At 38.5% G+C, this 62,909-nt stretch overlaps 2 protein-coding genes and 1 non-coding gene across 3 annotated transcripts; 1 reads left to right on the top strand and 2 right to left on the bottom strand.

Moving 5' to 3' along the window:
* The first annotated feature begins 2,343 nt into the window (after positions 1-2,343).
* LOC115925879 lies at positions 2,344-7,739 on the top strand. The gene is made up of 7 exons (XM_030989919.1): positions 2,344-2,373; positions 3,787-3,960; positions 4,276-4,596; positions 5,155-5,357; positions 6,216-6,401; positions 7,000-7,093; positions 7,531-7,739. Exons 1-7 carry the CDS (start codon positions 2,344-2,346, stop codon positions 7,726-7,728), a joined length of 1,206 nt encoding a protein of 401 aa, XP_030845779.1. The 3' UTR covers positions 7,729-7,739.
* A 1,752-nt stretch (positions 7,740-9,491) lies between these two features.
* Positions 9,492-43,526, bottom strand: LOC756943 (alpha-1A adrenergic receptor). Its single transcript, XM_001197036.4, has 2 exons — positions 42,123-43,526; positions 9,492-12,602 (listed from the first exon to the last, which is right to left on the bottom strand). Exons 1-2 carry the CDS (start codon positions 42,971-42,973, stop codon positions 12,164-12,166), a joined length of 1,290 nt encoding a protein of 429 aa, XP_001197036.2. The 5' UTR covers positions 42,974-43,526; the 3' UTR covers positions 9,492-12,163.
* A 10,520-nt stretch (positions 43,527-54,046) lies between these two features.
* Positions 54,047-54,119, bottom strand: TRNAK-UUU. Its single transcript has one exon. It is a non-coding gene; the product is annotated as a tRNA-Lys (tRNA).
* Positions 54,120-62,909: the final 8,790 nt, after the last annotated feature.

The following is a 62,909-nucleotide window of genomic DNA, read 5'->3' as shown; positions in this document are numbered from 1 at the left end:
ATTGCACGACCACCCATCATTGTCGGATACCACATCTGCACAACAAGCTATCGATGTTCTTTACCAAGTTTACCAAGAAGTTGGGGAAAAGCTTTTTTCATTATTATTTAATTTTCTGATAATGGTTCAACAAGACAATGTACCAATGTACCTTGGGTTGAAATGTTAAAGGGGGTATAGCATGACTCGGGGCCAATCGGGTATAATACGACTACGGACGACGCTATCGCAGTATTCACGTGCGTGCAACATACGACAAACCGAAGCGTGAGGAGAACTTTGGTCTATTTCACGAACGCTAGCGCGTGCTGACCGTCATTAATCAAGTCCATTCGTTTACGTGCAGTTGTCCAAAAGAAATCGTAGATGGCGTTAACCAGTATTTGCCATGCTACACTCCCTTCAATCTCTACTTACTTTTGATACAGATCGGAAAGCTGTGTATATTTCCAGGAGAAGAGATCAAGCTGAGTGAAAGCTCAACAATCAACTTCTCATTGGGTTTCTCATCGATGTCAGGGTTACATACATTGCTCCTGCAGCCTAGTTCCCTTGATGAGACATTCTACTCAACCTTTGCTCAAACTGCACCCTCTTCCAAGGTTAGGTTACCTTATTTCTGTTTCATGTTTTTTTTTAAATCCAGAACATAATAGAATAATCAAGTCCTCATAATTGTCGCTGAGGGCAATATCATAAAGGATTTGTTAATGTTTGGCCTGCAAATAACAAGGAAATGATCAGAAAGACAATTTCAATCACGATGTTGTTTCAATGGGACTTAGTGACCATTCTCTGATCTTCGTTGATGTTAAAACTCAGAAAGTACATACTACCCCAACTATCAAACGGTTTCGTTCATTTCGTAACTTCGACCGGGAAAAGTTTTTGGATGAAGGTGGATTACTGAATTGGAATGATATTTATGATACCACTAATATTGATAGCAAATGGAGTATATTTGTAAATTTGTTTGTGAAACTTTGTGATAAGCATGCACCTATAGTTTCCGTTAGGCAACGACAGAACCCTTCCCCATGGATAACTGATGATTACATTTCTCTCTCAAGAGAACGAGATTATCTTAAAGAGCGATTTGATGGTAAACATGGTAACAAAGATAAAAATGATATGTCCATCTGGAAACGTTTTCAAGTTGCTAGGAATAAATTAAATAATTGGAATAAAAAACTTAAGAAAGACTATTATCTACATCAATTCGATATCAATAAATCTAACTCTAAAAATACTTGGAAAACTTTGAGAGAATTTTCCCCCTCTGTTAATAACAATCGGTTAGCAATTCACGATACAGTCACTGATAAAATAGAAACTGAACCGTTTAAAGTTGCTAATTTGTTTAATGAACATTTTACACCTCAAAGTGATGATTCATCCAGTGATACGTCTGAAGAAAGTCACTGCACTTTTGAAACGTTCAAGTTTAAATATGTGACGGAAGATTACGTGTTTAAAGAACTGAATAGTCTAAGTACAAAGAAATCACCGGGCCTTGACTCCTTACACCCATTCCTCTTGAAAGAAGGGGGTGCTTTTATCTGTGAAGTAATCACTCATATCTTTAATACCTCCCTTCGTACAGGTTGTATTCCGAAAGAATGGAAAAAAGCAAGAGTTACCCCTTTATATAAAAACGGGAGTAAACAAGAGATTTTTAACTATAGACCTATATCGGTTCTTCCGCATATAATGAAAATTCTAGAAAAGGCTGTACATTCTCAACTATACAAGTATTTTATTGACAATGAACTATTGAGTTCACTCCAATCTGGCTTTCGCCCACTGCACTCAACAAATAGCGTTTTAATTGATGTAAATGAATACTTGTTACGTAACATAGAAGAAGGCTTGGTGACCGGAGTTGTTTTCATTGATCTGAAAAGTGCATTCGATTCTGTTTCTCATGAACTACTTTTATCTAAATTATCAACGTATGGTGTAAAAGAAACAGAGGCTATTTGGTTTTCTAATTATTTACATGACCGTGAACAATGTGTTAAGGTGAACGATAGTCTTTCCAATTTTAGACCTATATCGAAAGGTGTCCCGCAAGGGAGTATGATATCGCCTCTATTGTTCTCTATATTCATTAATGATGCATGTAATATTAAATTTGGTAATTCTTTTAAACTATGTGTGTACGCTGACGATACCGCTATATTTTGTCGAGGGAAATCATGTTCTCTTGTCCAGAAAGAGTTACAGCTAGCACTGAATAAAATCCTTGCATGGATTGATGATAATCGGTTAACCCTTAATGTAAAGAAAACAAAATGCATGTTAATTGGAACTCAATCTAAAGTGAAAAATAAGAAACTAGAAATGTATGTAAACACCAACAAACTCGAACAGGTTAATGAATTTAAATATCTTGGTTTGATAATTGACTCTTGCTTACGGTGGAACTGCCACATTAATACATTATGTAATAAGTTATCAAGAACTATTGGTTATATCAGACGTATTCAATATCTTTTACCGAAACGTATTTTGTTAATGATTTATAATAGTTTGTTTTTACCGCACATCGATTATTGCAATATTATCTGGGGACAAAGTGCAATGTGTCATATTTCAAGAATTCAAAAACTACAAAACCGTTTTGCAAGACTCATACTTAAAGCTGATTTTTTTACCCCTCACATCACTATGTTGACTGAACTTTCCTGGCAATCAGTACGTCAAAGAATTAATTACCAAATTTGTTTAAATATGTACAAAATTCAAAATAATCTCACGCCTTTATATCTCAAGCCAATAGTTATCCCGAGAAAGATTTCTATTTATACCAGGCATTCTGCACAATCTCCACTCTTCATTAAAACTCCCCGAACAGATTATTTCAAAAGATCCCTTCACTACCAAGGGTCACTCATGTGGAATAACCTCTCTCCTAATGTACGTGTTAGTGTGTCCCTATTGTCCTTTAAGAGGCAATGCAAGCTTCTCAGTATCCAAAACGCCCTCTGACAAACACTTTTTTTTTTCCTTCTTCTTCTTCTTTCATTTGCAATATTTATTCTTAAACTTTTTTTTTTTTTTTTTTTTTTTTTTTTTTTTAATATTTCATATATTGTATTCGTATTTCTTGTTGTAATTTTAGTTACTTTGTATATCGGTTTTATTTGTATGTATACCATATTAATGTGCAATGTTTTACATGTTTTTAATTGTATAGACAGGGCCCCTTGGAAGAGCAATACTCGTTATTGAAAGGGCCACCCTGTATAAAGAAGACTTGAATAAATAAATAAAATAAATAAATTAGAGTGTCAGCCTTCCCCCTTTTTTCAAATTCTTCTGAACCGGTATATTTGATGTATATCAACGTCAATGTTTACATTACCTTACGAACAAAGGAGGAGAACAACTTGGTAGAAGAAGAATGAAGAAAGGGGAAGCTTTCTTAAATTTTGTACAAATACCCAGAGAAAAAATATAGCATTTATATGGACGCCCTAATGTTCTTGAGCATAGGATGAAATCAGTCGCCCTCTTGGCTCAACATCGCATAAGGTAAAGTTATTGCTTCTTGTTGTACATGTCGCCAGTTGCAGATTTTGGGTGTACCAGCTTGGAATCTCCCCCCCCCCCCCAATCCCTTTTTAAACCCAGTAGGCACTCCTAAATTACACAACCAAAAACCTCGCTTTTTATGGAATTATTTTTCGTTATATCAGCGGGTCTGAGAACTGCATTCATGGTGATAGAGGCTTAACCATCAATATCTTTCTCGTTTTTTTTCTCGTTTATTACTGTTTTTAGATTGAGAAGCTATGGGTGCAGGAGATGGGAGAGCTAAGTCCTCTCGCGTCACAGCGCCTAGCTGAGGTTCTCTCCTCTCTACCCTGCCTTCAAACTCTCCGCCTGGATAGTAACCATAGCAACCTAGGGGAGGAGTACAGCTTTGCATTAACCATCTCATCCCTCCTTGGAAAGGTAATTGAATAAAGTCGTCATTTTTATGTACAAATTGGATCCGACTGAATTGAATACTCAAGCTAAAAGGACGGAAAAAGATATTGACATTCTGATAATGACTACCAGTTATCGGTTATACAATCGTCCTTCCACCACCAATATTAAATTGCTTTACCAATTAATTACTTAACGTTTACAAATCGAACGATTACATGCCACATACTGGTGTATTGGATCTTACCGTTGAAACTGTTGCAAGTAACGTTTACTTTGTGATCATTTTCTGCTTTCATTTTTAAGATTATTGTGTTTTGTTGTTTTGATTTAATATAGGTGAGGATCAGTACTTTCATATTGTTTGAGATCAAGGTCACACTACAAGCAATACGGACTATCCTCTCCCTTGAAACCATGCGCGAACTCAGGATGATGGGAGTCATAGTCGGCAGCAATGACGACGACGATGACGACGACGATAACGATGACCACGATGATGATAATGGCGATGATGATAATAACGACGACGGTGAAAGTATCGATGTTGATGATGACGATAAAGATGACGATGGAGACGGTGGTGGTGACGAGGGCATGAGTGACGCTGGTGTCACTCAAGGCGAAGAATGTTGCTCTACTATGACGGCCTTGGATTTGGTGAGTTGTCTCTGGATGCATTTTGTTAGATTTTGAGTTAACACCACAGACATAGAATATTCTATTTATATATTTAATATTCATTTTTCGATTCTTATTTTATCTGGGTTGCATCTTCAGTTAAAAAAACTGATATTCTAAGGGCCCTCAACATAATTATTATAATTCTACTCCCCCCCCCCCCCCCCCCCCCTCCTCTGCCCCGGTGTAGGCACTGGACTTTTTGTAAAGAGTATATTATGGTAGAAAACCAGAAGTGGTAGTCAGATTATTGCACATCAAAAATCAGATATAAAGGGAAAATATATATTATAACCTACCCTACTTCTAACTTCTAACTAGTTTTAACTATACCCCAACTTCTTGTTGTACTGAGCGAGGCGGGAAGCTGGCGCCGGCATTTCCCTCGAAGATGTCGTTGTCGACAAGTTTTTGGGCGGGGTGACGATCGCTCAAGGTGGTGTTCTGCCCAACTTAGTGCTCAACCTTCCTCTGAATCATCATGACCATGCCCAAGTAACTGCTAATATGTATATGTATCAATTTTGTTTACTATAGGAAGGATCTCTAACAAGCAAGTTGGAGGTTCTAGCCTTAGATGACGAGTCTATACCCTCTGTGCTTGAGAGTGGTGTCCATACCATGTGTCCTCATGTACAAAGACTTCATTTAGAGTTCACCCATGAGGAAATCACTCAAGAGCATGTCGAGATCATCAAGAAGTTCCCCAAGACAAAACACCTTTCGCTCAAGGCGTACAAGTAGGCCTACGTCCATTTAATATGTTTATTTTTATTGTGATTGTATGCGCTTGTTTGGTTGTTTGTTAGGTTGTAATGTCAAGTACTCCCTTCACCCTAAACAGCGCTATATATAATAACAGTTTAAAGAGAAGGTTGAGTTCTGGGAAGAGGTGAAAAATAATTTGTGAGCGTTACTCATTCTTGTTATTCAAGTGTGGAAGAACATCAGATAAGACATGTTCCCTGAAAAGCATGGCTCTTCAAATGCCTTCATATTCTAAATATGCATGTAACATCGTAAAAATCGGGGGGCCGGCTTTTTACGCCACGTGTTCGTGTATTCCCATATATATCTTTCTGTGTACAGTGTTTGTAACTTACCAAGACTTGGCCAAATTTCTTATCATTTTGATGATTCCAGAACCTTGCAATACACACAAATTCTTATATGCTAGATGATCAACCTTTTCTGATCGATTTCACACCGTTTCTTTCACAATGCAATCGCATGACCAGAACTCAACTTCATCTTTAATAGCTGAACTCCCACAAAGGACAGTACTACTATTAACAAATTTAAATTAAAACAATTAACATGAATCTTTATACAAGTGACATAACTGTTGTACATTATTTCAAAAATCATAACATTTCGTGCTATTCTCAAACCCCCCCCCCCCCCCTCCCCTTTTGACACCGCTAGGTCTGCCTTTCTACACAAGGGCTAGCGCACTGAGATTTGAACCCATGTTACTATTCCAATTGGATCATCGATATCGCTCTGACCACTGAGCCATTGCACATGTTTGTGAAGGTTTATTGATACTTTATTAGCATCCCTGATCTGATTCATATGATGATGTTTTTTTTTATTAGAGATCCACTCCTGCCCGCTGAGCCGCCTATGCAAGTATCTTTGGATCATCCTCTCTGGCTGTGTAGAGCGCTGGAAGATTCCACCAACCTGCGCAGACTATCAATTAGCGATATCACTATAGGAGATGAGAATGCGGGATCGATACTCCGCAGTGCGAGGCGTCATGGTCAACTCGAACATCTGACGTAAGTTCATGGTCACGCTTTAGTATTTTGAATGGGGGGCTCAGAGTTATGTCAAACTCAGCGAAAATCTCAACCCCAATGTCCGCAAATCAAGAAAATTCAACAGCGAGAATGACACAGACAAGGATTTCATAATTGAAAAAAATATTTTTGTGCGAGCCTGAAGACTTGTCATGTCTCATGACTAATATAAATGAAGGGCCCCGTAATTTTTTTCTGTCATTTTGAATGAAGCGGTTGCCCAACCCCCTGTTCAAAGGTACAACTATGTTTGAATATGTTTCAATATGCACAAACTATATAGTTTTATTCTCTATTTATTGGAGAATTGAATGCGAGCAGTATCATCGAAGCCCAAATAACAGTCGGTGGAAGAAAAAGATCGAATCGAGTTCTCCCCTAAAAGTTTGTGTTTGATTGTTTGTGGGTTTGTTTTGTGGGGTTTTTTTTAATCAAAATCAGCTAGACCCATTCATTTTTAAAGTAAAACAGTACTCTTTCTTTCAAATATCAAACCATAATATGACCTGTCGAAGGAAACAACTCTGATTCATATAATTTTGTTGTTGTTTTCGTTTTTAACATTTGTCATATATAGAATGGTTCGCTGTGCAACATCTACAACTCTCGATGCAGTCGCGAGTGAGATTTCATCACAAACCGGCGTAGAGATCACTCTGACACATGGCAAGGTATACATGTACAACGGTTTTAGAGGGAGCTCTAAAAAAATCCAACATTGATAACAAATTGATTTAAGAGAGGCATATGTAGAAAGAGATTGCAAGAGTCCCAAGCCCCCTAAAGACACCCCCCCCCCCCCCCGAAAAAAAAATGAAACTTAGGGTGTCCCGACAATTATTGATCTAAATATAATGATGCAGCACATCTCTAATCACGAAGAGTAACCTCTTTTATTTCTTCGAAAAATCATGCAAAAGCAATTTCAGTAGCCTTTTCCATAACCTATCGAATGAGCAAACATTACAATGATATATTATGGAATCTGTACATTTTTTACGAGATAAACAATAGGATATTGAAACTGTCTTTAAATTGATTTTTGAAAGTCTTTGGGATCATATTTGCATTAAATATTTTAGATTTTTTTTTTCCTTATTTCGTATAGCCTCCGAGCTGGGACGATGATGTCACGGTGGAACTTGAAGAAGATATCTTGTGGGCTACCAATGTCTTTGAGAGTGCATTCACAGTGATCAGCAAAAATGACGTCTTAACAGAGAATGGTTGGGCTAGAGAGGGTACGACCCCGCCCCTCTGTCCATTGAATCATGGAGGGAGGGGAGGAGGGGGGGAGAGAATGTGAAAAGAAGAGAGAGAGAGAGAGTGAGAGGGAAGGAGGGGGAGAGAGAGAGAGAGAGAGAGAGAGGGGGGAAGGAGGGGGAGAGAGAGAGAGAGAGAGTGAGAGGGAAGGAGGGGAGAGAGAGAGAGAGGGGGGGAGGAGGGGGAGAGAGAGAGAGAGAGAGAGTGAGAGGGAAGGAGGGGGAGAGAGAGAGAGAGAGAGAGATGGGTGAGAGAGAGCAGAGAGGGAGATAGAGAGGAAAGATGGAGGGAGAGGGGAGAGGAAGGAGAGGAAAAGTGAAGGAGAGAGATAAAAGGTGAGAGAGAGAGAGAGAGAGAGAAAGAGAGAAAGAGAGGGAGAGAGAGAGAGAGAGAGAGAGCAGAGAGGGAGATAGAGCAGAGAGGGAGATAGAGAGGAAAGAAAGAGGGAGAGGGGAGAGGAAGGAGAGGAAAAGTGAAGGAGAGAGAGAGGGTGGAGAGTGAAAGAAAGAGAGAGTATGTGGCGGGGCGTAATAAGAAGATCATTGCATCCTGTCCACACCTTTGACTTTTAAAATAATAATATTGTGTGTTTACAGAAGAGTAGTTTAAACTTATTCTGCTTTCTCTACTCATGTGAGTAATGTATCTGTTTTCACTCTAATTACAATAATCCAATACAAAACATTTGATGAACAAGTAGGGACGGACCAGAGGCTGTAAGTAGTGAAGTTATTGCAATCTGTTTGGCAGTACTGTGATATTTTAAGAATTTAAATTTTCGGATAAAGCCCCTCGTAAGCAGGCTATCTCTCGATGCTGAGGTTGATGCCAAAACGGAGGAACCCTGAACAGCGCCATCTCCGTAGTATTTTGAGTGATAGAAATTGATGTGGCTGGAGGTGTCATTATAAATGCCCTCTTTCTTGTGACAATATAGTTGCAAGGCACATATTAACTTTTAGGGAAAGGCGCTTATGGTTGCGGTCTCCTGCAATTTTTCCACAGATAGTTCGGATAATACTTTAAATTTATAATATTTTATAGAAATATTCAATTCGTTATTATATATGTATGTTTATATGTAAATAACATTTTGACATGAAATTAGTATTGTTTGTTATACCTTACGTTTACATTTTCTTTGTTACTCAGTTATTGTAATTGGAAAGATGCAGATATCAAATGAAATCAATCAATAGTCTTATAAAAAAAAAATCTCTCTCTCTCTCTCTCTTTCTATTTACACGTGTACCTTTCTCTTTTCATGCCCCCCCCCCCCCACTTCCCCTCTTTCTCCCTTCTCTATCACGTGACCATTCATTCTAGTTATCTTCTTTCTTTCTCCGGCAATAACCCCCCCCCCCCCCTCTCTCTCTCTCTCTCTCTCTCTCTCTCTCTCTCTCTCTCTCTCTCTCATGTAGCTCTCAGCATAATAGCTACAATCAAAATAATAGGGACTTTTAGATTTGCCGAACGACAACGTGGATTGCTACGATCGACGTCCTTTTTATGCACTGCCTTGAATGGACGTCACACGTATCAATCCACGCAAATCTAAAAGTCCCTATTGTTAAAAAGTCCAACTTACTGTTCGAATTCGACTTGTTTCGCTATCAAATAATTGAAAATAGGTCTATGACATTCATGCACAGTCGATTACTAAACTTTGAATCGTTTACTTCGACTCTCTTATAACATTGACAATCACCTTGATAGATGCTGAAAAAATTAACATATTTTGTAAAAAAAAAAATTGTTTTGTTTTGTTGTATTTTTATAATAAAGACAAAAAATGGCAAAGATATATATCATATGTAAAACGTTCTTTTATTGTACACCGCTTGCATTACAGAAACAGAAAATGTCAAGAATATTGAGAACAATGCACATTATACACATAATACATTAAATATTATTTACATGAAACATTTAATACACAGCCATGTACATTCATAATCATAATTACCGTTAATGCTTTCAAAGGTATATTCGTGTTGCATCATCGTGATATGACAATGGGGTTCTTGGAGAATGGACCAAGAGGTAGACCAAGAACTAACTGGGAGGAGAACACTGAGACTTGGAGTGGAATGGCGCTTGAATGGCAGATAACAAAGATATGTGGAAACATGGTGCAATCAACCCACTATAAGCTGGGGGAAGATACCTTAGTAGATAGATACAATGATGTAGTGCTTCGTGAGAGCGTAAAACTTGTTTTTATAATCCAGTTCGAATGTCACAATTTCAAATGAATTACTCGATTATGATTAACTACGCAAAATCGTCTGACACATTACAGTCTTGAAAATGGAGTGGAAAGATTGACTTGATCAGGTGAGGATGTATTTCCCGTCTATCTCAAGTTTATCTTTAGCGACTCTTAATCTGAGAATAATAAGCTATTGCCCATCCCATACTGACATGCATACATACAACAGATGGTCGACTATAGAAACAGAGAGTTATAACTTTCTTTGATTTGTTTGTCCCGATTCGGAAGCGCTAGACTATAGAGAGAAAATATCATATTTTAATAGGGGTCTCACTTTACAAAACCATAATCAATCATTTTTGTTTCTCCATTTCAGACATCATCGAAAGTCTCCCACATCTAAAGAAAAACATATCACATCCTCCAACATGGTCTCACGAAAATATTTGACAGATTTATTGTAATTTGATCTACATGTACAGTACAACATATATCTTCCAACATGTAGGTGAGACAACGCACTATGGACATTTATTTTGTTAAATCTATTGTCAATCCGGGTGTCTCCTCTGTAACGATTACTTTATAAGTTGCAAATGCAAGAGACCTCAAGTCTAATTTTATTTAATTACTCTCATGACCCAATAAAAAGCTTAGCTTCATCAGATTTTGTCAATTGTCGTAGTGAGGGCTCTACGATAAAAACGTCTTCTTAATTTTCTTTTCATTCATTTGAATCCACTCAATTGTTTCTCTAATGTTTTAGCTTTCATCTACGCATACAGGAAATATTTCTCTCCTTTTTCTTTAACCTTTTTTGTAGAAAATCCTATTGCCTTTTTTTAAAATCGGAAAACGTATTATATACATGCAGGTGATAGAGAGATCGGTGACAGCGCCTTGTGTTCTCTGGCAAAGGCGCTACATAAATCCAGTTATTATTATTAGCATTCTCATCATAATTATCAGTATTATTATCATCATTAGACGAATGTGGTTATGATTAGACAAAATATGGTTATACGACGAACTGTTGACAAATTAGACTACATTAATTGATCGTACCACATGTAAATGAAAACTTGAACAATGTAGAAAAATAGCTTTGGTTTGGTCCGGTAACCTGTTGACAAATGACGCCACGCTAAGAATATGAAAACGATTAGAAAATTTTAGAAAAAATTGTAAAAAATGCAAAGGCAAGAACAGAGGAAGATTCCATTGCTTCTTCTTATTATCAAGGCAATAAAAGACACTTTAACTTACTTTCTTTTCAGCCTTAAACTCAACTTAAAAACATTACCCACAATAAATAGAATGTTAACAACATTTAGGCAAGTACATTCATAAAATGCTGATAAAGAGATGTTACTGTTATTCATACAAAGAGTTAGAGTTCTACATAGAAATTAACAAGTGGAAGCTCGCTGCTCTTTTTTTCGGGGGAGATATTATTGCTGAGTAACAACATATTACATGCGTTCATTCACGTGACGATGCAAACATTCATGAGTGAGTTGCAATGAAAACTTTTAATTTGCTGAGCAATTCCACTTCCCAATGGGAAGAATTATTTAAAAAAATGATTGTTAAGACGTTGAATTTAATGAAGTTTTGCCATATTCAAGGCCGCAAGCATTTATACAATCTTTTATTATACCAAAGATGATTAAATGAAACGACCAAAATTCCCACTGAATTGAATTTTGTCATTATTATCATAAAACTAAATAAATCGGAGAACGATCCTTAAAAAATCAGACCAGAGTCGATGCAATAGCAGCTCAATAATTTTGTGATATCATTGATTTCACTAACCAATGTTTTGTGAACTGACGAAAATTCTGTACATCAAACTGTATTTTCCTGAACCATTGCATCCATGTTATACTGTTGTTAGATGCATCCATCGATTTCGATTTTTTAGTTCCTTTGAACATGCTGAGACATGGTAACAAATCATTGAATTACTACGGTTCATGTGAGCTCATTTGCTCCATTCTCATTCTGTTACCATGCTCAAACTCTCGATTACTTCACATCGGCATTCGGTGTTTCAGTGTACAGTGCCAGTAGTTTTCAAATTTTTGTCTTAGCAGTCATAACGAGCGGACCGCTCTCTAAAACGCTGAACAAAAAGATAAATTTGCTGCAAGTCTTATATTTTTGTCTCGTTTCAAGAAATGTTCATGTTACAATTATCGTATAATCGTCACTTTCATACATATTGTTCTATTTGTAACGATTTTGTTTCCTTTCTTTGTCACATCTCATACGTCGTAGACCGGCATCCCGTACGATTATTCTTCGTCTTTTTTGACACCCTTTTGATGACGTCAGCTGCTTCAGGGATATCACTGCATTTGCATGTGAGAATACACCTGAAGACCTTCTTGAAATATGGATGTTTGGTGGCATAGATGATGGGATTTATGCACGAGTTACAGAAGACGATGGCGGCGGCGTAAGGGACGAACGGGTCGCTATCGTCGTAGAGAAGACACACGCTGTACGGCGTGAGGCAGATGAGAAACGCGCAGACGACATAGAAAAGGTTTTTGGTGATTTCCACCTGTCGACGTAGCTGGCGTCCTCTGAGTGAGCTATGTGAGGAGGTGATGGAAGCATTATGGTTGCTGATTCGCTGGGGGTTGTTGTTGCTTGTTCCGTTCTGCTTCGAGGGAGGGGCCTTGCAAGAAATCCTGGAGCAGATAAAAACAAAGAAAAATGTATACAAAGTTAATGAATTAACCATCAATTATAATCATGTAAGACATTGCGTTTTCGCTATTAAAAATTCGGCATTCGAAATCTGAATTCATTATCATATTTTCTCTAAAAATCTAGGATGCTGTAAACGAGAATGCTCTAGAAATGTCCCTTCAATTAATTATACATTTTCGAAGCCTACACTGGGTCTTAATCAGTATATGTTTATTATGAAAATGTTGTCTTTCGGTGGGCCGATATTTAGATATAATTTCTGAGGGACTCTCTAGAGCAATTAATATTTGTAGAGGAGGCGCGATAGCTCAGTTGGCAGAGCAGTGGTCTCGTAATCCGGCGACCCGGGTTCGAACTTCAAAACCAAGTTGATGCGCCAGTGCTCTTTGGTATAAGGCAATAATCCTCATTGCCAGGTCCCTCGGAAAGCCGTCGGTTGCTTACTAACATGAATTTATACTTTCTTAGCAGTCAGGTAAAATAACCACCACTATACCTGTTAGTCTTTTTCTTCCCATTAACCTCTTTATAAATTAGCCACTTTTTTCATATTATGTGTTCTTTTCATCACTGATAGCCATCTCTGCTCTTTCGTCTTTCAATCTATACGATCTTACAAATAATTGTGGACTCTTTCGTTTCGAAATGAAAACACACTTGTCACGACAACTGTTTGTTAAGCAAGATAATCTATTTATAAAACCATACAGGAATCAATAAATTATCACTTTCAGGATTTTTCTAAAACATCCACCATCCTTGATCGAGTTTCTCAATGTGATACGTCCGTCCAGAGACATCGGCTATCATCGGCTAATTTCGGCAGTTTCCCGTCCGCGTGACCTCTGACATATAAATAACTCCTTTACCGGAAGCAATTGTTGGTATTTGACAACGGGATTAGACGAGATGGCCATACTGAAGTCATACAGTGAAATAGATTTGTCATTGTGGATTATGGGAGACCTTGAACTTGGTGATAAGTTGTGTCAACGAGGGCCAAAAGCCGACTTCCGGAATCTCACAATCTGGATTTGGTTAATGCGCTGAATAATGGCTGATTAATGGTGTTTCGACAACCTTGGATTGTAAAGCAGTAATTAGACAATATTAGATGGTTAGTTAACTGCCTATCTGCCTGTTGGGAATGTTTGATATCAGTTGACAGTGTAATTAACCCATTACATCCGATTGTGTGTATGCTCAACAAAATCCATTTTCCGTTACAGATAATCCAACACCATTATTGGTGCCAAATTGCCATTCAACGTAGTGCTTCAGAATAAGAGGACACTGCCAACCTAGAGCTAATGCATGCATGTCTATCTATATACTTATGCATGCCTAGACTATATAAAACTTGATTAAAGATAAACTCCAGTTCTGGTTTTAAAAAAAATAATAATAATAATTCTCACAGAACCAAACGAAACTTACACTGAATGTTCAAGATTGCAAATAAATGACATTTGCCAAACAATTTTGGAAGAAAATGTATACTGACTGAGTAATGAGCATAGAAAAACAAGGAAATCAAGGTAGTACTAGCCCCGACACCGTGAGTGTTTTCCCATATACAGCTTTCTGTGTACAGTGCTTGTTACTTTACCAAGACTCGGCCATATTTATTATGATTTTGATGACTCCAGAACCTTGCAGTGCACACCAATACTTACATGCTACATGATCAACTGTTTCTGATCCATTCCACACTGTTTCTTTCACAATGCAATCGCATTACCAGAACTCAACTTCATCTTTAAGCGTTATTACCCATTTACTGAAGATTAATCCCCACACGGTCACATAAAATGGAATTGATGGCAGAGAGCCCCTTCAGCCATTTTCATATGCACCATGTACCAGGGGATAAAAACAAATCTAAAGCATCTTTACCCTGAAATTCAAATTTCTTTAGAGGGAATTGAAATACAAAATTAACAAGAATTTTATCACTCTATTTTCATTACATATCACTAAAATGTTGGAACTACCCAAAAACTGAACATAAAAACGAAAGCTCCACGTCACAGAAGAACATGCGGATATCGGAGGAAAATGATCCTAACCACTTTTCCGTGGTTTAACATGATATGGAACTCCCATTAACCTAAATGAAACAACTCTATCTGCACCTGTCTCCTCGGATATTAATCAAACCTTAATCTCCACATACAATAAAAGCATGATTACATTGCCAAATGTTGAGCATCATAAGGCGCTAACGATGAATTTGAAAGCGTTACCACTTTTCGCACAGCAGTACGCTCGTGACAGAGATTGCAAGAGCTATCTATACAAAAAGGGGACGGGGTACTTGAATCTTTACTAGTTTACAACTTTACACAAAGTTTGACCATAGACCTACCACCATTGACCAACTCGGCTGCAGTGGACGGTAGCAATATGTGATTGCCAGATAAAGCAACTCACACCAAGTAATGCTACCCGGTACCGTTTTGGCGTTTCAACACCATAGTAAATCTGAGGACAAAGTATATGAGATGAAAAGGTACCTGACAAGTCCATGGTAGGCCTACAGATCAATGCAATCCATGACAAAAACAGTCCGCAGTTCTGTTTCACAATACTCGAATTTAACTCCTTTTGGAGGTCGGCCATTGCTTTCTGATGTGTAATTAATCATCATGTTAAAGAAACATTGCATCTAAATTGTGACAGCACGGCTAGGGATACAATATGTGAGTGTTATAATAGATAGCTAGATCAGTCCCGAACACTTCCTAATATGGTATGATAATAGGAAGTCACCCTCATCATGCGCATCAATCAATACAATCATGATCATTAGGGTTGAGAGGATGGGTGGTGAAATGATAGAGCTTACTCTTTTCCTTTTCATCACAAATTACATGATTTATGAAAGCCTGTCGTAATCACAGTATCCGATCTAATAATAATGTGCTAGGATTCTGAGAATAATTCGCGTTGCATAGTCCTCACCATGCTCATATTATCTCTTATATCAGAATGCAGGTCTGTGAACCTGATTAAAACATCAAGCGATTGCAGAATTTTAGTATTACAAAATTGATTATTACTCTTCCACGATGTTAAAGCGCTGTCTAATTTGTCTTTCACTTGTGTAAATTGGTGGGGAACGAAGTAGAGATGAAAATGATTATCTCTCCCCCCCCCCCCCGCCCCCATGCAAATAAATTATGAGAAAGCACATAGAAATATTGAATACGAGGTAGGCCCCTTTTTCGGATTAAGGGAAACATGTTTCAATCATAGAGCTATATAATAAGCCATATTATATAACTGTATATGGTTTCAATATTCTTGATTGATTATATAAAAAAATTGTGTGGAATATTCCCTGCTATATTATAGGCATACAGTATAGCCTGCCATCGTAGCTAGTCTCCATTATTATTATCATCTCCCATACGTTCTCATATATCCCCTAATACCCCCCCCCCCCCCCCTCAACAGCCCGCAGTGACTTCTTTCTGCACTTGCCTCTTCTCGGCTTCCACAAGTAAAACATCGATAAAATGACTCACATACACAGGTGGTGTAACCATAACAATATGCCCCCATGTGAGATATAAATCCGACGATCATTTCATATTTTTCTTTAGAAAGAAAATCACCACGGGATGCTGCAGTACAATGCATAAAACCGATGACCCGTTTTCTGGTATGAAGCCCTATGGAGCAATGTTTTGACATGTGCAGCTGGCTCGAGTGAGAACCGAAGCGTGATGACCGACGAACAATTAATTACAAAGTGCACGAACAATGGAAAACAAAGGATGTGATTGGTACTAAAAACAATATATTTAGGTTGCAAAAGAGAAAGCATGATCTCATGAACATTTATACGAGTGATTACGTAATTTCGATAAAATTTGTACGGAAAATAAGCCTTTATCAGTAGTTGTGAATTTCGCTTCAGCAGGCCCAGGATAATGCTCTATCGACGGATTGGAGAAACGAATGAGTTTGATAGCATAAGTCACTTGGTACAATTTCAATGCAATGGATTTAATTTAAACAATACCTGCAGTGACTTCTTTCTGCACTTGCCTCTTCTCGGCTTCCACAAGTAAAACATCGATTAGGCCTGGTGTAGTGTATACCTTTGAATGGTGAAAAGTGCAGTAGCTCTCTGTGCGTAATTATTATAAATAATGTTTATAATAGTTCTTGTATAACGCTCATGTCTGTCAAACCTTGGTCAAACTTGACACTTCTGGCGCTCCCAATTATTAGTTACCCCGTCTTTAGCATGGCTGCCATTTAATATGGCGCTCTAGCATTTCAACTCAAGGAATACATTTCCTTCCTGGTACCTATGTACCTCACCTGGGTCAAGTGTGTCAAATGTAGATAAATGTCTTGCCAAAGGACATTAATGCCGCAGTGGGACTCGAACCGTGAACCATGTGATCCGCAGTCCGGTGACTTATCCACTAGACCACGACCACGACACCTGTACATTATGATTCATATGCCTTACATAATTTTTGCTTCATCATCATCGAAGGAGACGGTTCATAATCCCCATAATCCCCAACGATGACAGTTATCCGGATACAACATTATACACCATCAAATGACTATCATCATTATTACGTAATATACTCCCCCCCCCCCCCCCCCGAAGAGGCCCCAAGCTCTAACTTGTCTTGTTAGAGCTTATTATAGCATACTCCAAATGATATATATCCTACTCCAATCCAAATAGTACGAATGACCGGTCACTAGGGAAAGGGTATGGCGGAGTGCGTGGGAGGGGAGGGTTTTTTGTTTGGGGTGGGTTTGGTTACTGTAGGTTAACTTTCATTTCTCATATTTGTTTAAAAGGAGATGCAAAGGAAGAAAAAAAGTCCTGATGATTGATAAAAAAATGAAGTCTTTGGTTACTTATATCAGGGAGTAACTCCCTGGTTACATTCTCTTTGATGAGAAGAAATCCCGAGGTAAAATCAAGGAGGTATATTGACTGTTGATGATGCTCCGTATACAATCACGAACCAGTAAAGCAATAAGGAACTCCGAGTCTGGGCACGCGACTACACTGACGGATGGGGCCATGGGGGACACTGGGGGTGGCATACAGTATGTGCATTGAGCATGTTACCCCATAATGCACGACCAAGGAGGATATTACAAATCCTCCTTGGCACGAAAAAGTGTTTCTAACTTAACACATTTTCGACCCCAAGAGAAGCTGAAAGATTGTTGATTGGTGTTTAATGTTGCTCTGTTTTGCTTGCTTGCTAGCTTGACTTTGAATTTGTTTAACTGTGCCCCCAGCCCCTCTTTAAAATCAACCTGGATCCTCCCCTGTGCCGTCAGATAATTGCTTGCTTGCTTGGTTAACATAATTTCCAGAAATGTGCAGTGTGCCCCCATCGTCCCCCTTCACAAAATCCTGGATTCCATCCCATGATGGAATAATGATGATACTATATGAATATTAGAACAAAATCTGAAATGTTACTTCCATCATTCTGCCAGCAGAATGAGGACAAATGTGGGGGTGTACTATAATAAGAAACTTTATACCCAAACTAAATAGTACCAGCGAAATGATGAAGATTTTTTTTTTGTTGAGAACTTATCATCAAGTGTGTCGTGCAGGTGTGTATCCATGGTCATTAGAAGATCTTCTTTCAAAAGTGTAATCCAGATTCCCGTTTTTTATGACATATTATGTTTTGCTCCCTACCAGCAGAGTAACATGAACATCCACTGTTTTCAGATAGCTTAGATCGGTCACAGCTTGAAGATTCATAACTTTCTTTTTTTCTTCATATTTTCCTTAAACTTCCTTTGTTTATCTCATTGCTCCGCCTTTGTCGTAAAACTAATTATTTGAGGGTGAATTTCCTTGTAATGTAGGCCTATGTTGTATAGCTATTCTTTACTCTTCAAAGCCACCATTGGGTATACCAGATTAAAATATAGAATTACATTAATGTAAACTATGAAAGTTTGACGAGGGATCGAAATTCCATTTATGCGAAGATAATATGGGATTCTGTTTATACAAAAAATATAGAGGCCTATTTCACATGAAGATGACCCTTCTTTCCGTATAATGTTACATGCTAATGATGTAGAAGAGAAAGAGAGAAGAAGAAAGGAAGAAGAATGAGAAGAAAGAGAGAGTGAGAGAGAGAAAGAGAGAAAGAGAGAAGGGGAGTAAATGAGTGAAAGAGTGGAGAAAAGAAAAAGGAGGGAGACAGAAATATTTTCATATTCATGATTCTTTCCTATTCTCCCTCACTCTATCTACAGTATCTACCTATCTATCTATCTATCTATAAATATATATATATTTATATCTACCAATCTACCTATCTTTCTATTTATCTATCTAGTGCCCATCTATCTTGCTTTGTTCGTTCTTCTGTATTTGTTGATAAATCTCCTTATTCTCCAATGACCTCCCACCTTGTTTTATTTGTACCACATAGTGTCAATAGTCAATACGGCCCTACTGCCAACATACCGAATCAATCTATCCCACAAAAGCATGTCAAACGTTTTTTTTTTTTTTTTTTTTTTTTTATAGAAACGTTACGTGTAAAATTAATAACTGGCATCATAGCAAAATCATCTCGGGATGGGCTAGAGGTAGATGACGAATAGAGGGGATACCCGAGCAAACCGCTGTAGCGTATCCATGTTTGATGAGCATCCATGCTTGTCACTGTCAAGCTATCTCATCTTTGTTCAGCCGTGATGCGGACTCAGTCGGAACCTAAACAATGAATAGTCGGTGATGAATTTTGATGATTTTTTACTTGGCCCCACATCTCATCTATAGTTAATGAATTTTGGCGGGAAAGCCGTATATTGTGTCACTGACGTGTCGTCTGCTTCACAAAAAAGTGCAAGAGTTCATACGCACTTGACAGAAGTGCCGTGTCTCAATCACCTCCTCGACTACGGGCTCGTCTCAAGGGATTACGGGGCATCGTTGATCTCTAGACTCTACCCATGTCATATGTGTTCAGTTGGTAATAATCAAAATACCACGATGACGAACAAATTGTTCTCTTTATAAAAATCAGTTTCCAGCCCATTGGACTAATAGAATGTAATATGGGATGGTTTATATTGATAGCCATTCACAATGGCGTGTAATCCTCATGTTTGATGAGCGCAGTGCACTGCAATGCAGTGCAGTGGGGAGTTTAATCGCAATATGTCGAGCTGTCATGGTCTAGTGGAACACGGGCAGGGACTCTGAATTGAAAGGGTCTGGGTTCGATTCCCACGAATGCGTCCCCCGGTAAGATGTTAATTTTCATGCTCTTTAACATAGCTGGCCTAAGATGACAACAGTCCATGTGGTAATTTTATATTTTCATATACTGTACATGAAATAGGGCTTACCTTCATTACATAATAATGATCGTGCAATAGCTTTGAGACTGGTTGTTGTTGAAATTGTGTTCTCAATGAAAATGAATTTTTGTTGATGTATTAATAAATATTTCAATCAATATCAGGTACGTCTGGTCAGGTGTGGGGAGGAAGGTCTGCGGATCACAGTTATTAGGTTAACTTTGTCCATACCCGTGCAGCTTGACCGGATGCACCTGCTATTACAATACTTTGATATACTTTCTAATTGATTTTGTCTCAATTCATGTTTGTTATAATATTGTATTTACGTGACCTGATTTGCCAAATAAAACAATAATAATAATAATAAGCCTACATGGCTAATCTATTCGTATATCAAATAATATATTTCTCTCTGTTCTATGGAGCTGGTGCACATCACAGTCATGAAGTGGTTCGTTTCTATTGTAGCAGAAGAGGAAGGAGGTGGAGGAGGAAGAGGAGGATGAGAATGGTACTTAATTTGCTTAGAATATGTTTTCAACGAGCTTTTGATATTAACCTCAATATTAACTCTTTATTTCCTTCAAATAAATTTACAGAGCGCCACCACACCGTAAAAAAAAAATGAAGGAAAATTTGATATTGAAGATTATTTCATTTCTTCCCTGCCTTACAGAATGGAGGCGTATAGTGTATTTCGTTAATAATTTTAGAATGAAATGTAAGATCCAGTAGATTTAATCGCAATAACAAATTAAGCTGCCAAATAAACCGTATAGATTTTTAAAAACATTATTACATATCCATTTACATGAAAAGTTGGCTCTCAACGATCATTATATCCTAATTTTGAATCATTGTCGAGAAGTTCAACTCACATTGCAAATATGTATACCCGAAATATAGTTACAAGCACACACGTCAGCACGCATGTAAAACTATATACATAATTGTTCGAAACAATTTATACAAATAATACATATAATTCGATCTAATGACTCGTGCGGAAATACACCTAACTTCAAATAGAACCCATTGCGAATTGAGTTCACCAGAAAAGGGTTGTAGATTGAATCATAATTAGTTCGATCATAATTCGATCTGATGAGTGACTATTTCTGTCATTGAATAGAACAGGTGTATAGCGAAACATAAGGTTGGGCGCATGGAGATGAGTTTCCGATGTTAATCATAATATGACGTAATGCAATTAACACAACTGTTACGTAGTTTGGTACAAACGGTATGCCTTGATGAGATAAACTTATTATGATTTCCTGTATTATAAACTATTCACAGGCAACAGCGGAATCAACATTGGGGCCCGTGGATCCTCGTTTTGGCGCGCTTTTTCAGACTCACTTAATTAAAATGCAATCTCCTACTAGCATATTGCGTGCTGTATACAGCACGTTCACATACCGTATAGTAGCGGATGTGAAGAATGTTTCACCACAAATGCGGATCCGTAGGTTTTTATAACCTTGTTAGTAAAGAAAATCTTAAATCCTATTTCTCTCTCTCTCTCTCTCTCTCTCTCTCTCTCATTTATCACGGAATGACATTAATGTTAATCAACGATGAGAACTCTAAGCTAAATTCAAATATAATAAGGTAAGTTTCCCACGATCTATAGAGAGTAAATCATGTACCTATCCCACATCCCTGTTTCTGGTCTCGACGTCGGTCTCAAAACAGCACGAAAGTGTGTGAAGTGGTTCTTTTTTTTATCACGAACGCTTTTTAAACCTTCGAAAAATCAACTGAAATCACTATCATAAGTATAGCCTTCCTTGCACGTAACATTTTTTTAATTTACGACCAATACAACGATATATACCGCAATCCGAATATGACTTCTAATGGCCATTCAATGGAAAATTACCTTTCTTTTATCTTGATTTCTCAAAATGCGATTATCTGCATTAGGGAGGGGTCCCTCGACAAAACTCAATTCAATTCAAATTATTTCATTTCCATCACTCAATCAAAATATGAAGCAAAAAAAAGCCTACTTAAAATTAAAATCAAATGATATTTGCAAAAAAATACAGAAAATTAACTCATCTGTAATAATACAATATTAAAAGTCGATAAATAATCAAACCATTTTAGGATACAAATACTTGAGCATAAAATTCATCATAAATGAAGTTGAATATTAGAACTTTAACGTCAGTTATCTCTTTGAAGTTTGCCTAAATACAAAACGAGGGCTACGGTCGGATATTCCTGTTGAGCAGATTCATTAATTTCTTTTGGAATCGTTGAAGATGGTCAGTTAAGAATTGCAATGTTTCTTATTACCATGATCATGAAATCAACCCGGTGCTTTCAAATGTTCTTCGTCTACTTAAAGAGTAGGGTAAATAGTCATTCAGATGACCACAACCCCAATATTCAACTCTATCTTGGTATCAAATTTATTTTTTCTGTAGAATTTATCGAAATCAGCAAGACTGTGTACCTATTCTATTCATACTCACCCGGGTTACAAATTTTAGGTTGCAGAACTGTATCCAAATAAACATGTTCTTTTAAAATTTCGTGAAAGTGCTCAGTATTCATTTTTTTATGGGAGAGGTGGAAATCGGAGTCCGGTACTTATTTTTAGGAGGTTTTACAAATTAGTTTATTCAGTGCAAGTTCTCGGGTTGCACATAGGCAAAAACGAGCGAATTGCGAAATATGCCGAGGTTTAGGTAAATAGTGGCGGGGCTAGTTCTAAAAGATTGGAAGGGTGTCTCACATCTAGTAACAGAAATAAAATCGAAACATGTTTCGATAGGAAATGGCTATTCTCTACCTTCTCTTCCTCCCGTTCTTCTTCTTCTCCTCCCCCTCTCTCTCTCTCTCTCTCTGTCTCTCACTCTCTTGCATAATCCTCAATAATTCTTTCTCTGATTAGGATCTCTATGATTAATTAATCTATTTCCTTTCTCACCACTCTTCTGAACACTAGTCAATTCCTTTCGGTCTGATTATAACCATGGAGTTACTAACCATCCCTCCCTACTACATCACTAAAACTCCTCTCTCACTCTCTCTTCCCCCCCCCCCTTCTCTCTCTCTCTCTCTCTCTCTCTCACTCTCTCTCCCCCCCCCTTCTCTCTCTCTCTCACTCTCTCTTCACCCCTTCTCTCTCTCTCTCTCTCTCTCTCCCGGTCTCAGCACTACGTGTTTGTCATGTTTTTTTATCTGTAATTCTGGCAGAATAAAATTACATATTCCGTATTTTGTTCATAATGTTCTATCGTATTTGATCGTGATTTGTTACTACTTGTAATTGAATTGTCAGTTGTAAATTGTTACATTTTGTTACACCTCATCAATTCAGCCTTGAACGGCTGCCATTGAAGTTTGTATCTACTAAATCATTAGGAATGAATGAATGAATGAATGGTATAGTCGTCGAGGGCAGACTTTATTCTGACAATGGGGCAGTTAAACCTTTAGTCTACTGTCTACACCTTAGATAATGTCAGAAACTGTTCTTATCTTTGCGACGGTTAGTGATCAAAAGTAATCGTATAATAAGGAGTTGCTTATGTACTGATGAAATAGTCTAGATACACGTATGCTGGAATTCTGAAAACATTTAGAATCAAACCTTGGCATTGAACATGAAATGAATATCAGCAAAGAGACAACTTTGACCATTTTAGGTGTACAGTGTAAGTTCATTGCATACGCAATTAGGCATTATAACTCCTTTACCAATACGAATAATTAGTACTTAAAAATCAGAATGCACACTGCAACCTTACGGGCCGTTAGATCGGACAAGCCAGCGCATATGTCCGACCTAGCAACAACTAGTGTACGCATTTGTACTCTGGCGTTTGAAATTTTATATCTCGAAACAGGTAGTTCAAAATTTGATATTTCGTCACTCGGTAGACGTGTATAAATTTGAATGTATTATAGAATTGGCATATATTCCCACGATGACTACTCATGTGAGGCATATACCGTGTAAGCGGCGACACTTCGCAAACAAATTCTGAATGGGCGAAAGAGGAATTTACCAATTCAAACCATGGACCTATATTAGTACTAGAAAAAGTCATATTTTCCTTTAGATAGTAGAATATTAGTTTCTCATGCTTAGACATTATAACTTTTTTTTATTGTACGCTTGTTTTTCAGCAATTTTACATCAGACACATTTTAATCGAAATGTTCTCACGGATCCACGATGTTTGACTTGTTTGGTAAGGAGGTCAGGCCTGATTATGAACAGGGGAATGTTAAATATTTCTCTGTTACAAGTTTTTTTGTAAAGCGTTGTGTGAACTAGATGCACTTAGAATACAGTATTGGTTAAATATTCAACCAAAACAAAATAATCAAACACTGTATTGCGTATGGGCCCAAATCCCGGAGCCCCCCAAGCTATTTTTGTGCAAAGGCTTAATTCACCTTTAATAATGCTAACTTAATTGTTTCTTAATTATCTTAACTATATACACCTGTATTCGACGGTAGGCTCGGATACCGGGTGCGACGGGTGGAAACGGAAAGTACGAGGCTTAGCTTTCAGTTTGGAATCTTCTTTTCTTTATAGTTGAGAACAATGCATTTTAAACTGATTATATTCTTATTCACAACCCAGTAGAGGGAATAATACGTTGTTTACAGTTTTGTAATCACAATTTACACAGGTAGTTCCTTTTCCGGATCCCACCTCTCACAACAGTTAATATTAAATAGCAATCAATGTTCCTTTTCTTTGTCGAAAAATTAGACCATGGCACGACATTTTCCCTCTTGTTTGTCCCGAAATGATTGTTAATTTCAATTAAAAATCTGGGAGGTTTCAAAATCGTTTAGGGAATAAAAGGGGGAAATCATATCTTTTTCCATCATTTTCCCGTCGGTTGAAAATTGACGTTTTTTTTTTAACCCACCGCCAGTTTCGGGGGGGGGAGGGGTCGGTTCGGTGAAGTTTAGTAGACAGTCTAGTGTTAGAACTCTTAAATTTCCACTCGGATGTTTTTGTTTTTATTTTGTTGAATTTTGTGTAAGGGGAGGGGGTCATCTGGACGTCAAAAACATTGGGATCGCTGTCGAATAAGATTCTAAAATTAAAACAAAAGTGTCACGGAATACTTGACATCTTGCTCCAGCAGGTACTCGATGAGGTATACCCCTTGCACCATCCCTTCAATGTAAGTGGTTACACCATCTGTAAGAGTACAATCTGGCATGGAATTGTAGTGCCCCTTACTCCCACCAACTAGAAGGGCTACGCCATGCCCATGTGTACGGTAAATACTGGCAAGGAGGTAAAGTGCCCCTGACCCTGCCTCTTCCGTTCGAAGAGCTACCCCCATGTGTTTGAGTACATTCCGTTCTTACGTGGTTTACAGAGCTCAATTCGAGGGAAACTAAACACAGCAAGGGAGGTACAGCTAGTGCCCCTTGCCACCACGAACCTGAAGGGCTACGCCATGTGTTAAAATACATTCCGTTCTCACGGGGTCTAAAGAGCTTTGGGGGAACCGAACACCAGAAACTTGATGTATTGAATAGGTCTGGGTCGAAGAGGGCACGACAATATGCTGCAGGTTGTTTGTCTTGCCATGGATGTTCACGAACTTTCTTCCACCATGAACTTATTACAACGTTTGCGCTGATTCACGATTCATATAATGGCCCACTTGCATCGCCTCTCTTCGAGCCAAGAGTGTGGACAATTATGCTATAATCATAAAAATAGTTCCCGCCACTTTTGTTCGTTTGAACCAATTCCCAAAAGAATTTCATGTTCAGCCTTCATTCAAAGTAGAGCAATGACTCTCCTCCACAGTCTCCTAAGAATGACTTTCTTTTCATTTTCACATTCTTGAGTGATGAAGAAGACTTTAGTGCACACTTCATGTATAAATAATAGTCTGTTCTAGGAGGTGAAATTCCCTGGTCTACTTATAAAAAGGAAAGTGAAATACGAGGGCCTGTGTTTTTTTTTTGGCGGGGTGGGATGATTGCTTGTACTTTGAATCGGGGATTGCAATCACATCATGGTTGCTTCACCCATATTTACAAACATTCAAATTTCACAATTGTAGAATGTTCGGGTACTTTGAAACATAACATACGAGATGAAAACAGAAACTATTTGGAATACTTCTAACACTGTATGAACTTTGAACCTTTGAGGGTACATGTATTCTTAGTTCTTACTAAATAACCATGATAATAGTGATTAAACTAACACATAGAATCTGCAGACCGCAGCTGTGAAGCATTATCAAACACTGCGTCACATCTTTCTCAAAGAAATCATAGTTCCAGCAGTTCATAAATGATTAATGTCTCCACAAAACACGTTGTCTCCCTAGAATGATCATTAAGGATTATCGCTACCGGTGGGTTTCTACCACAAACATCATCTTACTGTACTATTTTCAAGTTTATTCAACCATCCACAGGTCAATCACTCAATAATCATATATATTGGGTCGATGATCGATTCGATGGAGTTCAGAAATCTTAAAGTTCAAGTACTTGATCAACTCTCGCTTTCTGCTCAAGAACCTCACTCTTTATATGCCAATGACATCTACTTTATATTCCCTTTCCCAACTTCTTATTACCAGATTACAAATCCCCGATCAGAGCACTCAGCCATCATGGTCATGCACGTAAAAGAAAGAAAAACTTATTGTTTGCTGTTCGTTTTTGTTTTCCTTTTACGATGCGACAGTATAAACGCACGTCATTACAGTTTCGATGAAAAAAGTGCATTTGTCTCGACTGATGAATAACAAAAACAACAAAACACGGATTCCCATTTTCACTACAATCATTAAAACACACGACAAATGTTTCGCAAGCCTAACGTTTTTGAGTTTTCTTATACGGCTGTAGCTTTCAGAAATAAGCGAATTCGCAAATAAAATTCTCCAAAGAGTCATGATTATGGCATAAGCAATACTTGTGATTGGCTTCAACCTCCCTTGTAAGTTGTACATGTACAAACATTAAGATGTCTGTAGCTGTTCTTGTATCTAATGCGTTCACAGTGACTCTAATCAGAGTAATCCATCCCACCTCCACCGAGCAATTCACACCATTACAGAAATATATTTTCCAGACGATAAATCTGCCCATCACTTAATTACGTCTGATTGCGGGAGCTCATCTAAATTATTACCGCCAAGACTCGCGCATCGTAAAGATTTAGGGGGTGAGTTGATAGATAGCGCATGCGTAACGAATTAGTCACTGATTAATGGAGGCTCTTGTAAATGATCACCATTCCTTACATGATCAAGATTTACAGTCAGACGACGCGGCATCCACTTCTTTGGCGCCTTTTTTTTGGCGCCCTTTTCATCGTGATGTTTAGGGTGATGATGACACGCGTCTCTCTTGGGAGAGGAAGATAAATCATTAACCATTCCCCTTCCCTCATGTTCAATCAGTAACATGATACCAGCACCTGATGGGGCCGAGACACTATAGCCATCATTTCAATATTTCTACCACTACCAGTACCAGGAGCTAACAAATCTTACCTCTTTTTTTATATAATCTGCTGGTCCCGCTGGTAGAGCGAAGAAAATCATAAAGTTACTATTGTTTAGCAAATAATACAGAGTGTATCTCTCTTCATTTCTACGGACCAAAATGAGAGACTACATTTCATTAATTTTGTTCCCTTAAAAAAAAAGGAAATTCAGAAATGAGAGGCTAACGACACAGTCATTTATTAGCCTAAATGGTCATAAGACCAAATTAATGAAAGTGGACGAAATGATTATTAGACCAGGCATGTGGATAGTAGACTGGCTGGGTGTAGACCATAATGGGAATAGACCAATTGGGTAGTACACAAACTGGCTGTGGACCAAACGGCTATAAACCGGCCTGTATATGATTGGCCATCCAGTGCCTGATACTGCCGAATGAAATATTCAATATTTACTACAACGTTCCATCCTGTCATGTTTCTTCATCATAAAGATAAATTGCGTATTATATCAATCAATTAACAAACGCAACTGTATAAACATAAACTCAATTTCGCTCTGATAACTGCTGAGTAATAACAGTTCGAGTTCATGTTATAAGTACCATTGAGTACAGTGGTTTGCAGTCTGAAGCCATCTGTCATGAAGCAAATGCAACCACTTGTACTTGAGCGTGAGAAATGAGATGATTCCATCTGTCAGCATCAGCTCTTCCACAGAGGAGAGAGAATGAGAGAGAGAGAGAGAGAGAGAGAGAGAGAGAGAGAGAGGGGGGGGGGACAGGGAGAGCGGATGGACAGGGAGAGAGGACTTGGGAAACAGAGAGATGGGGGCAGGGAGAGGGGTACGGAGAGAAAGAGAGAGAGAGAGATAGAGCGAGATGAGGGACAGGGAGGGAGGGAGAGAAAGAGGGGTAGATAGAGAGAGAGAGAGAGAGGAGATTAATAGAGGTACAGGTAGAGGAGATGATTGAAGCAGTTGAATCTACATGTTCTTATGATACATCGTTGGAGACTCGGAGAGATAGAGGGGGAGGGAGTGGTCGGTCGTGAAGAGGGAGAGAGAGGGGGGACATGGGGGGGGGGGCGGGGTTACAACGAGAAAGGCAGGCGATGAAGAGGTAATGAGAGAGATTGATGCTATAAATAGAACTCTTATCAGGTGCTGGTATAATACAATGTTGGTGAGAGAAATATAGTGGGATAAGCCACAGAGAGAGACAGAGAGAGAGAGAGACAGAGAGAGACAGAGAGAGGGGTTCATGAAGAGACAGACAGGGTCAAGTAGCAGTAATTGAAGCTATACTCGTATGGTAATAGCGTTGGAGAGAGATAGAGGGGGAGAGGGAGTGGCTGTGGAGGGAGAGAGAGAGGGGGACATGGGGGGGCGGGGTTACAACGAGAAAGGCAGGCGATGAAGAGGTAATGAGAGAGAGATTGATGCTATAAATAGAACTCTTATCAGGTGCTGGTATAATACAATGTTGGTGAGATATAGAGGGGGACAAGCCAGAGAGAGAGAGAGAGAGAGGGGGGGGGGGGTCCATAAAGAGACAGACAGAGTCAGTCAAGTATTAAAGATAAAGACCAGTTATGGTCATGCGATTACATTGTGAAAGAAACGTTGTGGAATCGATCAGAAAAGGTTGATCATCTAGCATATAAGTATTGGTGTGTACTGCAAGGTTAAGAAATTTGGCCCAGTCTTTGTAAAGTTACAAGCACTGTACACAGAAAGATGTATATGGGACTACGCACACGTGCGCGACACGTGCGTTTATCTCTCACACATCAATAGATAAACTAATTTACCAAATATATCAATTAGTAGGCGGTTTCCCGGCGAAATTTGTATCATCATGTATTAGTCAAAACATACTCTTTCACATGATTGGTAATAAGAGCTTCCATTTCATTTTTTGAAATTGGGGCTTTTCCAATACTGGTCTTTACTCTTTACCTTTAACAGAGTTTGGTTTGGTAGTTGGTACAGAGTGGGTAAGTAAAGGGGTACATCCTCCAGCAATGGATGAACTAAAGGCCTACTAAATGGTCTCTACCGGATTGAAATGGTTTTTCAAGATGACTGACCGGCTTGTTTCTGGTGTTGAAATCTAGATATTAGATTGAGAGGGGTAGGGGAAATGATATGAGGAGGTTGGTATGCAAAGTCAGGAAAGGTAAAGAGAAAAACACCGATGCGACACCGTCCCTGGGTAGGGTAACTTAATGCATTCCATGGTGGTCATCATTGTTCTGACCTAGTAGGTCCACGTTCTAAATTCTGACCCTGCACTCTCTGAGTCCATACTTTTTTTCTTCATAAATTTTATTGTACGATCTAGTATTCTCTGGCAGCCCGGTAGAGGGGAAGGGGGGGGGGGCAGATGTCCAAACATTCGCAGACGGAAGAACAACTAAAATTCGTAAATTGGGTCAAACATTCCCATCGAAAGTTGTTTAGCGAGAAGCGGCGCCCCTGATAGATGTCTCCATATAAATAAAATAAATGAATGAAAATAGATGAATAACTGCAAGATACAAATTATAACAAAGAAGCATTCCGAAAGATAAATAGTAATGTAAACGTCCCGAGGGCCTGGTGTTTATTGCCCTATACTATTAGTTATACATGCACAGCTCCTATGCGAATTGAGCGATTGAGGAGATAGCCTAAATAGATGATAAAATGGCAATGTGAAACGTCCCCTGGGTCTGCTGTATATAGCCCTATACACGCTCCTACATGTATATTCGACATAAATATAGATGAATGGATGAATGAGGCATAAAATGGGAGTGTAAACGTCCCCAAGGCCAGGCCTGATGTATACATATAGGCCCCACTCTCCTTGTATTGATGCGACATGATGATGACTGATGAGCATCTAGAGCCAGCTAGAGGCACGTGACCCTTCCTCTAGTCATAAAACCATCCTTTGTCCTAACTCTACCCCCAGTTCCTTCCCTTCCTCCACTCCTAACATAATCTCATCAATTTTTATATCCACGCATCGATGACTCACCATGCCTATATACCACGTCTTGCAATATTGATATAAATTTATTCCCCTTAAAAAAAAAGAACTTTGATTCGATAAAAGTGCGCAAATTCATCAACAGTCCTAATTGGATTTGGGAGAATTTTGTAAAGGGAGGAAGGATACCGGGGCACTTCAATTTTGATGACGGGATAACAGGGGTTTACCTTGGTAATCCAGCTAGGCCCTAATTCTAATGGCTTGACTTATCTTATGGTTTGATGATCGTGTGGTTTTGGTGTTGTGTTAAGGTCTGTCAAATTTGCATTGTTTTTAGCTCGCATGCCTTGAGATGAGTGTAACGCAGCAGGGAGAGCACCCTCCTGCATGCAAGTTAGTGCTATGCGACTGGCGACAGCAGAAGCGTCATACTCTACTAAAAAATATGGATGAGTCACTATGTCTACATTTATAAATTAATCCTCTCAATCATAATCAATCATATCAATCAATTAAAAAATCGAAATAGTAGACTCGAATTTCTTAATTATTTCCCAGAAACACACACATAAACTATAAACTGAGCAGTATCTTCCGTAATACAATCAGAATAGATCAAATGGATACATACTATTATGCATCTGTACTTACCCAGGATACAGGGTTTCTAATGTCGTATGCGTGCCAGTCTACAAAATTATCTTTAGACTGGCACGCATACGACACGAGAATAAACACTGCACCTGGTTTGTGATTGAGTTAGCCTACAGTATATGGGAAGGAAGGAGGTACGGTAGGAAAATTGAAACGCACCCCAAGTTACAGCCTTTATTGATTCAATAGGAAAGTGACAAATGTCTATTAATTTGCTAAAGTTAGTCATTAATTTTGGAGGGCAAACAACGTCTTACTTCTCAATTTGAGGAGTGAGGTAGGGGAAAAATTGGTAATTGTACCAATACATTTAATAAATTAATTTCTGAATCTAAGAGTTTGTGAGGCACCTTTCAATTTATAGTGTCTGCTATCCAACATAAAAGACAGATGAACAAACATACTTTCACACCATTCACAACGATGTAGCAGACGATCAACCCGCACATCGGGTGCACTGCATGCAAACCGCAGACTGTCGCGTGCGCGTCACGCTTTGATAACGCGCGATAACGCACAGTTACATAACATGACTTATTTATGTCGCATGCCCGATGCCCTTTGCAGTATTAAATTTCTTAATGACATCGGATCGGTTTTCAATTCATTCCTGGCATAGCTGATTTCCTCCAGCTTCAATGAATCGCATCCAACAGAAGTACAACCAGATTGGGGAAACATTTGAGTGAACTGATTACGTAATGAGAGGCGCCAGGTCAGTGATAGTACACGAACGCTCATATGTATTTCATTTCCTTTTTATCTGAGAATGATAATGAAGATTGCTTTAAAGAGAAGGTTGAGTTCTGGGAAGAGGTGAAAAATAAATTGTGAGCGTTATCACTGTTATTATGCAAGTGTGGAAGAACATCATATAAAAGATGTTCCCTAAAAAGAAAGGCTCTTCAAAATAATGCCTTAAAATCCAAAATGGTTTGTAACAGCATAAAAGTCGGGACTGATTTTTACGCCACATGTTCGTTCAGTCCCATTTGCATATTTGTGTGTACAGTGCTTATAACTTTACCAATACCAAGACTGGGCCAAATTTCTTATCATTTTGATGATTCCGGAACCTTGTAATACACACCAATACTTATATGGCAGATGATCAACCTTTTCTTGTCGGTTCCACGCCGTTTCTTTCACAATGCAATCGCATGACCAGAACTCAACTTCATCTTTAAATATCAAGATCTGCCTTAAGTAGGTCCATGGTGTAACACTTTGGTTTGTCATCTAGTGCTGGTTCAGTGCAAAGGCTATGATATATAAAACAACTACACTAACATGGCTCTCAAGTCTCAAGTCTCAAAGCTAAGGAGATTCATTTTGAACGATACATGTAAAGCCTAAAATATAACTTATAACCGATCATCTACAACTTTCGACACCCTCTTTCCCTCCTGTTTGGAGGGGGACTGCCATATAAGAATATCCCCTATGCATAAAAGTACCCCTTCTCCCTTCTCCCCTCTTCATATCTCCTCTTTACTTTACCCGCTCACCATTTCCCTGTCCTACTTCGCTCCCCCCCCCCCCCTCTCTCACTCACTCCCACTCTCTCTCTCTCTCTCTCTCTCTCTCTCTCTCTTGCTCTCTTTCCCTTGTTCCCGATATTTATTTATCATTATAATCACTTCCTTCCACAACAAAAGTAAGTCAATTTCAAGATGTGTTTAACAGCAAATTCATATGTTTAAGTCTTTGAAGAATAATGAAGGAAACATGGATAGATCTTTTTCTTTTTGGTCTGATCCTAGCACTAGTCGTACTCTTCTAGCTGAAAACAATCACTAGATATAATCAAGGAGTTACTACACTAGTTGATGTAGACGGTTACATACGGGGGGGGGGGGGGAGGGGCATATTGTGGACTTGCCAATAAATCATTGTTTAAACCGTGATTTAAAAAACGCAAACAAAAACAATCATCCACCCACTCTAATTACGCCTTCGAACTTCACCTCCAATAATTATGTCCAACCCAAGCCAACAAACTGGCGTTTTGAAACACAACACAGCAATTATCATGTCACTTCACGAAGGTCGGGAAGTTGGGAAAATTGGGCAATTAACCGTTTAACCCGAGTTTCATTGGATTGAGTTCGGATAGAGTGGTGAATGGTCGACCTTGACTGTCATTCATGATAACCGGTTCAGAGCTCTGTGGTATCGTTTAGGCTGGAGGTAACAGGTTGACAAATTTCAGCACTGCTGTCTGCAGAGAACGAAATACTATATGTAGCACCCAAATAAATATTGTTTAGTATTGTCTAAGTTGGGATACGTTTGACTCGGAAGAGAATGAAAAGCATGCCTTCAGTATGCCACGAAATACATTACGTTAATTCTACCGACGTAAACAAAAAGAAGTAAACATTCCGTTCTGTAGTTGATGTGGTATTGACTATTGATAACAGTCGGGTGACTTTACTAAATAATTTCCCCACCCCAAGAAACAATAGATTTCGCAGCCTATACAACTGAACGCCGATCTACTAATTAACTCAATAGAAGGTTTAGAAACCAAGAGAAACAATAGGTTTACTAGGCCATATATAAAGGTAGTAAGGTACCCTGTTTCGTTCAATGGTAAACTCATTGACTAAGGTACTTGTGGGCACTTGATATTAATATCCCACGCCTGTAATCAATTTCCACTTGTCTTCTTGTTACACTCATTGTACGTATCAATAATTCAAAGTTATTAAACCTGAGAGATTTACACATTATTCGAAGTGCTCAGACGAGTGATATTTCCGATACCAATCACGAGCAATAAATCATAATCGATGCACGTAGTCAACGTAGGCATAGTCTGCAAGCACAAACCCTGGTCAGTCGTAAAAGTGAGTCTGCACTACAAGACTACCATAGGCCATGTACTGTAGCTGCTTAACAAAACCAGTAGGTAGCTGCGCTAGGCTTCTCTCAAGGCACAATGATTTTTTGATAAAGTGTCAAATTAGGGTCTGTGCTTGCAGACTAACGTAGGCATGCGTGATACAATAGTTAAAGAAGGGGTAAAAGAAAAAATAACACGTATACAGATGGATATCTATACTAAAAGTAACAATTAAAGAAGTTTTGAAAACATCAGAAAATAAAACGAGAGAAGAAAGGCAATCAATCATATTTTGTGGAATAAAAAAATACACAATAGACGGTACACAAGCTGGCCTCGTATAACTCCCAGGGGCTCGAAAGTAAACTCTTGTAGTATATTCACTACTCGAATCTTGAGTGGAGTAAAATGTTAACGTTCGTATATCAAATTTTGTTGCTATTTCTTCGATTTCTTCGGTAGATTCTGAGAACCATAATATTTGTCACGCAAGTTATAGGCATTTGAATGGCTTGTTTAGAGTTTTATAGACCATTGCCATTGATTGCAGTTCTCATAATCAAACGAAAATAAATTGGATTTTTTTTTTTTTTCCCTCTCACTCGGTGAAAGAAATTGTTTTCAGATTAATATGAATGGATCATTGGATCCGGAGTAGATAGTTACAAGATGTACATGTACAAAAGATTGTATTATAGCTTGTTAAATGAAAATACATTTTAAGCTCAAATCAAATCAACATGCATTAATTTCAGATTAATCATTTTATCATGATATTATTGAAATGTAATGAGACACGGGAAAGGATCAAAATATTTTTGTCCACGGATATGAGGGCAGGGAAGGTGTATTATCACATCTACAAAACTATAACCAGAGACTCAGATATGCTATTATAACCAGGGAGATAAGACAGATCCTCCTTGAAACCCATGCACGGACTCAGGACTGGAGTCTAGAGAACGATGGATTTCTCGTTTATTATCATTCGCTGGCCCTGTGCCGCCAATGTAATATAGAAAATGAAACCGGTGCTAAAATGTTCCAATTCACATGGCTTTACATAAAACCTTGTAAATGCCCAGCCTGACGGTATATCAATCATCCAATCAACGCAAATGGTGCCTTCTTTACAACTATTCCGTTGTACCATCGACAGTCATGAGCCACATCATGACTCATTTTACTCAAACACAATGGGTCCTTTTGACGAGTGCGGGCGAATATAAAAATTCAAAAGCCGGCGACCTGCTTTTGAGATTTTTACACTCGTAGGTTTTGTCCTTCGTGAATAAATGAGCTTTGATGTGTTACTGTAGTGTAAAGCTAAAGCTCATAAATTTGGCTTTTGATCAATCCGACTAGACAAGCATCCCTAGTTATGGTACGGACCTTTGATAAGTGCCCCTCCCCAATACGGTTCCCTTTTCTGCTTTTTTTCTGATATACCACTCCCCCTTCACACACACACACATTCTCTCGCTTTCTCTCCATCTCTCTCTCTCTCTCTCTCTCTCTCTCTCTCTCTCTCTCTCAATCTATCTGTCTTCGTTCTCTCTCTCTTCCTCTTACCCTCATTCACCTTACCTCTCCTTCCCCCTCCCTTTCATTATCTACTTGACAACCTCTCTCTCTCTCTCTCTCTCTCCCTCTCTCCTCTCTCTCTCTCTCTCTCTCTCTCTCTCCCCCTCCCTCTCTTCTCTCTCTCTCTCTCTCTCCCTCCCTCTCTCCTCTCTCTCTCTCTCTTTCTCTCTCCCTCCCTCTCTCCTCTCTCTCTCTCTCTCTCTCTCTCTCTCCCTCCCTCTCTCCTCTCTCTCTCTCGCTCTCTCTCTCTCTCTCTCTCTTTCTCTGCCTTTCCCTCAATCCTATATTAAACCATCATTTTTAAAGTCATTTCATTCAATGAAAACAAATCTGAACGCGATTAAAGAGAACCAGGCACAGGTGATCGTTCTCGACAATCAATCTCTTTTGTCAAGGAGTGGTGAGTGCTTCGAGAAAAGGCGAAGAAAGAAGTCGTGTTCAGTTTCCTTTCATCAACCAATCCTATCAATGGGTAACCTCCGTAGGCGTTGATTTTACGAACTCACAATGCGATGAATGTAAACACAGTCTCAAGGTGATCAGGAAATACGATAAACTTGCCAAAGAAAGTCTTAAAAAGGGAGTAAGAAACGCTTTCTTTGTTGGGTGCTTGCTATAAAATTTATGTTCTCTTGAGGTGGATGAATTCTAAACGTTTTTAAGATTCAGGAAACACAGTAATGTCAACGACCCACCATTTCACGCTAATTTGAGAAGTTTGTTTATTTCTTTATTTGTTTGATTTAATAGGCATGATCTAATACTATCATCAAAGGAAGCAAGGATTAATGAACTGTTCCCAGTCCACCTGGTCTGCCGCCTTCTCGAAGAAAGCGAATAGACTGGACAAAATATTTTATCGGCAAATGTAAGCCTTTCATTCCTTTGCGGTTGGTCACCGCGAGGCCCCACCCCCATACTCGGACATACGGAAAACATTCAAAACTGATAAACATGTTTGGTTTTTCTTGTGGCAAGAAAGTACTTCCACAAAAGCAAACAAAATCACAATGCATTATCCAATCTACATTGTTCATTTAGAAAATATCATTTACACATATCATTTGCGACATTCGATATAAGTGATACATGTTCTTTCATTGTTTCCTTATTGCAGGGGATATTAATAACAACTATGAAGTAACATTATAGTTACTACTATTTAGATAGTATATAGTTTTGCTTCTGGTGCAAATGAATTTGTTTGTTATCACAGATGTCACATGACATGTAGTAAAAGCTTCTCAGTTTCTATCTTATTTTTCCTGTGAATTTCCCCTTCAGTGTCTCTTTACAATCATTAAGTAAAATAATGTCAAGGAATAGAAAGGTTCTTTTCGAGGAATGTTTTCACAAGGGTTATTTGGTCATTACTTTCCCACGTTATTGGATGTGAAATTTGATATGGGTAGAATTAATTGAACAATTGATGATAATCGTAATATGACCATGTATTGATGTATTCTAAACTTCCCTGTTTGTACGTCTTCCTGATTAGCCTAACAATCAACCAGCTGTTTGAGACAAACAAAAATGAAATATGTCATCAGATTGTCACATAGAAAGATGTCGTAGTCGAGTGGTTTAAGCACTTGACTTGAAATGCAAAGGTCGTGGATTCGATACCCGACACGGCATTAATGTCCTTTGGCAAGACGTTGCAACACATTTACCAGTCCATACCCAGTAACAAATGGGGACCTGGTACGATGATGAAAGCATTTGTGTAAGTAATTGCCATGCCCTCACGGTTATCATATGGTAGGAATGATCCCCAGGGAGTAGAGATGGTGCACAATGCACATACTGTATTCCATTGTGCGTGAATGAATCTAATGACCAGGGTAATAATATCTGTAAAGCGCTTAGAGACGTTATTTCGTATTAAACGTTATATAAATCCAAAATTCCAGATTATCATTATAATGATGTAATAATTCGTGAGTTGTCTGACTTTATTGACTGCATAGTGCATAATTAAAGAAGGTGGTCGTGAGGAGGGAGTAATTGTGAGTAAAAACATGTAAAGTATGAATACGAACTACAAAGTCATGTAGATGTACAAGGAGTGTATTCTTCATCAAGGGCTGCCACAGGATCAGGATGAAGACTCTGGAGTCTGGGGTATCTGTGAAAATATTGTGAGAAAGGGTGTGTCCTTCATTCGAGGTCGGTCGGTCACTCAAAACAAGTTCAACGTCACTGGCGGGTCAACACCCGATGTCAACAAGAACCAAGAACAAGTGCAGAAGAACCGTCTACAAGTACAAGTATGGAGAACTGAATTGTGGCATATAAATATAGTCCAGCAAATCTACAGAATACAACACAACTCTAACAGTCATAATAGGGATAGCACCCCCTCCCCCTTCAAAGAAGGGTTTCGAAGAAGGAAAAAATGACAAATATACCACACAAGACAGATCAAACTCAAAAACGTCATGAAAGTGACGAAAGCCTCCACGTGGTTTTGGCTAACAAGTGTTGTTCTGGGTACATTTCATTTTGATAATCTAGTTATTCCAGTACTGATATTATTCTTCCCTTTATTGAATAACTAGGTTACTGACTGGGTCAAAATAACAAGTACATCATTCTATTGCATTAACCATGTTAACCCCCTCCCCCTTTTACCTCCCCCCCCCCCCTTCCCCCTCTCTCTTTCTCTCTCTCCCTCTCTTTCTCTCTCTCTCTCTCTCTCTCTCTCTCTCTCTTTCTCTCTCTCTCTCTCTCTCTCTCTCTCTTCTCATGGTCCTATTCCATTCTACGCATGAAGCCTAAGCCTAAGGCCAGGAACAATTCAAATTGAATTTATATCATATTCATATCCCCCGTCGACAATGTTTTCCTCCAAATTAGATCTTTGTAGTGATGATTTATATTGTCTGTGACAGACAATCGGTAGCAGGTTAATCCTTCTCCTAACCTCATGAAATATTAAAGGTAAAGTTAACTTTAGGTCATGCAAATACGATTATTTGTTTGGAAGAAAAACAAATTGTCTCGGGGCAATTGGGAAAGGTTGATTATGAAAAGGTAAATTGCAAACTGAGGTTTCGGAATCGTCACATTGACACAAAATGGACTCAATCTTGATGAAAAGCATAAGCACTATACATACACATGGGTATCTGGGACTACACACACGCGACTGTTTGATTTGGCGTTTGGCCAAAACACTAAACTATTTCTTTAATGTCATATCTTCAATACGAGGCCATCTATGATCTAAAGAGCAATCCTTTTTCAGAGGACACTGCTATTATAACTTTCTTCCAAACGTGACATGACAAGAATCGGAATGAAAAAGCTCACAATTTTCGTTTTTCACCTTTACCAAACCTTTATCAAAACTCAATTTTCTCTTTAAATACCAGCATGATGCGATGGGTATATCTCCAAACCATGGAATCCACCGCAACCAAACGGTCGTGGTTTGGGTTTTGCTTTTGTTCGGCAGTTGTACTTTAAAATATACTGTGATTTGTACGAAAATCAAAATCTGTGTACAGCAGCCTCACAAACAATTAACCAGTTTCAATTCTTGTAATGTAATTACCTTCTACACCTTGCTCACAAACAGATTAATAAGTTTGTTGGTTTTGAAGGAATGTGACTGTCCTTTTATGTTTTAATGATCGAAGAGATATTCAATGGAACTAAGTTTCCGGACAGAGTTCATTAGCATTTGGTTTCAAAAGTCTACATGCAGCCTTGCTTGTAGAAGAATAGTTTAGAAACCGATTAAACATATCACCGTTAGATTGCTGCGGTTTGGAAGGATAATCAATTCAAGCAGGTTCTTTTTTAATGTGAAAAAACATATTGCTGAATAGTGGACTTATGTAGGGTTCATTGCACTGTGAAATGTACTCAAAATGTTTAACTGTTGAATAGTGGAATATTTAGTCCGAGTGGCCTGTGGAGAAGGTCGCAACAACAACGACAACTACAACAACAACAACACATAATCCATTGTTTTATAACGTCCTGATTGTACCACTTGCATAGCATACAGAAACAATATAACAGAGCCACTCCTACTACCCATCCTCTCCAACTATAAGCTCAAGAAAGATAACCAACAGTCCTTTTCAGGACTACCAACATCCCCTTTTCAGGACTACACACACACTCTCTAGAAGGACAGATTATCAACAGTCCTTCTCAGGACTCCACAATCCTCTCCCCCATCTCTCACATGTGCAACCGTAAGCCACTGTATAGAAACAATAATACTGCATCATTTCAAAATATCACAACTGTTCATACGAGAGTAAAAAAAAAAACAGTTCGTGCAAATTGCAAAAGTCAAGTGGTCTTCCGACAGTGGAACCTTGCAGAAAAAGCTGTCGCAGAAACATAGGTCGCACACCCATGCAGGGCCAAGCCTGGTAAGTCTCTGGTTCTTGTAAACGAATCTCCTTTGTCCTTTGCTAGACTATGCAGAAATATTGTCAGGAGTAATGTGAAAAAGTATTTGGTCTGACAGACAGGCGTCCATGGCAGTGCGATACAAACACAACCAAGTCAGTGTTCCAAGACCGAGCCCAGTGATCGTATGACCACGGAGATACTCTACAGAGTGAGTGATATTATCTGATCATTACCAGAATCAAACATCTGATACTCGAATACTACTAGTTATACGAAGAATACGAGAAGATGTACTTGTATTATAATGTTTTAAAACAAAAAACGATTGAAGTCTGGACCTGCAGATGGAGAAAGATCGATTCGACCTTTTTCCAAGAGGATTTGAAGAAAACGCCGTTTTGCAGAAACAAAATAAAATTATTTCAGGGCAAAGTCCACTCCAAAATTAATTTCCTTTTAATAGATGCAGACAAACAAGAGAAACAGAGCAAAACAAATTGGAGTAAATCAGTAAAATCGGATAACTCGTGAGGAAGTTATTAATTTTGGGTAAAATATGAAACAATGGAAATCATTACACAAATTGCCAATTAGTTTGTGACGTCATTGCCTCACTATTTTATCAATTTTTGTTTAAATTGTTATCCCATTGATTTCCCCATGCCTTTGCTCAGGTTATATGATATTGCGTGCATTACATTTCACAAAATCTTTTATGAACTTTGAAGAATTGATACTATTTTCTGAATATACTAGATTAGTCACTAAAATTGTTGTATCGCCTATTCAATGACATGCTTTTGAATTCTATGATCATTGTATCAGAAATAAAGTAATGACATGTCTCTGGTTTTACAATGGATTATGAATACACGTTGAGAAGGGCAAGTCCGGAAAGGGGTGCACGGATACCCCCTCCCTAGATGAACAACGGTGTTTATTCGGTTTTGTACAGTTGTTGCGATAAGGGAATTAATGACCTAATCCCATTTCCGTTTGATATAAACAAGTTTAGATTGTCTACGCCCTGGTATTCATCAGATTGATTCTCACCCTCTCTCTCTCTCTCTATCTTTCTCTCCATCCCTCCCTCCCTCCCTCTTTCTTTTTCTTCCCCTTTGTCTTCTTCCTTGTTACCTCTCAAGTCATGACCCGAATTCCAATAACATATTGTTTGCCTTTCTATACTTTTAAGTACAAATCACACAACGTCATATGCATACATAGATAGAAAAGCGGAGTGAATTTTGCAATCATTCTTTCCTACAGTCTACCTATTTCTTATATTAAACCAATTTGAAGGTTTATACGTTCAAATATAACAATAACTCTGTCTGCAGATGAAAACAATGGATTTCCACGAGGCGTAGAGTCGAATCCAACATTGTTACATCTCATATACGACTGCAGACTGACCGCGGTGTATTTTCAGTTGTATTTTCGGCTGCAAAAATCAACAGGATACATCAATGGCCATGGAAGGTCCATAATACAACAGCAGGAGACGGAAAAAACGAATCGGTTAACAATGGGCATGTGACCACAGACATACGCTCCTATTCTCATTAAGTCAGGTGTAATAATATGTGGGAAAGAAACTTTCATTTGGCCAGGAGTTGATGGTTTGCAATCAAATCGACGGGGACATAATTATCTTACGCTTCAGCGATATTTGTTTCTTTTCATTCCTCTCACCGAATCGATCCCAGAAAGATGGTGAGAGGAATATTAATAAGATCGTGCAAAACATCATGCACAAGGTTTCCGCCAAAATATTCTTGTATAGAGTATTATACATTTAAATTTACATGATGAAATAACGTCTCTGACTAGAGTTATGCGCTTCAAAAAGAGATTTGGAAATTATTACCCTAGCCGTTAACAGCGCACATTGCATTTCAATGAATAATCCTACTATACCAGATACCCATTTACCTCACCTGCACCTGGGTTGAGTGTGGCAAATGCAGATCAATGTCTTGCCAAAGGACGCTATTTGTGAAATTGTGTACGTTGTCAGATGAGAAGGAAATATTCCTCTCCTTCTGGCAGAGGAACCGGGTATTTAAACTTTTCTTCCTCTGAAATATCTCTGTAATTGTAACAGCCCTTTCGAGCTGTCCTGAAGTCTGTAGACTGTAGAGTACACAGATAAGTAAATAGTAGTTGGATTCGGTACACCTACTAAGAATAAAGATACAAATTAAAGTAAACTAATATCCTGCAAATAAAAGTAACTAACCTGTTAACATGGGGGACTGATGTATCATTGACAGAGGATGAGAGCTCGTTGTCATTACTACTCGGGCATGACACCGACGTCGAGAGCATCGACCTGAGATGATGTCGAACATGAAGAAAGATCTTGATATAGCAGACGACGATGATGACGAGCGGGATGGGATAGATCCCCAGAGCCTGGAGGATATCGTAGTAGTTGGAATACTCATGTTTGGACTGTTGACTGCAGGTGCTGTATTTCGCGTTGTAGCCCAGTTGGCCCAGGCCGACGAACCCAGGGATGACGCAGAGAACGAAGGGTATGATCCAGGTTAGAGAGATCCAGATGGCCAGGTTACGGATCTTGAAGATGGCTTGGTAGCTTTGAAGACGTTTGGTGATGAGGATGCAACGATTCAAGGCGATTGATGCTAGAGTGTAAGTGCTACATCCAACACAGGTGAATAGGATTCCTGCAGCAGCGCTACAAACCCATTCATGGAGTGGCCAGCCATCTCTACTTAGCAACGCCACAGCATTCCATGGTAGAATTAACGAGGTGAGGAGATCAGCGACAGCAAGATTCACGACGAAAACGTTCGTGATCGTTCGTAGTTTTTTCGAGAATACGACGGCGAGAATGACCAGCGAGTTACCCGCGGTACCGAGGACGCAGGCGATGATGAACATCGTCGCCACGATGGCCCGTTGGGTGTAGTTGGTGAATCGAAACAATTCGCCCGAATCCCCCGTACTGGCGGGCGGGGAAACCATCGCTGACCCGCTCGATGTACTTAGCAGACTAGCCGGTGGAGCCGTATAATTTTCCATGTTAGGTAAATCAAATCCCTCTGTTAGAAACAAAAGCTGCATCAGAATTAGACGAATTCAAATAATGTTCATATCCTTTTTAATATAATCCAAGAGAAATATCCCGATCACTGGGGTTCTACTAATGTACAGGATAAACTGCGAATGAAATCCTGATAATGGTCTCAATGGGTCCATGTGGAGGGTTCAGATGGTAATGACATGTTTCAGACTTCGGTGGCATGAAACAAAACTTTGCCAGACAGACAGTTGACAAACGACAGTCAATGTGCAGACCATTAAAGTTTCTTTACTGTTCACCCCTGTCCTTGACCTGTGAGCAAACGCATCGCTCCTCCTCGATGATCACCAGCTAGCTAGCTCTCACACTCACAGCAGACGACACACTGAATGACCAAAAAGCCTCGGGGCGGGAGAGAAAGAAGACTGGTAATCCTTTCTTGAACCAGGTTACGTCATATCTGACAAGCATTTAGCTTCTTCACTGGTGAGTGAGTGGATAACAACACCTTTCACGCATTGACTGCCGACTTCCGAAGTAAATTATCTTGCACCCATTTATATTGCGAAGTGAAAGGTGAAATATCTATCTGCCTAAAAAAATCCGTCGCGAGAGCGCTTTTTTATGTTTCCACAAATATGAACGGTTTCAGCAAAAAGTCCACTTGACAGAATCGAGTCTGGTTACGATTGATGATGATGACACCATTACGAAACTATTCCACATGTGTCCGATTACAAGGCTGGTATTTCGGTTCCTTTCACTTGTAAACCAAGCTCGTTCCACTGCCGAAGTTCACTCGGTATAATAGTTCCGATAAACATGAAAGACGGAGAACTATCCAGAGAAAAAGGATCCCTCGAGAGAGAAACTGGAGTAAATTGTCTATCGCTCAGTTCCGAAGAGGGAACATTCATCACTCAACGTGTAAGCGTATGAACTGAAGGCCGTCTGGTATAAACTCCCCACCACTCACACTGCTGTGCGTCCACGCTCCATCCAAACCCCAATCACCTATACACAAACAAAGAAGCTCAGCGCTTATGTGACGTCACAATTGCAGTCAGCGAATCGCGTGATAGGAAGGGGGACTTACCCCCAATTTAACGAGGCTGAGAGTTAACAGATAAATGTTGACACTACAGTGCAAATAAATCACATATTTTAAGCCCAAAGATCGGCCCATGCCTGTGTTTGAGCGTTAACGGTTGTGTAGCCTGCCGTGAGATGATTTATACCAAGGAGTTGTCTTGTTTATACAGGCTTAAAACCGTAAAATTAACAGTAAACTACATAGAACGCAAATAAATTGTGATGCTGCCTCACGTTGTAATATTGCAATGTCCATAGATGCTTTCGATGAGAACAATTCTGGAAAATCTTACAATTTCATGGTTTTCTTTGAAATGTGTATTTCATATGAACGATGTAAAAGAGAGGGAAAAACGTCTTTCTCATACACGACCTATCCCTATACATGACGTTTTCCTGTCTCATCCATGTGTTTGATCAGCAATGAATTAGTTCAGTAAACTTAGGAAGGGGTGCAACTTTGCACCTCAACGACAGGTGCAATGTAAATTTATGCACCTCAAAGGTGTGACTCCTTAACGATTACGCTTAAAAACACACATGTGCAACTCACGAGAATGAAAGTCCATTTGCACAGGAGAATAATGAAAGCAATTTTCTTATTAAGATATCGTAAACATTCCAAGTGCATGAGTGATTATATTATTGTCTTCTAAGTTCATACATTCCAAACTCGCAGATGTTTAAAATCACATTTATACCAGATCATTGTTATTAATGGACTGCAAATACCCTATCCAGTGGGCGTTTGTGGGAATTTGAACAACCCCTAAACACTAGCTTTACACAAACCCCATTTCTTCTGTGTGAGAAAAACCAGAAAACCGCAAGAGTATACAACCTGTCATTTTGTATTGTTAACTACTCAGGCGAAAATACCAAATTGCATATTTCTAAAGAGATGTCGTTTTCTTTATTTGGCATGGTACAGAGCAAATAAAAAAAACTGAAATGCAGGTAAGATTTACGGCCTTTCGGTCAGGGCTGGCGGATAATTCATTGAAAATATATTTAACCTCTGAAGAAAGCCAAATTCTTTTACTTTGTGGTCATTCATTATACAAATCAAAATTCATCCTCGCCCGATTTGATGCATCCATCTATGCGAAATTAAAGTCTATCAATGCTATAATGCTATATTTTTTTGAAAGTATGGTGGCTTCATCTTGCACAAATTGTGCGTACACTTCGTACAAGTTTTATTGTTGATTGATGTTGGTCTTTTTAACCTAATAATTATTAACCAATGTGAGAAAATGGTGGAGTGCTATTTGCGTTTGAAGTGAAGGCCAATTCCATAGATCAACTTTTTTAGTATTCGTTGTCATGTCAACATTTTACGAGAAGATTGAGTTCTGGTGAGAGGTGAAAAATAATTTGTGAGCGTTATCATTGTTATTATGCAAGTGTGGGAGAACATCAGAGAAAAATGATCAACATTTTCTGATCGAATCCACACCGTTTATTTCACGATGCAATCGCATGACCAGAACTCAACTTTATCTTTAAAGAGGTAATACATCATGTACATGTATGCCTGAATAGTCCTGGATATTTATACCTAAAAAGAACTTTTATCTCACTTCCCCCCATGAGGACTGATCTCAGAAAAAATGTTGAGTAAAAAGTTGTGTTTGACCAACATTTGGGCAGTTAAAATGCCCAACTTGAGCGCTTTTGTTTTGCTCAGTTTGTAGTGAAATAATGTGATCATCAATTTTGGGCAAAACTTTATCCAAATTAGGCATGAAATCCCTAACGTTGGTTTAATAAACATATAAATCATCTAATGCTAATACAACGGAGGGTTTGCAAAATTATTTTAGGCTCTAATTTTATGTCATATTCACATGCATGTCAAGTATGCAATTTAAGTACACTTGAGGAAAGAAGGCTAGTACTGTGTATAAAATTTGCAAAATCTTTAGCAATTCAACCAGCATGCCAGAACTGGCTACCTTCAAAAAAAGAAATTAGAATATCATTACGTCAGACTCCTACATATCATAATTTCAAATGCAAAACCAATCGCTTCAAAAACAGCCCTTTACCATATTTGATCAATATAATTAACCATAATTAAATGCTTTTTTAACTAAATGTTAAATTTCAAACACAGTACTAGTCTTCACCCCAGTCGTCTTTAGTCTTAAAATCAAATGTATTCATGCTAAACGAGAGTATAAAACTTTCTTTTGTTTTTCTTAAAGTGTAATGTTATATTGAATGTATTTTTAACAATCTTTTTAAATTGTAAATATTTAAATATGCAACCTGTCACTTTGTTATGTCAACATGTAAACATGAATAATCCAGCTTCTGCTGCTTTTCATGTAAAATGACAATTATCATGCATGTATATTGAAATTACATAATAAACCATTATTGAATTGAATTGAATTGAAATGCTGGGAATATTTTAACCCATTATTTCTCACAGTGATGAGACAAAAAAGGATCGCTTGTGTTATAATGTTGGCAAATGTTGGGGATTTTTCAATGCGCAGAAATCTCGGAGATAACGGTTCTTTCTTCCTGTTATGAAGTGTATACACAAACAAACATTCCGCTTCCTCCCTCTCATATCTCGATTAACCATGTGTATTTCGTTTAAGAACACTCAATTTCATGCATTTTCACTCTTTCAAAATCAAAAGATTGTTTGTAGATGGAGTTCACATTAATCGCAGTATTCAACCTTCAACCGAGATTGTATTACCATTATGACAAAGAAAAAATAAAGCAAACAGAAAAATGAGCAATTGTACCTCTGGAATGCCAGGGATAGAAAAGGTTCACTTCTAACTATTGCATAGAGCCTCATAAGTCCGCTTTCAATAGTTTTGTAACAACAGAAAATAATTATTGAATGGAGGTTATAAGTGAGTTATTACAGTATTTTGAAAAATAAAATTCCTCGATTTTAAAATATGGTTTGCTTTGGACGTGTGCATAGTGGTTCACTATTGATGTTATTCATTTTGATGCAATTCTATAATTTTGTCTACAACGATTGTCGCTCATCGTCCTTATGGTTTCCTGGATAATTGAATTTATCGAATATCTGAAATATACGGGTATCATGGTGATTTCACCCTGTGGTAAAAACTTGTTATCCCTTTAAGCTGGAGTGAGTCCAGTATTTCACAAAAGGGGGCAACAATTGCCAAAAAATTCACGGGGTTATCCTGTAGTGTACTTCAGCTATGCCAATGTGGGGGAAGGGCCCGTTGTGCCCCCCCCCCCACCCCCTTTCATCGGCCACCGCCTTTAAGAGTAAGGTATATTTATATCAAGAAGACAAGTCTTATGTGATGGTTCATTTGCTTACAACCACATGCCAACATTCCGCAGTGAAATAAAGCATTTTTACATACAATAGAGGTCTAAGATGATAATCTTCATAAGTATGTACCTTGCAATAGATTATCCCCATACTGAACAGTTTATCCAATAAGATCTACTCCTACCAGTAATAATGCTCTAAGATGTAATCGACTTGCATAGAAGGTTGGGTTCTGAAATATTTCTGTTTTTTTTCCAATTGATTCCTTTTTATGTCACTTTAGAAAAATATCATAGAAAATATGTCCCCTTCAAATACCCCTATCATATATTGGTGATATTCTAAGTAAATTAATAATATTTAGTTTGTTTACACATGGTATCCTCATCAGCCGCAATACTGTTCTTCCCTTAGCGATTGCCATGTCTCCTGTTTTCACCTGGGAAAGAGTGGCAAACGTAGATTAATGTCTTGCCAAAGGACGTTAGTGTCTGGCTGAGATTCGAACCCTCAACTCTTGGTTTGAAAGTCAAGTGAATGAACCACAATACCGCATCATCTCCACATGAAAAGTATGAAAAGAATTAGCTGCAGTGTTTTGACTAAATGGTCATCTCATATCAGTTCTGAGTGCATTCCATGTACTGCTCATCAAGATTGAGTCAAATGTCTTATCTATTTGCTGATTCAGACACTTCTCAGTATACATCGATTCTCTATTGTTTCCAGTTCGTATTTTTCACAATATTCTTGGGTGACTAGAAAGAAGTCAGCTTTATCTCTAAACAACAACCTCTACTCCGACCTTTCGTACGGATTATACTCCTATTCACACACACCCATGTAAATTGATTTAGAACCCTACCATCTTCACCGGGCTATATGCATGAATCACCACATTTCTACATTTCATTTGATCATTTGTTCCCCTGATGTTTTGCCTTGGGTCTTTGTAAGACTTGTCTTGATCCGATAATACATAACAACCCGTCTAGACTGATTGGGGCTCAACACGAGATGATTATATTTTCTGTTATAGTAACAGTCATCTTATTTGTAGGCGATGATGATGATAATGAAATATATTAACAAATTGTATCATCATTTATTTAGCGCCGCCTACTTGGCCTATTTTAAGGAATCACTTCCAATAGGAAAATGTGTATTGTTGTTTTGTTTTCTCAAATGTTTTACATTCATATCTGTGTTTTGAGCCCCATTTAAGAAGAGTTTGAGCTGATCACAGCACAGGGGGTTCCAGAAGGGATTCCACTTATATTGTATTTTTGTAGACAAGCAGCCACCTACAAGCTCTCAGATGTACACAAATTTTGTTTTATCGTTGCAAAAAAAGCGGTGAAATGCAGACCAAATTTGTTTGTTTCATTATTTTGTATGCACTAACATTCATACATTCTTCTAAATTGATTCGCTGTTCTCCATCACGTCCATAGAGCATAAAAGTTTCAAAATATTCTGAAGAAGTTTCTTTTGTTTGTTACGAATGAATGTACATGTTTGTACTAGTTTAATCGTATAGTATTTATTTTCAATTCAATTCATTGTTAAGTCATCTCAATGAGAGTGAATTACGTCAATCAATCACGATAATAGCGTACTTGGCCACACCCCCAAGCGTCTTTGGACCCTGTTATACCCATCCCTGTGAGTGGAGCCCCCCTGTGTTCAGCTCAAACTCTTCTCAAAACACAGATATGAATGCAAAGCATTTGAGAAAACAACACAAAAACTGACAACAACATGAAATCGAAGCCGACGGGAATCCAAACCGTGGGAGCCGATCACCGTTGCCTAGGTAACGCATCAACTGGAGCGTCGTCTGCACTTTTCTTTTCATATCTTCAAGTGGGGCATCACCTTTAGACCTGGTGAAGAAAAGTGATTTTCTCTGCAGGTGAAATGTTGACAAAAATACTTGGGAGGGATGATAATCGGGGTTTACGCGCGGTCTAAATGCTGTGCTGAAGTCCTTGAAAGTGTTGCCCTTTGTTAAAAACTTCTCAAGAAGTTACATCGAAAAGCCGCATTAGCACCAGATTAAACAGCTCCATTTAAAGATTTTGATTAGAGAGGATTTATTCTTAAATCCTTTCCTTTCTTTTCTTATTCAACACCGTTATATTTAACGGAACTGTCTCGTTTTTGCAAGCCCTTCGCACACATATCTTTCGTTTCGTGTTAAGAGAATGTGGGTGACCTCAACCACAATTCTAGTATTGGAGTTTCTTCTATTCTACGTGATGCACTTCATTTCGTTTTTTTTTCTCTCGTTTATTTCCATTTCCAACAAAATAAATAAAGTACATGGGATTGCATTGTACATAGTAAAACAATGAAACTTAACAATATATTTGTAATTGGTCCACAGTGTACAACAGGCATATAAAACAGGTTGGTCATGGAGGGGACTGCTGAAAAGCTGGGCTTGTAGATTGCAGCCCCTATAACTTACAGTTGCAAAAATAGTATATCAATAATAAAGGAACGCACAAATACATAAACCAAATAGACATAACATAGAAGGAGTGAAAGGGACAGGGAAAGAAGGGAGACAAGGAATGAGGGAGGGCAGGGCTCTTTACCTATAACACACAACAAAACACGGGCCGACTGGATGGCCAAAACACACTCGACTAAAAAGTGCTGAAGACGGTAGTTGGAATACAACACTAGGCAAATATCGACTAGAAATCTTTAACTATTTCCTCCTGTATAACCTGTAACTCCAGTCAAAATGTACTATTGTGGTTTTCAAGTAATATGGTGGCTTTTCTTGAGAGGTTGTAGGCGGATATAGGCCTATCAAGGTTACGGTCATCTTGATAGTTGTTATTCTTGCGGCATCACCCATGTTATAGTGTTATTGCATGTTACCCATCATCAAGGCCATTGGTTACCGTAGTTGAAACACGAAGCTTGCCATTAATGATGTCCTTGAAGATATACATTAGTGTGATGTGAATGTTTATTCAATCTTTTTCTTCTTCTTTTTTTTTGTCGAGTGTTTTGTATAAATGTTTAATGCTGTTTTTTGTAAATGGTTCAACAGATTGCACGTGTCTTGAATGTAGTAAACCGACACGATAAAATACAATACAATCTAAATACCTTCATAATAATACATAATATTAATATATATATTAATGTATACAGTAAATAGCTTTGTTTAGCTTTTTGAGAATATTACTGAAAATTCAATATAATCTTTTCTTTTCTTTTTTTGTAAGGGGGGTGCGGGCGGGTGAGAATTCAACATTTTCATGATAATCATATCCACAATAATAAAGCTAGGTTTATGGAGTCTCTCTCCTCTCTCTCCCTCTCTCTCTCTCTCTCTCTCTCTGTCCCCCTCTCCCTTTCTCATTCTGAGAAGTATTAACGTTCGTTGATCATCTCTAAGAGTGCGCCAAAATCGCCGATTTCTTTTTTATTTCTCTTTTTGGGGCGGGCGGGGAGCGGGGGAGGGGTGACGGACTACGCCAGTATGTATCTCCTATGTTTGATGTGAGTAGCATGAATCATCTATTCCATAATATAAACACACTGACTGTCTCCCGCCTTCCGTTAATCAGACCATGTTTTGGTTGACTTCTTTGTTGTTCATTAGGTCCATCATCGAGCGTCCCGTCCGGGGTTTTAAGAGGGGTCTATTTCTGTTCCTCTGTTGACTGATGAGACCCCTCTCTCTCGCTACCAGAATCTCAAAGATTAAAGGGGTAGTTGAGTTCTGTTTTCAGACCACAAATGCCTTCAGAGTGCATTGTTATTGGTCAATATTGCTATGAAGGTTAATTTAGACCCCAAAATGTGTAACATTTAGCCAATACGATCATACCAATTCAGCTCCACTTTCAAAAATATACGGTGACTGTTAACTAATTATTTAATTAAAAATAACAATACATGGGCCGGCTGGTCGTGCGTAATTATAACCAACACGAAAATGCTAACAAAAAAGCCAACATCGTCATTGGCTGAAATACGACGTAAAAGGTGCTATTTCGTTTTTTCCAACGGCTTTTTTCAAATTATCTAATATTTGTGGTGGTACACAAGTATTAGAAATCGTTATATTTATGGATATTTCAGCCGTCTCTGAACCGATTTTGATCAAACAAAGATGATTTTGTCATTTAAATTGTATGTTTTTTCAAATTTGACACTCAGTTTTTAATTATCTCACAAAATAATTATTGTGTGTAGCGCCCTCTGCAACAGAACTCAACTATCCCTTTAAGTTGAGTATCGGTCAGACAAAACGGTCTTGATGTTACTACGCACTTTTGATTATGTTGCATGAACCATAATCATGAGTAGTACATTTGTATTTTGAGCTTATGATTAATCAGAATGACAGTAATGATAATAACAGTCAACGGGAAATTCACACTGCACATATAGGTACAGGTGTGTCGGATCAAAATGTTGATTAAAAGTTTAATAAGTTATTTTCTAGCTATTTTTTGTATTAAAACTTTTTATTTTCAAAAAAATCCACTTCTTCTGACATTTCTGAAATGATATTCTTCGGTTGACGAACATAATGGAAAATTTCACAAATTATTTTCGCTTCGACCAGAACTCCATTTTCTCTTTAAAAGTGGTTCATTTCTGTTCCCCTGGTGAGTGATGATGACTTGGTAGCGGAGGAAGATGGGAGGACGATGTTTTCACACTGGTTAGTCACGGTTTGACCAGGGATGTCATCACGTGACATGGGTCAGTGGATGACTGAGATTGGGGGCTCCTCCTTTCCTCGTTGCCATGGTAGCATGTTACTAGGTACATACATGTACTCTCTTGAGATTGTTTGCTTTGAATCATGATGGAGAGGTGAGAATAGATTGCATCGCAAGGAGACATTAGTTCCGTCATGTTTGTAGTAAAATAATGACATTTTCCTCTCACCTCTTAAAATGTTCTCATCTCCTTTTATCTTCTCTCTCTCTCTCTCTCTCTCTCTCTCTCTCTCTCTATATATATATATATATATATATATATATATATATATATATATATATATCTCCCTCCTCCTGACTCTCTCTCTCTCTCTCTCTCTCTCTCTCTCTCTCTATATATATATATATCCCTCCTCCTGACTCTCTCTCTCTCTCTCTCTCTCTCTCTCTCTCTCCCTTTTTTCTCTACCCTCTTCTCTCTTGACCACTAGACCTCTCTTCCTGTTCTCTCGGTGCCACCCTCTTTATATCTTTATTTTCTTCTTTTTCATTTCATGTTAACTGTTATTGGCCAGGCCTGAAATAAACATTACTTTGAATTGACTCGTTCTATTTGCCATCGCTCTGGTCATGATGGTTTAGTAATATCATCAACAGCCCACCCCCACCCCCCCCCCCCAAAAAAAAAATGCTAATAGTTCATAATCATTTAAGTTATGGATTTTCTGCAAACTCTGTTTAAAATAATAAAAAATAAGTAGAACGACCATAATACAAGTAAGGCATTACGACAATTTATTTCTCTTTTTGTGTTTTTTTAATAGCGAATCATTGTTGAATTGATTAGAATGCTAAGAGAATTGTTAGGGATATTTATTTTAAATATATATATGTTCATGAGATATACCTGTATAATATATTCAATGTGTTTTGTATTTTGTTTATGAATAATCTTATTTCAGCAAGCTTAATTAACTGTTTATTCATTTTTTTATTTTTTTTGTCATTTGGGGGGGGGGCGCTTATTGGTGGTGGTGGTGGTAGTTATTTTACCTGACTGCTAAAAAAGCATAAATGCTTGTAAGTAAGCAACCAGAGGGTCGACGACTTTAAGTCCTCTCCGAGGTACCTGGTAATGAGGATTAATTGACTATCTTGTTTATCTGAATATTTTACTTGCGTTTGGTTCATGATTTATTATTGTTTGTCACATTGCTATTCACCATTCACTATTCACGCTGTACGGTTAATGTAGTGTAGATTTTATCTGCAACCACACAAATGGTTTTACGATTGCCTTCCGAAGAAACAGATTTTAAAAGCGGAAAGGGCATATTTTCGGGTATTGACCTTTTTCTCGCTATCTAATTAAGAAGTTACCTTCGATTTCAAAGGTTAACTTGTGTTTAGGTCCAGCTGAATTCTTTCACCGAAGCTTATTTTAAGAGCTGATCTCAAGCGATATGAATTTTAGGGATACCTGAACACCCCCTCCAGGAAGTACGTTTAATTATGCGAGAGACTGTCTCGATCAAAGATTTGACCCTAAATTAGCATATCCTTGCTTCAACAAAAATATAGATGGTGCTGGTTTTGAGAATCGGCAAAAAACGAACTTCTAAGGATATGCAAATAAAAACATTTGAAAGACAGATTTTTTACAATTCTATTCGCAAAAGGGCTACAATATTAACATCAGAAAATGTCAGAGTGTCCAGAGTATAAGAATTAGGTTGAATTGAATTGAGTACTTGGTTTCATTTCGTTTAGGAACAAAATGCTATTATTCTTAAAAGCAACAGCAACGGACATGTATGAGCACATTTATAAAACATTCGTTAACTTGACTAACTGAAGTTCATTTATCAGCAGAACTCGCCGGTTTAGTGATGGATATAATGTATAATAGAACTTGGGAACTGCTCGGAGATAATAAGCATAATCGTTAATCACATTATAATAAATAATAATAATAAAAACGTTACTTACAGCGCTTACCACCGAAGTCTCTAAGCGCTAAGAAAAAAGTATACTCTCGCCCGATGAGGGACTTGAACCCGCGACCCTCTGATTAAAAGTCAGATGCTCTACCGACTGAGCTAACCGGGCTTTATATAACCGCTGTTGCTATTGTTGTTGTTGATGCTGCTTGTGTTGCTGTTAATTTGTTGGTTTTGCTTATGTTAATGTTCAGATTTATCTGCGATTACTAGCCAATGCATTTTATAATGTTTGTCAGTCACCAGTGAGAGGAGATTCCAACATCGTTTTCAAATGAATAGCCGTTGGTAAACTGTCCCTTCCCCTCTTACCACACTTGTAATCATTACCCCCACCAACACCCCCTCCCCTCCTCCTCTTCTTCCTAATTTTAAAATCCTCATATCGGCCTTTAGTCGGATTATTGTTATTACCGTTGATGATTTTTGATTCGTTGTTAATTTTGATTTAATAGCGCTAGTCCCTCCCCCCCCCCCCCCCCTCGCCGTTTCCCTCCACCTGTCCCTCCCTCCCTCCCTCCCTACCCCCTTCCTTACCCCCTCCTCTTCCTAATTTCAAAATCCTCCTATCGGCCTTGAGGCGGAAGAGGGCCATAGTAATACGGTTCAAGTTCAAGAGACGCCAAATGAAACGCATCGGCTCGAAACAATACTAATTACATTTCCTACCACTACTTGGGAAATAGACTCTAAGGTGAGATAAGGAAGATGAGTTTTGTTTGGCTCGTAACAGATTATTTGCCGATCGTCTTTGACATGGTTTGTGGCCCAGACAAGATAATGTAATTGACGCCTGCTCCTTAGATTTCTTTTGTCATCCGACAGCTTTTGTTTCAAGACGGTGAAAAGTTCAATCAGGATTTGAAATTGTCTTTGTTTAGGCATCCTCGTCGGTTGAACTTTGAATCAAGGTTTGGTAGAGGTGTCGTGGACGAGTGGATATGTCACCGGACTGTGGATCACAAGGTTCACGGTTCAAGTCCCACCGCGGCACTAATGTCCTTTGGCAAGACATTGATCTACATTTGCCACTCTCCACCCAGGTGTTAAATGGGTACCCGGTAGGATGCGAAAGCTAATGTGGTTAGATTAGCAAGTGTGCGCTTGTACAAAAAGACGCCTGGCTGGAATGCTCCCCAGGGAGTGGAGAATGTGCATACATTGTGTGCGGGTAAGCCTGAATCCTATGACCGGGGTAATAATATATATATATATCTGTAAAGCGCTTCAATATAATAAATTATTCCTTGATTTGCGTCAACTACCCACTTTTGCCACCTTTAAGACTAACCTAAACAGACTATAATCACCTTGTTGTAGTACCTCTTTATGTATGTTTATATGATGTTTGTTTTGTTTGTTTGTTTGTTTGTTTTTTTTGTTTTTTTGTTTTTTGTTTTTTTTCCTTTAAGTATTTGTATTAAGTTTTCGACTGATACTTTGTAATTATTTATTTTTTTAATTTGTAATATTATGTATATTTTGTATATTGTAAACTGGCCCCATGGAAGACCAGCAGCAACAATTATCGTTGCAGCTGAATATGGGCAACCAGCCGTATATTTGTATTTGTATATGATTATTTTTTATACGGAAATAAAAACAACAACAGAGGGCCTTCGGTCCTGAAAAGCGCTATATAAGAACTAGCTATTATTATTATTATTATTATTATATCAAAGTCATAATTTCTTCATTATGTCTGATGTTCTCTTGCTCTATTATGTAGGACCATTTACCTTATTGGGTGCTTAGTAAGTCCATTGTAGGACGAAAAAACTCCGGAGCACGTTCCAATCTTTTAAATTTTCATTTTCAAATACATTTACAGAAACATTCCAGATGGTTTATTCAAGTATAGTAACTCCTTGGCTTATTTGACACTTATTATGGCAGACCAAGGAGTTGGCCAGACATATCCATGTCCTTTTTTCTTTTTAACTTTTCTCTCTATCTCACTCCCTCCCTCCTTAGGCCCACTCTCTGAGCCCCCCCCCCCCCTCCCAATTCTCCCTCTCTCTCTCTCTCTCTCTCTCTCTCTCTCTCTCTCTCTCTCTCTCTCTCTCTCTCTCTCTCTCTCTCTCTCTCTCTCTCTCTCCCTCTCCCTCATAATGCTAAGTGCTTGCCCCGCATCCAGTTTACCGGATGCTGGACTGATTCCTGACAAATCAACGCTGTGGGACCATCCATCATATCACCTTGTCAATAAAAATGACTCTAACAGGTACATGCCTACTTAGCTTTGGCTTGCCTAAGGTATGGTAAACCAATCAAATAGCAACATTACATCAGGTTGTTGTGACCAGACGGACGAGAGAAAGCTACCAACAGAGGTGTATAGTAGGGACACCGGAGGATAAATAGGGGGTCACGTAGATGGCATGAGAGAGAGAGAGAGAGAGAGAGAAATATGTATAGAGAGACAGAGAGAGAGAGTGACACACACACACACACACACACACACACACACACACACACACACACACACACACACACACACACAGGGGGCCTAAATTAACGGGGTATCTATATATTTTAATCTTTGATCCATATCTCCCTGCCTTTATTTCCAGATGGCAATAGAACAAGATAGACCCCTCACGTTTTGGAGTAACTGGTACCCCGACACTCGTATGGATTACTGTATGTCTGACTCTCAAATGTAGATCTAGTTGCCTCAAAGCCAACAGTAGGATAGAAAATGTAATTTAGTCACAGACAATGAAATCACGGCACACATATTTGACCGATTTTTATTTCATTCCTAAAAACCACAAGATGGAGTAAAAAGTCAATCCTTTCAGACTCTCCCTCTCCCATTAGCGATTACCCTTTGTCCTTTACCTCGTATCAAATGTTCGTCTCCTGACAAGATGATATACTTATCTCGGTATAAAATAAACCAAGATGACATTGGATGATCTATATTCTCCCAAGGCAGGTTCACACGACGGTCCGTGAATTTAAATTTTAGCTCCTTGTTTTAAACTTCGAGGTCATCTTGTAGTTACGGACCAGGCAGTCGCACGCGTGGTTATGAAACTGTAAGTTTATACTCGACTTTTGTTTTTAAATTAACCACGGGTGATCTATTGGTTAAGGTGGTTAACTACCAGCCGTGGGGATCGTCACTCAAAGTTGTGTGCCTTACAGCTACAATAAATAAACTTCAATGTTAAGCAAGAAAACAAGTTTAAACGGCTGCTGTCCGACTTGTGGTTTAAAACTTCGAACATTCGTTGTTTCGGTCCTGTGTAAAGTTGTAAACTTCCTCGTCGTATAGGTCGCTGTTTCAGACTTGAAGTTTGAAATGAAAACCACGACGGTCTCGTGTGGACATACCACTTGAAAGGGTAGCCGGTGGTGGTAATCTTTGAGGTCAAAGGTCAAAGATCTTTGACCTGAAAGCAGTGTGAGGTATGACTGGTGAACAAGCCGAGCTGTTGTTCCAATCAGAGACACTGATCGCTCCCGTGGGACTCGGGCAAGACGTCTCCCTAACATCTGCTCTTCACTGCTGCTTCGCATCTCGGCTGTGAGTGAGATGATGAAAATAATTGTCCAATTTATTATTTAGCTCATCAGTTAGATCTTGAACATGCTAGATTCACTTACAGATTGAGTTTCATTGAATTTCATAACCCCGAGGCCTACTATATTACTAAGGTATTTTAAGTCGGCTTTGGTGTCTTGTGTCACATCAATCTTTAGCGTGCTCCCATTACGGCCTGATGTCAGAATATATTTCATCTGGAAGTTCAAAATCGCAAAGACTTTCTAGATATCAACTAAATTCTGTGCATTTCCAATACCATAGTCTTATATATTTCTTTTAGAAATCACGCTCGAATTATATTTCTATGTCATTGTAATATTTGTACATTTTAAAAGTTGATTCACAAAGCTGTTGGAAAAAACTGCATTTGGTCGATTATGCCATCGTGTTCAGGATATATCTAGTGTAAAATACAGCGGAAGAGTGATGGATTTTGCTTCTAGTTATACATAATTCCTAGCCAGGAGAGAAAAGATGTATTATCCATATTTAAAGATTTGTTGAAGATCTAAAGATGGTAGGGTCCTTGTTTGACTCGTGGGCCTCTTGCAAGAAAGCTGCGTTTAAACTTAAAGATGAAGTTGAGTTCTGGTCATGCGATTGCATTGTGAAAGAAACGGTGTGGAATCGATCAGAAAAGGTTGATCATCTAGCATATAAGAATTTGTGTGTATTGCAAGGTTCTGGAATCATCAAAATGATAAGAAATTTGGCCAAGTCTTGGTAAAGTTACAAACACTGTACACGGAAAGATGTATATGGGACTACACGAACACGTGGCGTAAAAATCCTACCCCCGAGTTTTGCGATGTTACATGACATATTTAGAATATGAAGGCATTTGAAGAGCCATGCTTTTCAGGGAACATGTCTTATCTGATGTTCTTCCACACTTGCATAATAAGAATGAGTAATGCTCACAAATTATTTTTCACCTCTTCCCAGAACTCAACCTTTTCTTTAAGTAAACAAAACTACATGTAATCAACGAATTTGCGAAACTCGATTTTCAACCAATCAGGAGCGCTGTTTAACTTACATTAACATTTGGAGTTGCGTTTGAACGCAATTTTTTTATGCAGAATGAACTGTTGATCTGGGTTTCAACATGTCTATGAAAAGGGAAAGTTTTCTTCAAGCCGGGAAACTTTTTCGAAATATCAGATTATCTTTCATCGAGTTTGGTGGAAAAAGTGGTCGGCTACCAGTCTATATAGCCACAGGGATGTATGGGTACTGCCCCTCCCCTTCTCTGCATGACTCCACCCCATCTCATCAATATTGATTCAAAGTGACGTTTAAATGGCACGTAATCACCCTACACGGAGGATTATGCCCTAGGGCTCTTCAGAACCACTCATTAATGTCTTCGCTGCCTCTTATTAAAGGGATTGTGTAACTTTGCCTCAGATTCTGAAACAAAATCCTGGATTTAGCTCATGCTATAATGATAATCATAAACCTTTAGGTCAGTCAGGAACCCCATGACTTTTACAAGGCGATCGCCTGTCTGATTATCAAGATATTTATGATTGAAAAATCGAAATCAAATTTTGCGTTTTCCAAACGGTTTTCATAGCACTAGTCTATTGGGGGAAATGAGTATGGTGAAACCGGTCACTCAAAGATTTTTATTTTTTTGAGGCACTTCATGATCATTTTGAAGCGCAATTCTTTTAGGGCTTCAATATTACACCATATCACACACACTGATAACACGTAGGGCCATGCATCTCAGATTTAACATTGTTAAACGATGCCTTTAAACATAGGTGCATAAACAAGCAGTAAACCAGAAATGAAAATACAAAGCGGCCCAAAAAAGCACCTCCTCTCTTCAAGAGTAATCGTATCAACGCCGAGAAGGGCGTATTTAAGTGTTTTTTTCTGGGGAACATTGCCTTGCTTTGTTCAACTTTTCTCAAGAACCGCAAACATTCATGTATTCAAGGTTGCCTGAGACTTGAAAAAATAAACGAAAAGGTTCATAAAAGAGGGGAAACGAGGTTAGGTAGGTGGATTTAAGAAAAACCAAGCAAACAAATCGGAAGTTAATATTTTCTCTGTTAGCAGATGAATACCGTGCGGTTGCGATTTATCAAAGGAGATGTGTGTTGGGTCTATATAGGGCGTGGCTTATGTGTAAAATGGGGAGGAAAATGTGAACTTTAAGCGTACCACCCCCCCCCCTCCCCCCCTCCCCCTCCCCACCCCCTCTCTCCCTCTCTTCATTTTGTATTTCTCCCTTTCTTTATCTCTCTATCTATCTTTCTGTCCATATTTATCTATACATCTACCTATCTACCTACCTAACTACCTACCTCTCTATTTACCAATCAATATATCTATATATCTTTTTACCTATCTATCTATCTATATATCTATCTATCTATCCATCTATATATCTATCTATCTATCTATCCATGTACATATCTTTCTATCTATCTATCTATCTTTCTAGCTATTGCTCTATTTATATATTTCTATATATCTTACTTCCATTTTGCAATTCATTGTCTGTTTACCTTATTTCCTTCTCCCTCAACATGCTCTGCCTCTTTCTAGTTTTCTGTAGGCCGTCTTCTATCTCACATTTTCCAAAGTGATACTGATCTCATCTTTCTACCAACCAGTCCTGTCAAAATTCTAAATTTGATCGCTCAAAATCTGTTCTAGATCGTAAAGGGACCTCTTCATAACACATTCATAGATTTTGTTTTAGTGGAAATCAGTTTCAATCCATCGAATGGAATTACGAAGAATAGGGGGTTTTTTTAGGGGAGGAGTTAAATCTTACGCTAACAATTCAACTGACAGACCAATACCGTATGTGTGCATTTTGTTGAAGCATGGAATACTTAAAGGGAAATGGCCATATTTTGTCCATTTTGTGAAGTGATAACTGTCTTGATTTATAGTAGTCCTACATGGCAGGTTGTTCCGATGAGAGGAACTTGCATTCTGATGAGAATAAATAAGAAGTTATCATCATCATCAAGTCCCTCGGAGAGGACTTAAAAACTCTTGATCCCCTGATTTATTCCTGGCAAGCATACACATGCAATCAGGTAAAAACAAAACCATCAAATCATCATTTTTTTAATTCATTTTATTCAAAACCACACAAAGCATGATATAATCTGTTACATATTAAAGAGACTGGTAATAGTACATCAATCAACATATTCTAACTTGATTACATCATAAACTGAATGGTTTTAGGACCCCTTTAGAAGCTAAGCATCAAATATCATGATTAAAGGCCTAGGCCTACATGATTTGCTAGGTAGATTCTTTTGATGGGAGAAACTTTATTTTCATTGAGAATTAATAAACATGTTGTAGGCCTAAATGATTTGCATGCTATAGAATTTACGTACGAGAGAAACTTTCATTTAACGAGATTGAATAAAAATATAGTCCTTGGTTGCCTGATATATTTTTCTAATGACAGAAACCATTTTAATGAGAATGTTTTTCCTCTGTGGATGTCCGGTGGATACTAGTATAAGTAACAGAGGAAGAGGGTATGGGTTAGAATGTGGTAAAGAGTTTGTCTAATCTGTCTATTGTTAAAGGTAACCATTAACCGCTGATTCGTAGACATTATTGTGTGACAAACAGGAAAAAAGACGATAACATTTCACCCGATGTTTTCATTCATTATGGGCAGGACTGTATTTGGTTACCAACTAAAATTGCTACTTGCGCATAAATCTATCCGACACTATGGCCCTCACCTATAGGCAGGCACGTAGCCACGGGGGGGGGGGGGGGAGGGGGCACGGGGGGCACGTGCCCCCCCCCCCTAAAAAAAAATCAAGATCAGTTGAACTTTTTTAGACCCTTTTTTACCTCGATCGATTACATGTATGTGCCACCCCCCCCCCCCCCCAAAAAAAACATCAAACTCTGGCTACGTGCCTGCCTATGGGAGAGTCTCCCAACTTCTGTTAAATAATTTACTACGTTATATTGTTTCAATATATGCCATGCCAAGTTATAACCTAGGTTCCAGGACACCCCTGGACATCCACCCCCCCCCCAACCTAGGACAACTACCCCCTAGGGCAACCACCATTTAGGACGACTACCCCCCTAGGAAAACTACCCCCGGACAACTACCCCCGGACAACTACCCCCTTGGACAACTACCCCGGGTAACTACCCCCGGGTAACTACCCCAGACAACTTTTTATTTTTACTTACTCAAGAGTGAAAGATGGACTGGTTGAATTAAGGCCTTTCTTGAATACTTTTAGATGTAAGCTCTTATATTTCACATTCTCAAGAAACATACATCGAGGAAAAAACAATCTTTCACATACTTAAAATAAAATTGGTATAGGTAACTTTGTTAAGAGTATGAATAATTTCGAATACCTTAATATACTCTGTCATATACCTCCAATACCCCAATACCCCCAAGATGTTCGGTCGTTTATGATCATCATTATATACCCCCCCCCCCCCCCTACACACACACAAAAAAAAAAGGGGGGGCCGGGGAGGGGAAAAGACGGTATGATGATTACGGATGTTGTGAGTAGGTACTAGGAAGGGTTTTGAGATGAGAAGACTTTTCACCATGAGGCTCTTTGACAAAACCCGTATGTAATAAATATCGTGTTCCTAATTTCGTCTCCTTGTGATTTTCAAACAGAGTATAGAGGTAAAATAATGTGGAAAGTTGGATACAAATTATAAATATCAAAATATTTTTTCTCGAAAATGTCTTTCAATATTATTGTCCAAGGTAATACAACACTGGTCTGCTACTCCGTGTGGTTTACATTGCTTCGAGGAAGACAATTGAGGAAGTTTACTGACGGTGGTTTTAGCAAACGAGTTCAAAGCACTTTCTTGTAAAGATCAGTGAACTTTTATACAGCTGATATTCTTTATATTCATAGCTTATTTTCAATTAGATGATAACGGAAAATAAAATTGACATTAAACTTGTTAATCAATAAAGGCTTTTTAGCTTGCCTAATCGGTCTATAATAACGCGAATTCAGTCTACGTCGAAAATATATGGTGCATACGAATTTATGTTAATGAGCATTCGACACCAGTTTCTACCATCCATTTTCTACATAGAATGAGCTTACAGAAATTAGTTGCAGTTCCACTATGTTTGGAGCCTGAAGAGCGTTAATTTATATATTTAACACAGAGTGAACGCCTTTCCGGCTCTGAACAGGCGTTTTATAAAATGTTCAAAAGAAGAGACTGTGTCAGATTATGATGGTATTCAGACACGATTTCCAATCAATCTACACGTTAAACATGGGTTGGCATCACTCTCTCCTGCAAGTATAATATCAATCCATTTAAAATCAT

Source organism: Strongylocentrotus purpuratus, unplaced genomic scaffold, assembly GCF_000002235.5.
Source record: "Strongylocentrotus purpuratus isolate Spur 01 unplaced genomic scaffold, Spur_5.0 spur5_scaffold_19, whole genome shotgun sequence".
NCBI lineage: Eukaryota > Metazoa > Echinodermata > Echinoidea > Camarodonta > Strongylocentrotidae > Strongylocentrotus > Strongylocentrotus purpuratus.
The sequence above is the reverse complement of the archived record's forward strand: the minus strand, read 5'-3'. Positions and strand labels throughout refer to the sequence as shown.

What these genes read in the sequence shown, in the direction of transcription:
- LOC756943 (XM_001197036.4), bottom strand. Translation starts at nt 42,973, where the DNA reads ATGCAGCTTTTGTTTCTAACAGAGGGATTTGATTTACCTAACATGGAA. An exon ending in TCAGTCCCCCATGTTAACAG is followed by an intron (nt 12,603 to 42,122) that starts GTTAGTTACTTT and finishes TATCTGCTCCAG; the next exon opens with GATTTCTTGCAAGGCCCCTC.
- LOC115925879 (XM_030989919.1), top strand. Translation starts at nt 2,344, where the DNA reads ATGTATGTAAACACCAACAAACTCGAACAG. An exon ending in CTTTCGCTCAAGGCGTACAA is followed by an intron (nt 5,358 to 6,215) that starts GTAGGCCTACGT and finishes TTTTTTTATTAG; the next exon opens with AGATCCACTCCTGCCCGCTG. An exon ending in TCACTCTGACACATGGCAAG is followed by an intron (nt 7,094 to 7,530) that starts GTATACATGTAC and finishes TATTTCGTATAG; the next exon opens with CCTCCGAGCTGGGACGATGA.